At 40.4% G+C, this 72,089-nt stretch overlaps 2 protein-coding genes across 8 annotated transcripts; one reads left to right on the top strand and one right to left on the bottom strand.

Annotated features, from left to right (window-relative positions):
• Positions 1-44,707: 44,707 nt before the first annotated feature.
• Positions 44,708-48,967, top strand: LOC110926487 (alanine--tRNA ligase, chloroplastic/mitochondrial). 7 transcript variants are annotated; one of them, XM_035987145.1, is made up of 13 exons: positions 44,708-44,857; positions 44,910-45,005; positions 45,101-45,288; positions 45,357-45,535; positions 45,602-45,680; positions 45,754-45,891; positions 45,957-46,106; positions 46,180-46,290; positions 46,385-47,287; positions 47,360-47,632; positions 47,930-48,139; positions 48,222-48,379; positions 48,479-48,967. In XM_035987145.1, the coding sequence occupies exons 1-13, from the start codon at positions 44,770-44,772 to the stop codon at positions 48,813-48,815; spliced, it is 2,910 nt and encodes a 969-aa protein (XP_035843038.1). In that variant the 5' UTR covers positions 44,708-44,769; the 3' UTR covers positions 48,816-48,967. The 7 variants fall into 7 exon arrangements, with proteins under 7 accessions (XP_035843038.1, XP_035843037.1, XP_035843036.1 ...); XM_035987144.1 differs by having other exon boundaries at positions 45,098-45,288; XM_035987143.1 differs by having other exon boundaries at positions 44,910-45,014.
• Positions 48,920-50,205, bottom strand: LOC110926488 (expansin-like A1). The gene is made up of 3 exons (XM_022170254.2): positions 49,917-50,205; positions 49,536-49,824; positions 48,920-49,466 (listed from the first exon to the last, which is right to left on the bottom strand). Exons 1-3 carry the CDS (start codon positions 50,038-50,040, stop codon positions 49,085-49,087), a joined length of 795 nt encoding a protein of 264 aa, XP_022025946.1. The 5' UTR covers positions 50,041-50,205; the 3' UTR covers positions 48,920-49,084.
• Positions 50,206-72,089: the final 21,884 nt, after the last annotated feature.

The following is a 72,089-nucleotide window of genomic DNA, read 5'->3' as shown; positions in this document are numbered from 1 at the left end:
TTGTTCTTCGCATAAAAATCCACCACAGGAAAAGCCAATCGTTTGCCCAAAAAATACCCATACAAAGTGTTCGCAAACCTGTCAGTAACTTGTTTAACTGAAGATAATGGAATAACAACGTCAGCTCCGACAACTTCCTCAGTCGATTCCATCACCCTGAAGTTCACTTTAACAGTTTCTTTATTATCCTTCACTACATTAGCAAAAGATAACTGATTCGCAGAACCCGAACCTGTTTATTTACCTTTATCAGCCGCACAAGATGATCCTTTGCACTCTGATGTTGGCGCATATCCCACGGTAGACTGAACAAACCCTGCACTATTCAAATCTGAACACAGCTTCTCCACGGCGATTGGAACAGGAGCCTTTGATAGATCATCAAATAAATTAAAGTTACGAGGTTCAGTTGTAGACTGAATAGTACCCCGACGAGGAAGCCACTTGTTACCCTCAACATCCATAATTCGGTTATCCAGACCTTCGAACGAAAATGCAGATTTGTTGCCGTCATTAAGTTGAACGACTTGATGTGATTTATGCTCTCCATACGAAAACAGAAAAGATCGTCTCTCTCCAATAAACACAAACTCAGCCGTAACAATCAGAAACCCGAACACCAATAAACAACTAACAAAACCGAAAGAAAACCCTAATCTAGCAATGCCCTATCCCATGATGTTTGCAAATCTGATAGTGATAAGAATCAAATCCGAGTGAAACACAGAAAGATAAAGGCGGCGGCCAAAACCCTAATTTCACAAAAACCCTTCGATGTAACAGAATCGCTTCTAATTCTGCTTTATATTTTGGAGTTTAAATGTTGAAAATAGCTGAATTTTGGTGATTTTCTACAAAATTCTGCACTTTTAGTGTGTTCCTGGCACTTTCCGGCACCTATGTCATCACTAGGAAGGCCGTTTTGTAATCCTTACTTTCCTACACACTCTACTAGTGTATCTGTGACAACTCGAACTTTAGACTCACTTTAATGTAACGTTACGTGTCTATGCGATACCTTGAACTAATGAATGTTACGTGAACTTTGTGAAAAATGTGTTGTGTTTATATTGTATGTATGTATGTATTGAACCGCACAAGGATCGCACAACACACACATCATCCGCACAAGGCCTTTGGGCCGTGTTACTTGTAATTGAGCTAAAGGGCGGCCCAAGTGGTGGGTTCGGCCCATCCTTCCCTAAACCGAATAACACTTAGGAAAGTTGTAACCATTCTCCACTTTTTACAAATCATAACACACACAAGAAACCCTAGACTTTCTCTCTCTCGTTTTGATTGGAACCCGACGGCACAAGACATCCTTCTATTCGAATCAAGCTTCCTGTTAATCGGTTAGTGTACTACCATGAACGTATGATTGCTAATATGTTGATTTCATGTGTTACATTCTGATTTTAGTAATGATGTATGGTTAATCGATGAGTTGGTGTTCTTAGAATCGGCTTGTAGGTGTGTTTGAAATATGTTTTAGTCCGTTGGATTGTATGATAGAAATCATATGGTAATCGATGGTGTTTGATAAATCAGTCGATGTGCTAGATGGTTCGGATTGAATGTTATGATGTATGCTCTTGTAAATCGCTATATTATTGTTCATATGTTTAGATTAGGGTTCATACGATGTGGATGTTAAAATGCCATGTTTGATCGATTTTGTGTTAACTAATTTGTTGGAATTGTGTTAATGGATATGATAAGTATGGAAACTTTGAACGAGTGTAACTGATTTGCTTAAATCATGGAAATTGGTTAATCAATCGCACAAGACTTCTTGATTGAACAAGAAGTCCAATCGCACAAAAGAAACACACAAGCTCTCGGTCGTACAAGACTGACCTGGTCGCACAAGTTAATCTGGGCCTACCTGTTGGGCCGGGCGGTCCAATTGTCCATTCGCACAAGTTGAGCTGCTATGCTGTTTGGGCCGGACAAGCCCAAAGGCTAGTCGCACAACCCAGTTCACTCGCACAAAAGGTTACCAGTCGCACACAGGAACATGATCGCACAATGTAACCCTAGCCGCACAAGTTTACTGTTTCGTTATTTGGGCCGTACATGTTAAAATGGTTATTTGATTGTTTGGGCCGGATGAAATGTTGGGCTGGGCTACTTTAGATCGCACAACACGAACTGGATCGCACAATGTTATCCGTATGTTAATTATTTGGGCCATGAATGGTTAAACTGTTTTTGTGTATGATGGGCCGGGTTTAGATTGGGCTTAGTCATGTAATCGCACAAGATGGTTGGGCTCGCACAAGCTCTTTGGCCCAACCATCCGAATCGCACAAGTGGTGTATTTTATGTGTTGACTGTTTACGTGCATACGTGTTTGGTTATGATGTATACATGCATTACTTGAACCGAACCTGACTTGTATGGTAACCCTGTTAGGACGTGGTTGACCACTGTTGGTTCAAGAGTCTTTTAATTGTGTATCTGCCGAGCAAACCAAGGTGAGTTCACACAGCCAAGGCATGGGATTCCCGGGTTGGGAATTGGGTTGGAAATGTTGATATGGAATGATTACTCGTACTTACGCATTCACTAGACTATAGACCATCGTCCTCAGGATAGTCAGGACACGTTACGTAAAGCCTACGTAACCCAGTAATTGCCATTTGTCTCCCGGGTCGGGAGGACACGTTACGTAAAGCCTACGTAACCCAATACCATCTACTGTCTTCCGGGTCGGAAGGACACGCTGCGTAAAGCCTACGTCGCCCCCACGCGTACCACTGTCCTCGGGGAAGGGCACGTCACGTAAATCCTGCGTGACCCAGTACGTATTCCTGTTCTCGGTTTAAGAAGAACACATGGTTGCACTAGTCTAGTAAGTACCATAATGGGAATCCCCCATTGTTAAGGATAATCGTGAGAATCCCTCACCACTAGATGAACTTACGCATTACTGTTATGAACTTACTTTCTGTGAACTCGCTCAACTAGTTTGTTGATTATTTGCTGCATGCCTTGCAGGACCTTAGGTATACTTGGAGCTTGCACCAGAGGAGAAGCGGGTCGTTGTGGACAAGAATACGTGAATGCTTATTAAACACTTTTACATTCACACAATGATACTTATGCTCTGGGTTTTACATTTAATGCTTCCGCTACATATACAATGTTTGGTTTTGAACATCAATTATGTCTATGATTATTATTAAATGCTATGTTTGATATAATTGGTGGCTTGATCCTGGTCATGTCACGCTCCCAAGCGGTGATACTCCGCAGGTGGACTTTGGGGGTGTGACAGATTGGTATCAGAGCCATTGGTTATAGAGAACTTGGTTTTAATATGGGAAAACGTTTTTATTAAAACCAGACTATAACCAGAACAGTGCTCTCAACGATCCAAAACGACGCTTCGCTCCACGTGCAAGACTCGACATCCTAGGTAATAAGGTTTATGTTTATTGCCTGTTTGCTAGAACTGCTTAGAACTTTGCTCGCATTACGTTTAGATACACATGATACTATAGCATGAGAATCCCTACGTGCTTACGCTTTTCTGTCATCGCCCTACTCGCGAACCACTCTCATTTACGTTATTTTTACTATGAAGATCATGTCTGGACGAATCAACATGACTCAAGCCCAGCTAGAGGCTCTCGTTCAAGCTCAAGTTGCTGCGGCACTTGCAGCTGCTCAAGCAGGTAGTATACCCTGCAGTATAGACTCATACTAGGATCCTTAGATCCTGCATTAACTCTCGTATTTAATCTCATCCTATTCGTACACAATAGGTCAACACGCGCAGCAACCTGTCTGCACTTTTAAGAACTTCATGGACTGTCGTCCAAATACCTTCAGCGGCACAGAGGGGGCAGTGGGACTCCTCCACTGGGTTCGAGAAGCTAGAGTCAGTTTTTGAGATGTGCGAGTGCCCTGAGGCTCGCAAGGTCAAGTATACAACTGGCACCTTGGAAGGAATCGCGCTAACCTGGTGGAACGCGCAGGTGCAAATTCTGGGGTTGGCAGCTGCTAACGCCACACCCTGGAACGATTTTAAGGAACTTATCAAGAGGGAATATTGCACGCGTGAAGATATTCACAAGTTGGAAGATGAGCTGTATAATCTGAAAATGGTTGGATCAGAGATCGAAGCGTATACTAAACGGTCGAATGAGCTGGCCGTACTGTGCCCAACTATGGTGGACCCTCCATACAAGCGCATTGAGATGTATCTCAAGGGATTGGCGCCAGAGATCCAGAGCCATGTTACCTCGGCTAATCTCGATAACATCCAGGATATTCAACGTCTCGCTCATCGCATCACCGACCAGGCAGTGGACCAGAACAAACTGCCTAAACGTGTCAGCGCTACTGCTACAGTCACTCCTTCAGCTACTCCTGCTACTACTAGCGACAGCAAAAGAAAGTGGGATGGAGATTCCAGTAAAGGTTCAGCATCTGTTCAGTCTCAAGCTCAGCAACAGAAGACTGACCACTACCAGAGTCCCAGTCAGCAATCCTCTGGGGGTCATAGACGGGGAAGATATCAGGGATTTCACCCCAAGTGTCACAATTGCAATAGGCACCATAGCGGCCCATGCAGCAAGGGTCGTTGTCAAAGATGTCTCAAGATGGGGCACGAGGCCAAAGACTGTAGGAGCCCACGTCCTGCAAATCAAAACCAACAACCTCAACTACCAGCTCCGCGGAACCAGAACCAGAATCAGCAACAGCAGCCACAGCGTGGAAACCGGGGATGTTTCCAGTGTGGGGCTGAAGGTCACTTCAAACGCGACTGCCCTCAGTTGAACCAGAATCGCAACAACAATAACCAGGGCAACGGGAACAACAACGGTGGAAACAACAACAATAATGGCAACAAGCTAGGGGACGCGCTTTTGTGCTAGGTCGAGGTGACGCAGTGAACGATCCCAATGTGGTTATGGGTAAGTTTCTCCTCGACAATATTTACGTTACTGTTTTGTTTGATTCGGGTGCGGATACAAGCTATATGTCTGTGAAAATGTGTCAACTGCTAAAACGTGCACCAACACTTTTACCCACCAAACATGTAGTAGAGTTAGCTAACGGTAAAAGTCTAGAAGCCACGCACGTAGTTCAAGGTTGTAATCTTATCCTAGCTGGTCAAGCCTTCTCTATTGTTCTCATTCCCATAGTATTGGGTAGCTTCGACGTCGTGATTGGGATGGATTGGCTATCCCAACACCAGGCAGAAATCTTATGCAGTGAGAAGATAATTCGCATTCCACGCTCTGGTCAAGAACCTCTCGAAGTTCAAGGTGACAAGAGTGGTGCTGTGGTTAGCATCATTTCTTTCTTGAAGGCTCAGAAATGCTTACGAAAGAGGCACACTGCCATTCTGGCACTCGTTACAGACGCATCAGCAAAGGAAAAGAAATTGGAAGATATTCCAATTGTACGTGACTACCCTCAGGTGTTTCCTGAAGACTTACCTGGCTTACCGCCTCATCGTCAGGTCGAATTTCAAATCGAGCTCGCTCCGGGAGCAGCACCCATAGCTCGCGCACCATATCGTCTAGCTCCATCAGAATTGGAGGAATTGTCAAAGCAGCTACAAGAGCTCTTGGAAAAAGGTTTCATTCGTCCAAGCTCTTCGCCTTGGGGAGCTCCAGTACTATTTGTGAAAAAGAAAGACGGTACGTTCAGAATGTGCATAGACTACCGTGAACTCAACAAGGTGACGGTGAAGAACCGTTATCCTCTTCCACGCATAGACGACTTATTCGACCAGTTACAAGGGTCGTGTTACTATTCGAAGATAGACTTGAGGTCTGGTTATCATCAGCTGAGAGTCCGGGAGGAGGACGTCACCAAAACCGCATTCAGAACTCGTTATGGCCACTACGAGTTTCTTGTCATGCCGTTCGGGTTAACGAACGCGCCTGCCGTATTTATGGATCTTATGAACAGGGTGTGCAAACCCTATCTTGACAAGTTCGTCATTGTTTTCATCGACGACATTCTGATCTACTCCAAGAGTTAGGAGGAACACGAGCAGCATCTCCGCCTTATTTTGGAACTTCTTCGAAAGGAACAGTTGTACGCTAAGTTTTCAAAATGCGACTTCTGGCTTCGTGAAGTCCATTTTCTAGGCCACGTAGTGAACAAGGATGGGATCCATGTCGATCCATCCAAGGTAGACTCGATCAGGAACTGGCCTGCACCGCGTACGCCAACGGAAATACGCCAATTCTTAGGTCTGGCGGGTTATTACAGACGGTTTATCAAGGATTTCTCGAAGATTGCACAGCCGCTTACGTTACTGACACAGAAGGGTGTCACCTACCGTTGGGGAGATCCCCAGGAGACTGCTTTTCAGCACCTAAAGGATAGGCTTTGCAGTGCACCTATCCTCTCTCTGCAAGAGGGCACAGATGACTTCGTGGTTTATTGTGATGCATCCATTCGGGGACTTGGATGTGTGTTAATGCAGCGTGACAAGGTCATTGCTTACGCTTCACGCCAACTTAAGATTCATGAACAGAACTACACGACGCACGATTTAGAGCTGGGAGCTGTTGTTTTCGCGCTTAAGATATGGCGACACTACCTATACGGTACCAGGTGCACGATTTACACCGATCACAGGAGTCTCGAGCATATCCTTAAGCAGAAGGATTTGAACATGAGTCAACGAAGATGGGTTGAGTTACTGAACGATTACGAATGCGCTATCAAGTACCATCCAGGCAAAGCCAATGTTGTGGCTGACGCTCTCAGTCGGAAAGACACTTTACCTCGGCGCGTGCGAGCGCTACAACTTACGATTCAGTCCAGTCTTCCTGCTCAGATACGAGCTGCTCAGACAGAAGCACTGAAGCCCGAAAACGTCAAGGCTGAAGCCTTACGCGGCTCACGACAGCAAATGGAACAGAAGGCAGACGGCGCCTACTATGTAACGGGGCGTATTTGGGTCCCACTTTATGGCGGTCTACGCGAACTTGTAATGAATGAAGCTCACAAGTCTCGCTATTCGGTACATCCAGGGTCGGACAAAATGTACCACGACATCAGAACCACTTATTGGTGGCCTAGTATGAAGGCCCACATCGCTACGTACGTTGGAAAATGCCTGACCTGTGCAAGGGTCAAGGTTGAATATCAGAAACCAGCTGGTCTACTCCAGCAGCCTAAGATACCTCAATGGAAATGGGAAGAAATTTCCATGGATTTCGTTACAGGCCTACCTAGATCTCAGCGGGGGAATGATACCATATGGGTGATCGTGGATCGACTCACTAAGTCTGCACACTTCCTACCTATAAAGGAAACGGATAAGTTCTCCACTCTCGCAGACATATACTTAAAGGAAGTCGTTTCGAGGCACGGGGTGTGACAACTGTGCTCTGTAATCTCCGTACGATGAAAAACAATGTTGATTATTAATAAAACAATGTGCTTTGGTGTTATTATATGTGTTTTGTGTGTATTTGTGTTTGGTAATTTTACAATTCGATTCGATTCCAATTTCAAGCTCTAAATCGCTTTCTGGAAGGTTATACGCGCACTAATGCGTAAATATAACCAGTTTAATGCAACAAACGCTCCGGAATAGTGAAATAGGCTTAACATACCTTAAATAACCTCCACATAACTTAGAAACAAGTTTTGGATGGTTTGGTGTGTCGAAAACAAGTTTGTTCAATCGCAGGGACTATTTGTGTCAAATTGCGAAATTATACCGATTCGTATAGTAACGAACACTCCGGAACTTGATCATAAGTTAAACATACCCTAAATAACCTTTACATAGCTTAGAAATAGGCTTTGAGGGGTTCGGTATGCTAAAATAAACCTTATTGATCAATAGGGACTTAAAGCGTCAAAAAGTGCACAAGTTTGCATTTTCGTGCATATCTTACGTTCTGAATACATCCGGACATCCAAAAATTTATGTAAGCATTAAAATATTATGTTTTAATGTTTGGCATAATAAAAATCCATTCGTCGCGCAATTTGGACCGTTTTTGCATTCGTTACGACTCCCGTCGTAATTAACCGAACAACGCAACCGTACGACCAAACGAACCGACATCCGAGATATTTTTGAGCATGTTTTGAGTTCCCTATACTTTAACTTCATTTTAGAGCCTTGAAATGAGGTGAACGGGGCTTAAACGTGTCAAAAATGAGCCGAAATGCAAGTTTTGCAAGTTCAGGGGCTAAACTGTCATTTTATGAAAGTGCTGGTCTGCAGGTCCCTTACGGACCGTATGGGCATGTGCTTACGGTCCGTAAAGCCTCCCCAGATCAGCAAACTTTATTTTTAAAACCCAGCTGTTCCCCATTGTTTTGCACATGGTTTGAGCAATCTATGGGCTGGTTTTGGATGCCCATAGTATTCCAAATCAGTGGGTACAAGTGTAGGGCCGAGATTAAACGCTTGGGGAACAAGAAACGATCCTAACGGTTGTGAATTTCCTATAAATACCCAACCCAACTTCATTTCTCCCCACTTGAATTCTGAGTTTGTTCTCTAAGTTGGGGTGTTTTAGCACTTCATACCTGAGAATACTCGGAAGTTCAATCTTGCGGGGACCTTCTGTAAGTATTCTTTCGCGTTTTTCATTCGTTTTAGCGTTAAAGTCAAACTGTGTTTGACTTTCTGCTTTGACCAGTTTATGGTCAACGCGAAGTTCATTTGAACTTCATAACGTGAGCGTAATCACGATGGTTATAGTCCCTAGTGACTATACCTACTGATTACCACGTTATCTAGGCTCAGTGACGAGTCATAGCTTCGGCCAGAATGCGTTTTCTCGCGTATTTTGTAACCAAGCTACTTGTAGGTATCAAAACCGTTTGTTTTGATACCAAACCTGTTTTCTAACTTAACTAAACATGTTTCGACATGTTTAGCTCGTCACTTGTTAGTTTTGTGCTTATGTAGAGTCGTAAGTTAAGCGGACTAAACACCCGCTTAGACTTTCGAACACGACCCGTTTGGTCGATCATTAGGATTCGACCAAACATGTGTTGTGACCATAGTAGCGTAGGGAATAACCTTCCGGGGATATACCTTATGGTCACTTAGATTTGATTAGTCGCATGATAAGTAGTTTATGTGCCCTTGGTAAATTACCAAAATACCCTCTTTATACATAATTGGTAATTAAGCATATGTAACTTAAATTTTTGACACGTAACTGATTATGTAACATAATTAAACATGTATGGGCATATAATACTCGTCATAGGACTAGTCAGACGTCTCGAACGCGCTTTTGCGCGCACGACGCGTTTAAGTAGCGTAAGCCACCTTAATGGGTCGCGATGGGTCGAAAGCACTTAGGTTAGGTTCCGATTTAGGATGTAGGCTTTGTTAAACCATATCACACGAGTTCCAATACTCATTTGGTTTACAAGACCTCATTCTATCCGATCTCCCGATTTAGGCGTCTATTGTTTGACTAGTGGTTCGATTACTAGGGGCTATTTGATTTCTCTGGTTTGCTCGAGTTTGTTGATGTTCTATTTGATCAAGGATACTTTGCACTACATGTGAGTACATAGTTCCCCTATTTTACTGTTTTAAATGTTTTGGGGTGATTCATATGTACCAAATGTTTTCAAAGCTTAAACGATGGTTTCAAAAACGATTATAACGATTTTACTAAACTAATAACGATTTCGATAAGGTGTACACGACTTGTTGGTTGTAAATACATAACGAATGACATTCATTAGCATTGATCAAGCCGACCAGTATTAGGTTATGGTACCATAGGGTTTGACAAATCCCGTTATTGCACTGCACCCACTGTTATGTGTGGGGGTTGTGGGTAACGACTGAATCTGATGATTGTTAACTTACCCTTTGGTGGTTTGTTAATACGAAACGAGAAACGAGTTAGACGAGTCACGAAGGTTTGAATGTTGTTAACGAGACGACCAAAAGTAGTTTCACTGTTAAAAACGAATACGATTTGGAAACGAGTAAACGATTTGGAAACGAGTAAACGATTTGGAAACGATGTTAAACGATTTCGATAAACGACTGGTCTTGGTTAAGTGTTTAGATAACGAGACGGGGGTAATGTGGTGAAAACATGGTAGATACGCCGCTGGTACTTCTTATATATAAGTGTTTTCATCATATTACTTGCCGTGGCGTTATTTAGTTCACTTGGGTAAACGATATTTAAAACGATGTCACAAAATGATGTTTTACAAGATATTTTTCTAAAAACAAAATGTCTTGGGGTTAAGAATTATGGCTACGAGATTTTATAAACTTAACCAACTTGATTTGAGTTGGTTAACTATGTTGCAATACACTTTTCAAAACGAGGTTTGTATTTCGACTCTTGTAGTCTAATAAAGTATTGCACCATACAAACAAGCCATGATTCCAATACCCTTATAAAACCTATGTACTCGCCAGCAATTTCTTTGCTGACTTTGTTTTTTTTACATATGTTTCAGGTGTGGTTGAATGATGTGATTTTCTAGGATGCATGCGTCACGTAGGACCTGGACGAGGCCTTAGTGACTTTAAAACTATGATAGTTGATAAGAAACTTGTTTGTTTTATGTTAAGACAATGTAATGTTTGATATTATCAATAAAACGAAACTATTTTTGAATCCATGGTTGTGAAACAATTATTCTGTTGCAACACTCCCCGACGTTTCCGCCACGGTTTGTTGTCCTACGTGGTCGGGGTGTGACACGGGGTGCCCACCTCCATCATTTCGGATCGGGATGCACGATTCACGTCAGAGCTTTGGCAAGCGATGCACAAATCTTTCGGCTCACGATTAGACATGAGCACAGCATATCATCCCCAGACGGATGGGCAGTCTGAGCGAACGATCCAAACTCTAGAAGACATGCTTCGGGCATGCGTTATCGATTTCGGCAACGGCTGGGAAAAGCATCTCCCTTTGGTGGAATTCTCGTATAATAATAGTTATCACACCAGCATTCAAGCCGCTCCATTCGAGGCATTGTACGGGCGTAAATGCCGGTCACCTCTCTGTTGGGCAGAGGTGGGGGATAGTCAGATCACGGGTCCAGAGATCGTAGTGGACGCCACAGAAAAGATTGCACAGATACGACAACGCATGGCGGCAGCACGTGACCGTCAGAAAGCCTACGCGGACAAGCGTAGAAAGCCATTGGAATTTCAGGTCGGGGACCGGGTTTTACTAAAAGTCTCACCCTGGAAGGGTGTGGTTCGTTTTGGCAAACGGGGCAAACTGAATCCGCGGTATGTCGGACCATTCGAGATCATTGAGAAAATCGGCAAAGTAGCCTACAAGTTGAACCTACCAGCTGAACTCGGGGCAGTTCACAATGTCTTTCATGTGTCGAACCTAAAGAAGTGCCTATCAGATGAAAACCTCATCATTCCTTTCAAAGAACTCACTATCGACGAGCGGTTGCAGTTCGTCGAGGAACCAGTTGAAATCACGGACCGGGATGTGAAGGTCCTCAAAAACAAGAGAATCCCTCTTGTTCGAGTACGTTGGAACTCCAAACGTGGCCTAGAGTACACCTGGGAACGCGAAGATAGGATGACAGAAAAGTACCCCCAGTTATTCGAAACCAATACAACCACTACTGAGGCTGAAGCTACTACTTCGGAATTTCGGGACGAAATTCCAGATCAACGGGGGGAGGATGTGACACCCCAGGAAAATCAGTGAACAATACAGTTTACCTAGCTTCCTCAGTGAGTGCATACCAAATTTCGGGACGAAATTTCCAATTAGTTGGGGATAATGTGACAACTCGAACTTTAGACTCACTTTAATGTAACGTTACGTGTCTATGCGATACCTTGAACTAATGAATGTTACGTGAACTTTGTGAAAAATGTGTTGTGTTTATATTGTATGTATGTATGTATTGAACCGCACAAGGATCGCACAACACACACATCATCCGCACAAGGCCTTTGGGCCGTGTTACTTGTAATTGAGCTAAAGGGCGGCCCAAGTGGTGGGTTCGGCCCATCCTTCCCTAAACCGAATAACACTTAGGAAAGTTGTAACCATTCTCCACTTTTTACAAATCATAACACACACAAGAAACCCTAGACTTTCTCTCTCTCGTTTTGATTGGAACCCGACAGCACAAGACATCCTTCTATTCGAATCAAGCTTCCTGTTAATCGGTTAGGGTACTACCATGAACGTATGATTGCTAATATGTTGATTTCATGTGTTACATTCTGATTTTAGTAATGATGTATGGTTAATCGATGAGTTGGTGTTCTTAGAATCGGCTTGTAGGTGTGTTTGAAATATGTTTTAGTCCGTTGGATTGTATGATAGAAATCATATGGTAATCGATGGTGTTTGATAAATCAGTCGATGTGCTAGATGGTTCGGATTGAATGTTATGATGTATGCTCTTGTAAATCGCTATATTATTGTTCATATGTTTAGATTAGGGTTCATACGATGTGGATGTTAAAATGCCATGTTTGATCGATTTTGTGTTAACTAATTTGTTGGAATTGTGTTAATGGATATGATAAGTATGGAAACTTTGAACGAGTGTAACTGATTTGCTTAAATCATGGAAATTGGTTAATCAATCGCACAAGACTTCTTGATTGAACAAGAAGTCCAATCGCACAAAAGAAACACACAAGCTCTCGGTCGTACAAGACTGACCTGGTCGCACAAGTTAATCTGGGCCTACCTGTTGGGCCGGGCGGTCCAATTGTCCATTCGCACAAGTTGAGCTGCTATGCTGTTTGGGCCGGACAAGCCCAAAGGCTAGTCGCACAACCCAGTTCACTCGCACAAAAGGTTACCAGTCGCACACAGGAACATGATCGCACAATGTAACCCTAGCCGCACAAGTTGACTGTTTCGTTATTTGGGCCGTACATGTTAAAATGGTTATTTGATTGTTTGGGCCGGATGAAATGTTGGGCTGGGCTACTTTAGATCGCACAACACGAACTGGATCGCACAATGTTATCCGTATGTTAATTATTTGGGCCATGAATGGTTAAACTGTTTTTGTGTATGATGGGCCGGGTTTAGATTGGGCTTAGTCATGTAATCGCACAAGATGGTTGGGCTCGCACAAGCTCTTTGGCCCAACCATCCGAATCGCACAAGTGGTGTATTTTATGTGTTGACTGTTTACGTGCATACGTGTTTGGTTATGATGTATACGTGCATTACTTGAACCGAACCTGACTTGTATGGTAACCCTGTTAGGACGTGGTTGACCACTGTTGGTTCAAGAGTCTTTTAATTGTGTATCTGCCGAGCAAAACAAGGTGAGTTCACACAGCCAAGGCATGGGATTCCCGGGTTGGGAATTGGGTTGGAAATGTTGATATGGAATGATTACTCGTACTTACGCATTCACTAGACTATAGACCATCGTCCTCAGGATAGTCAGGACACGTTACGTAAAGCCTACGTAACCCAGTAATTGCCATTTGTCTCCCGGGTCGGGAGGACACGTTACGTAAAGCCTACGTAACCCAATACCATCTACTGTCTTCCGGGTCGGAAGGACACGCTGCGTAAAGCCTACGTCGCCCCCACGCGTACCACTGTCCTCGGGGAAGGGCACGTCACGTAAATCCTGCGTGACCCAGTACGTATTCCTGTTCTCGGTTTAAGAAGAACACATGGTTGCACTAGTCTAGTAAGTACCATAATGGGAATCCCCCATTGTTAAGGATAATCGTGAGAATCCCTCACCACTAGATGAACTTACGCATTACTGTTATGAACTTACTTTCTGTGAACTCGCTCAACTAGTTTGTTGATTATTTGCTGCATGCCTTGCAGGACCTTAGGTATACTTGGAGCTTGCACCAGAGGAGAAGCGGGTCGTTGTGGACAAGAATACGTGAATGCTTATTAAACACTTTTACATTCACACAATGATACTTATGCTCTGGGTTTTACATTTAATGCTTCCGCTACATATACAATGTTTGGTTTTGAACATCAATTATGTCTATGATTATTATTAAATGCTATGTTTGATATAATTGGTGGCTTGATCCTGGTCATGTCACGCTCCCAAGCGGTGATACTCCGCAGGTGGACTTTGGGGGTGTGACAGTATCACTTGGTCCTGGGGTTTATTTTGTGTCTTAATATCATGTCTGTCTAAGTACTGAACCCCCGTCAGTACTTCTAGTTTGTCCGATAGCTGTGCCATTCCTGTTCTGTGTATTGATAGAACTGTATTGTGTTGCATGTAGAAATAATAAAATTCTTGCAACATGAAATGCCATTATATGTATATAATAGAAATCAGAATTTCATTCGTCTTGTAAACTAGCTCATGCACAGTTATTAAAGCACATATTACTGCTTAATTATTGTACGGAATGTACGGAAAAGTGACAGTTGTCACATTTGTATATTATATCCATCTCCGTTATCCATTCTGTTCTTTTATCAATCCAGTCCAGTCAAGGTTTCAGAACTCTAGAATAGGCTTGTGAAATATGTGGTACGGAAACTGCTCATATGATAGCCTATTCAAATTTAAAATTCCGGGATTTGATCGTGATTGATTTGAGTGTTCATATAATTTAAAATAAAAACATGATAAATAAGTTGCAGTCCGTTATTTGATAAAAGCCTAGGGAGATAAATTTAAGAGGAAAAACATACTGGCAATTGCTCGGATCTACCAGAGTAAATTAGTGTTGATAAGTGTAGTCTGGTCTGAAACTCTATGATTTGATCCCGTAAGAAAAGTGCATTGCAAAACTGGTGTGTAAGTTGTTTGTTTTTGTAAATATTTCATATCATTCCTTTTATATTTTGTGTAAATACTTAGTTATTATTTTATATAAAATCATGTGGCCGTGTTGTTATGAATCGAGGGAGACCGAACTTTTATACAATATTCTTTGCGCAAAGATTTTAAAAGGTATTTAATCCTCGGATTTGAGCTGGGCCCACCGTAAACTTGGCGGGCCCCACAAAATCCAAAGCACTTTTCAAAATCAGTTGGTAAACAAAAAGAATGCTAAAAACGACAGTTGGGCTCATCATATACCTAGTGGGCCCCTTGGTTGAAAAACGAATTGCTTTTGACATCTAGGGTCTTGTGTGACGGCTATTGCATATTTTCAAATTATTAGTTTTGAAAAGAGAATTCTTTCTCAAAGCTTCAAATATTCCGATCGCACAAGTCCATTCCTCCTTTTATCACAATCATCAGCCATGACCAATTAGAAAGAGAAATCAAAAGGTCAGTTATTCTGTTTTGAATGTCTCTCATTGAATCTGAATGCCATGAAAGTATGTTAGCAGGTTTGTGGGTTTATGTAATAAAAGATGTTTGTTTTGAAATCAAGAAGATGAGGGTCATAAGTTGTTATAATTTTGATATTGACTGAAAAATTGGCTTAAAACCCTATGTTTTGATCCGAAAAGCTTGTTTTAAAACCCTAGACAGTCGCCGCAATCTTCTATTCTCGCCGGAGAAAACAACCGGAGACGGCGAGTGAATCTCACGCGTCGTCAGAGTGAATCGCACAAGCTGGGGACAGAAGGTTTTGCCCCTGAAATTTTGTGTGAAAAGTCCGTTTTGCCCCTGTGTTTTACAATTCTTGTGCGATTGAAAGTCTTGTTGACTTTGCTGACCAAAATCTTGTGCGATTGACTTTTGTTGACTTTTGTTGACCAGGTCTTGTGTGTTTGACTTTTGTTGACCAGTCTTGTGCAATTGGTTTATTTGTTTTATTACAAAATTGCCATCGCACAAGACATACCTGATCGCACAAGGCATTTTCAATCGCACAAGGTCTTGTCATTTGGGCCTGATCCAGTCTGTTTGGGCCTAAATTTACTCAGTGAGCTTGTTAACTATTTGTGTTGTGATTTTATGAATTCTTTTAAATAGAACACAATTGTGTTTTGTTTTTAAGGATTCTAAAATTATGATATATCAGTTGATTTAGTTTGACCAAGTTTACGGTCAAACTCAGAAATCTTTAAGAATAATGTGTATGTGTCCGCATTGATTTGTTTCTTTGTATGCAAATACGGAAAGAAAGCAAAAGGTCCACATGTTCCAGCATGGGAAAAGACAATGAACATTGCTTGTTATCTATCAGATCCTCCAAAGGGATTCGAGACGTACAAATCATTGATTGTGGGACTAAACACTTGCAGATTGGCACATTCGCTTCGGGAGAATCCAGTTATTCGTGAAGACTGGATCAAAGATTTCTAGGATAACTCAACGGCAAAGAAAGGAGACACGGTTATCAAGTCAAAGGTTCAGGGTACAGAAGTTTCAATTAGTGAACAAGACATTCGTGATGTGTTGTTGTTTGGAGATGCAGCTGATGATCCGACGGAGTTTTCAAAGGAAAAGGTCATGGAGATTTTAGTCAAAATGAGCTATGAGGGAGCGGTTCCTCCTCCCACAATCAAGAAGCTGTTACATCCATACTGGAGACTTTTGGCTCATATTTATCTAGTGTGCATCAGTGGAAATAAGAGTGGTTTGGATAAATTGACATTGAAACAAACTTCTACAGTAGTTTCCGTGGTTGAAGGATGGAACTACAACTATTCAAAGAGTGTCTTCGATGATATGTTTATGAATGTAAAAACATTGAATGAGAAGTACTGGTACAAGTTCCCTAGATTTATACAGATGATCTTGGAAAAGAAGTATCCTAAATTACCAGTTACTGTAAAGACGTATGATGTCAAGATGATGAATCACTTGGTGTTTACATGGATAAATCAATAGTCAAGAGAAAATGTTGGGATCAAATATCAAAACAAGCGAAACTTGGAGAAGTTTGGAGCCTTTAGTGAAATTCAAGAAGAAGCATTGGCTCAGATAAATGCTATTGTGGCTGAAGAACATGATGTAGAGATAATTGAAGCTCCTGTTGGTATTCAAGAGCCGATTGAAAACATAGACCTGACTGGTATTGAAAGTGAGGAAGATGTTGCAGATGACAGGATGGTTGATGATGAAGATGAAGATGAAAATGTTGATGAGAGTGAAACAGAGACTGGGATCATGGATGAAGGCCTTACAACAGAAACTGAAGAGATTAGTGAACCAGTTCACGTGAGCCCTCCTCATGTTGAATCTGTGTCTACAACGAAAGCTGCTGTTGATCATTCTTTAGAAGAACCTACCGTTGATCTTCCTCCTAGGAAAGGAAGCAGAAGGGATCCTAGGCTCAGCGGTGAGGTAAATGTTCAAGCAACCTCAGAGACATCAAACCCCACTGGCACTTTACAACCAAAGATCAGCTATACACCATCTGAACTCGATCCCAGGATAGTTGATTTTATTTTGAATGAAAGATCAGCGATGTATATGCCTGCCCCAAAACCAGGTGAAGGTTCAAGCAGTGGCCGATCTGAAGCTGATGTTCTTAGAGCTGCTGAGTTGTTACAAGCTACTTCTACTCAAGTTGAAGCAGCAGCTAAGATGAAACAAGTTGAAACCCCTGAAACTGCTGCAACTGCTGATAGTTCCGACAGTGAAGATCTGTTTGAGGAAAATGAGACTACTATCTTGATGCGAAGAATTTCTACTCTTGAAGAAGACAAGATATTCAAGGATGCACAGATTGCTAGCCTACTGGAGGAATTAGTGGTTAAAAATAAAAATATCAATGAGTTGGAAACTAACCTGGGAGCTCTTAGTGCTATAGTGATGGATATGAAGCAGAAACTTCAAGGAAAATTTCCTAAGGAGTTTGCTGATCCACCAAAGAAATCCACTGCTGAAGAGAGAGAGCAGCAGAGAAAAGAGCATGAAGATGCGATGAATAGGTATTATGAAAGCACTCCCCGTACAGCAAATCAGAAACCAAGAAAGAAGATGGTTGTTATGAGAAATGTAGGGGCTGAACGGAACTTGCAGTTTGGTGACAAACCTGATAGATATGTGATCACCACTGAAAAGAGCAAGAAGGGAAATAGATCGGGTATTAGAAGCTGGGCATACAATGATGAGAAGGAAATGTTTATTGTGCTGAGGAAGAATGGTGACGTAGAGTATTATGCTAATTCTGAAGCATTCAACTCCTGGACTCCAGTTGATTTGAGGGAGCTGAGCAATGCTGGATTTCATGATCAAGTCAAGAATCCAAATTGCAAAATTGGAGTTAATTTCTACAACAAGCTGCAACAACAGGCCAGAGTCAATTTTAAAGACATGAAATTGGCTGAATCTACTATTGAAGAAGATGAAGAGGTGTTGGATCCTGCTACAGGCAAGCCATACAAGATTTTTTTTTGGGTAAAGGGCTACCCCGGTGATTCTATATATTCACAAAAAAGAAAACAAGTAGTAAGCTAACATCCTTACTAGTTCAAACATGGGACATACCCCCATGAAAGTAAAACCAAAAGAAACCAACTAATAGTACACCAAAACGACCACTAGCCAAAATATCTAGAACAAAAATACGCCCAAACTACATGGAAGTCTTCCAGTATCCATCACTACATCAGCTCCATGAATATCCCACTTCTCCAGTAACTCCCGAACTCTAGCAGTGTTCTTGAATCTGAGCCCCATCAATTTATATCTGACACTTTCTAAAACAGCCTGACATAGAACATCCGGTGGTCTTGTGTGGTTCCTGAACAACCGATTATTCCTTTCCTGCCAGATGGTGTAAGCCAGCGCTGCAACCAACAATCTAGAAACCATATTCGTTCTTGATTTTGAACGAGAGTGAAGACCAAGCCATTCGAAAATATCACTCCACTTTGAATCCACATTCTCCATTCGCGCTTTAGAACGAACCATTTCCCAAACTTGCGTGGAAAGCTTGCACTCGAAAAATAGATGGGCATGCGAGTCAACATTCTCATGACACAACAGACAACACATCATGTTCATGTTGTTACAGCGTGTATTGTGACAACTCGAGTTTCCGAGATTCTACTTTCGCATTGATTGCACGATTGACTGTTTAGTTGTTTGCTTATTTGCCTTGTAATTGTACACACGGAAGTATATGCTGAGATGGTTGTTTGGTATGTTACCTGTTCTATGTGATTAAGGTGTTTATCATTATTCTATTTACTTAAACTTTGAACGTGTCCGACGAAACACAAGCATTTCACCACAACTCCCATCAACGAAACTGGAGTTGTTTCGTCACAGGCATTCCGATGAAACAGAAGTGTTTCGCCGGCCCAGTTCACTGCGAAGCCCAGTATGACCCCAAACTCTTATACGAGATTATATATTAGTTAGGGTTATGTAGAAGCTAAACGATTATCAAATTCTCAAATCCTAGAGCCCCTCCCCTATCGACGGCAACCTTGTAACTTCGAGACTCTCAAAGAACGATCAAATTATTTCCTTGTTCATCGTGGTTAGTGCTATTTATTATCCGATTATATGATTTAAAACACTTTTGAATATTGTTTGGCGGTGTTTGTTAGTGATCACCACGCGTCGTCTGTGAGGCACGATTTTTGATATTGTTCTTACAAAAACCGAACATGTTAGTATATGTAATCATAATTATTGCGATTTAGATGGTTTGATGATTTTTGTTATTTAATAAAAAGCAAATCAGATGCACTCTAGGGAACCGATTTATGTCAGTAGTTGGCCGGTTCATTATATTGGATAGAGTGTGGCATGATAACTATTGTAAACCTCAAAACCTAAAAGAAAATGGCGGCCTAGTGATTACAATCTAGAGGTACACATGTTTTAAGAACAAAGTGAGTGGCAGACCATGTGCAGGATATGATGTGAGATTAGGAAATTCATTTTTATCAAGAATAATTCATGAGCCTATTTCGGTTGGTGGTGATTAGCGGTCCAATGAAAACCTTTGTCTATGTGTATCGGTCCAATAATGCTTGGATGCAACTGATAGATGTCAACCAATAATTTATTAGGATTCTGTATTATTGCTGTTGTGTTGCGACGAAACAAAAGTATCGGCGAAACACCGGATGATGAAACCGACATGGCGAAACAAAGGTGTTTCGCCGAGACCCATTACGACGAAACAACCTTGACGAAACAGAAGTGTTTTGTCGGAGAGGGTTCACGGCGAAACAGGGGGCGTTTCGCCGATTGGGTAATCTTCACAATAACCTGGTTTAATTCTGTTAAAGTTAACTGGATTTATTAACTACTGTTAGCTGATATGCATGACTTGTATGAACTTGAATATGTGTCTTATGTTGTTCGTGATTGCTAGTCCAACACTACTGTGATTTTATATGCTTACATGGACTTAGTGAATATAAACTGATTATGTATACGTGCGTACTCTAGGACTTGATTGATTAACTGTGAGCACATACCTTAGCACACCGAGCAAACCAAGGTGAGTTCACACTCTTACTAAGGCATGGGATTCCCAGGGTAGGGAATGGGATTGATTGATTGATTGTACTTACATGGTTATGGGAATTACGTACTACTGACCTCATTTGGGAAAGGTCACTTATAGATACTGCTAGACTAGTGATACATGGGGAAGCCCCCACTACTCTTCGCACACATGCCTGTAATGGCCGCGATACTGATACTGATCTTCGCACACATGCCTGGAATGGTCGCGATACTGATACTAAACTTTGCACACATGCCTGGAGGGCCGCGATACAAATAAAACTAGTCTACAATACATGGGAAACCCCCACTAATCTTCGCAAACATGCCTGGAGGGCCGCGATGTAATTATAAACGATATATGGGTTACTAAACAAGCAAACGTTTTACGAAATGAACACTATTACTAAACAACCCACCGTGAACTCGCTCAACTAGTTGTTGACTCTCTGTTACATGCCTTGCAGGTCGTTAGGTACACTTGGAGCTTGCACTGGGAGGCGCGGTCGTTGTGGACAAGAATCGTGAATGCTTGTTAAACGTTTATCACATTACATACTTATACTTATGTTGGGTTTACTTTTATGCTTCCGCTAAACGTTAATATTATACTTATGTTTTGAACACCTTTCATATTGGTTTGGTTGAATTACATTTATATATATTGTTCAATATGATTGGTGGCTTGATCCTGGTCAGTCACGCCCCCAAGCGGTGATACTCCGCGGGTGGATTTTGGGGGTGTGACAGATTGGTATCAGAGCCATTGGTTATAGAGAACTTGGCTTTAATAAGGGGGAAAAACGTTTTTATTAAAACCAGACTATAACCTGTACAGTGCTTAACGATCCACAACGACGCTTCGCTCCACGTGCAAGACTCGACACCATAGGTACTACTATTCATGTTTACATTGCCTACTTGCTAGATTACATAGAACTTTGCTCGTGGTATGCTTAGATTACATTGCCTACTATTCATTATTGCTTGAGAACACTTGTGTGCTTACTCTCTTCTGTCATCGCACTGTTCGCGAACCTCTCTCACTTATGTTACCTTTGCTATGAAGATCATGGCTGGACGCATTAACTTGACACAAGCCCAGTTGACGGCTCTCATTAACGAACAAGTTGCTGCGGCACTTGCAGCCGCACAAGCAGGAGGTATACCCTGCAGTCGTAACTCACACTAGGATCTTTAGATCCTACACTCCTAAACCAACTCTTGTGTTTAACCTTGTCCTGTTCTTATATACAACAGGTCAACACGCTCAGCCACCTGTTTGCACTTTCAAGAATTTCATGGACTGTCGTCCTAGCACATTCAGTGGCACAGAGGGAGCAGTGGGACTCCTCCATTGGTTTGAAAAGCTGGAGTCGGTGTTTGAGATGTGTGAATGCCCTGAGGCTCGCAGGGTGAAGTACGCCACTGGCACACTAGAAGGAATTGCACTGACTTGGTGGAATGCGCAAGTTCAGCTTTTAGGGTTGGCAGCTGCTAACGCCACCCCTTGGAATGATTTCAAAGAGCTGATCAAACGGGAATACTGCACACGTGACGACATCCACAAGTTAGAGGTGGAGTTCTTTCATTTGAAGATGACTGGGTCGGAAATTGAGGCATATACTAAAAGGTCAAACGAGCTGGCCGTCCTGTGTCCAACTATGGTGGACCCTCCTATCAGGCGTATAGAGTTGTATCTCAAAGGGCTAGCACCAGAAATTCAAAGCCATGTGACATCGGCCAACCTTGATAATATCCAGGATATTCAACGTCTTGCTCATCGCCTCACTGATCAGGCAGTGGAACAGAACAGGCTGCCTAAACGTATCAGTGCTACCGGTACTATTACTTCCGCTACTCCCAGTGATAACAAGCGGAAATGGGATGGGGATTCCAGCAAAGGTTCAGCTACAACTCAGTCTCAGGTTCAGCAGCGCAAGACCGATAATTACCAGAGCCCTGGTCAGCAATCTTCGGGTAATCAAAGACAGGGTGGATATCGAGGAAACCTCCCAAGGTGCAATACTTGCAACAAACACCACAACGGCCAGTGCAACAAGGGTCGTTGTCAGCGGTGCCTCAAGTTTGGTCATGAGGCTAAAGATTGCAGGAGCTCACGACCTGCGAATCAGAATCAACCACAACAACCACCTGGTTACGAAACTAGCAGCAGCAATAGCAGCGAGGCAACAGAGGATGCTATCAATGTGGTGCTGAAGGCCACTTCAAACGTGACTGCCCCCAGTTAAACCAGAACAATAACAACAACAACAATAATCAGGGCAATGGGAACAACAATGGGGGGAATAATAATGGCAACGATGCTAGGGGTCGTGTGTTCGTGCTGGGGCAGGGTGACGCAAGGAATGATCCTAACGTGGTTATGGGTAAGTTTCTTCTCGACGACTTTTATGTTACTGTTTTGTTTGATTCGGGTGCGGATACCAGTTATGTGTCTCTAAAGGTTAGTCAAATGTTAAAACGTACACCAACACCCTTAAACACCAAACATGTCATAGAGTTAGCCAACGGTAAAAGTTTAGAGGTCAAGGGTTGTAACATCGTCTTAGCGGGTCAGACTTTCTCCATCGATCTCATTCCTATAGTTCTGGGTAGTTTCGACATTGTCATTGGTATGGATTGGTTATCCCAACAACAAGCAGAGATCTTATGCAAGGAGAAGATAGTTCGTATTCCCCATTCTGGTAAAGAACCTCTCGAAGTTCAAGGCGACAAGAGTAGTGCCGTGGTTGGCATCAACTCCTTTCTGAAGGCTCAGAAATGTTTGCGTAAGGGTCACACTGCCATCTTGGCACTCGTTACGGACGCGTCAATGAAAGAGAAGAGATTAGAGGATATTCCAGTTGTACGCGATTTTCCTCAAGTGTTTCCTGAAGATTTACCTGGGCTACCGCCTCATCGCCAGGTCGAATTCCAGATAGAACTAGCTCCTGGAGCAGCACCCATAGCTCGCGCACCGTATCGATTAGCTCCAACCGAACTGGAAGAACTGTCTAACCAGCTACAAGAGCTCCTGGATAAGGGTTTTATTCGTCCTAGCTCTTTGCCATGGGGAGCTCCAGTACTATTTGTAAAGAAGAAGGACGGTACCTTCCGTATGTGCATAGATTATCGGGAACTCAACAAGGTGACAGTGAAGAACCGCTATCCTCTTCCACGTATTGATGATTTGTTCGACCAGCTGCAAGGGTCGAGCTACTACTCGAAGATTGATCTGAGGTCAGGTTACCATCAACTGAGAGTCCGGGATGAGGACGTCTCCAAAACAGCATTCAGAACTCGCTACGGCCGCTACGAGTTTCTTGTCATGCCCTTCGGATTAACGAACGCACCTGCAGTCTTTATGGATCTTATGAATAGAGTGTGCAAACCTTACTTGGACAAGTTTGTGATTGTCTTCATCGACGGCATCCTGATCGACTCTAAGAGTCAGGAGGAACACGAGCAGCATTTACAACTTATTTTGGAACTCCTTCGAAAGGAACAACTGTACGCCAAGTTTTCAAAATGCGACTTCTGGCTTCGTGAAGTCCACTTTCTAGGCCATGTGGTAAACAAGGATGGGATTCATGTTGATCCATCCAAGGTAGACTCGATCAGGAACTGGCCTGTACCACGTACACCAATGGAAATACGCCAATTCTTGGGTTTAGCGAGTTATTACAGACGGTTTATCAAGGATTTCTCAAAGATTGCGCAGCCGCTTACACTACTGACACAGAAAGGTGTTACTTATCGTTGGGGTAATACATAGGAAACAGCTTTCCAACACTTAAAGGATAGATTATGCAGCGAACCTATTCTTTCATTGCCAGAGGGCACAGACGATTTTGTGGTTTATTGTGACGCGTCGATTCAGGGTCTTGGTTGTGTATTGATGCAAAGGGATAAAGTCATTGCCTACGCTTCGCGGCAACTTAAAGTTCATGAACGGAACTATACGACACACGATTTAGAGCTGGGAGCTGTTGTTTTCGCGCTTAAGATATGGCGACACTACCTGTACGGTACCAAGTGCACTATCTACACCGATCACAGGAATCTTGAGCATATCTTCAAGCAGAAGGAATTGAACATGCGAAACGTCGATAGGTCGAGCTACTTAACGATTACGAATGTGCCATCAAGTACCATCCAGGCAAAGCCAATGTTGTGGCTGTCGCCCTCAGTCGGAAAGATACTACACCTAGGCGTGTACGAGCATTGCAGCTCACTATTCAGTCTAGTCTTCCCACACAGATACGAAATGCTCAGGTAGAAGCATTGAAACCAGAAAACGTCAGGGCTGAAGCCTTACGCGGTTCAAGGCAGCGATTGGAACAAAAGGAAGACGGCGCCTACTATGTAACGGGGCGTATTTGGGTCCCACTATATGGCGGTTTACGAGAACTTGTGATGGATGAAGCACACAAGTCTCGCTACTCGGTACATCCAGGTTCGGATAAGATGTACCACGATATCAGAACAACGTATTGGTGGCCTAGCATGAAATCTCACATCGCAATATACGTTGGCAAGTGTTTGACCTGCGCGAGGGTCAAGACGGAATATCAGAAACCATCAGGCCTACTTCAGCAGCCTAAGATACCACAATGGAAATGGGAGGAAATTTCCATGGATTTCGTTACTGGCCTGCCTAGATCTCAACGTGGGAATGATACCATCTGTGTCACACCCCCAAAATCCACACGCGGAGTACCACCGCTTGGAGGCGTGACATGACCAGGATCAAGCCACCAATCATATTGAACATGTAAATAAGTAGTAATAGTTATCCATCAATACGAAAGGTGTTTATCAAAACCAACATAATCAAGTGTAGCGGAAGCATTAATGTAAAAACCCAAACATAAGTATTAAGTGTGTAATGTCATAAACGTTTAACAAGCATTCATGATCCATGCCCACAACGACCTGCTCCTCCTTGTGCAAGCTCCATAAGTACCTAAGGTCCTGCAAGGCATGCAGCAGAGAGTCAACACCTAGTTGAGCGAGTTCACAGTTAATAGTTCAGTAATAGTATAGTGTGAGTAGTAGTATGTTCGTTCGTTATGTCATGTATCGTATTAGTTTCCATCGCGGCCTCCCAGGCAGGTATGCGAAGATTAGGGGATGTTCTTCCCAAGTATTCTAGACTAGGTTTATGTGTATCGCGGCCTCCCTGGCAGGTGTGCGAAGATTAGTAAATTTAGTTCGCGGCCTTCCTAAGGCAGGTGTGCGAAGTCAGTCATAATATCGCGGCCAACCCTTGGCAGGTGTGCGAAGATCAGTTCAATAAGTGTTACTAGTCTAGCCGTATCTTGTCGTTAGGTTCTATCACTTGAGTATGTACAATAAGTCATCCAATCCCATTCCTACCCGGGAACCCCATGCCTTGGCTGTGTGAACTCACCTTGGTTTGCTCGGCATATACACAAAAGGTTCTTGAACTAAGGGTGGTCAACCACGTCCTAACAGGGTTACCACACAAGTCAGGTTTTTGGTTCAAGTAAAGCACGTATGGTTACACAGAGTTAATACGTTTCAAACACGTATAGATCATGGCAACACTTAACAGTCAAGTAATACATCAAAAGCCCAAAAGTAATCGGCCCAACATGTTGTGCGACCCACAACATGTTGTGCAATCCAACCAAACCCGGCCCTACTATAATTAAGCCCAACACATGAGTAGATAGTCCATACATTTACGGCCCAATAAATAAAACAACTTGTGCGATCCGGATGGGCTTGCCCGATCCGGTTGGGTTGTGCGATTGGGATTAGTCCAGCCCAATAAATAACATACGGCCCGAATAAACAAATGAACAAACATCTTGTGTGATCCAGTCAAGCTTGTACGACTGGACAAGCTTGTGCGATCCGAAGTCTTGTGCAAAAGGACTCCTTGTGCGAGTGGACCTCTTGTGCGAGCAAGAGGTTTTCTGCGATCAATCTTAAACATCCGGAACTCATGCTATTCAGTTACAACATTAATCTAGCCAATCAGTTACAAGGTTTCCAAGTTTATCATAAATCCATTAACAAGTTTCCCACTATTCGTTTGACATACAATCGATCAAAACATAGTTTTCTTATCATATAATCCACATGAACCCTAATCATGTTTAAGGCAGTCAAACAACTTACAATATTAAACCATCCGCTTAAATCACTTAACACATCCAAATCGTTGTGTAACAATCCGAAAACTTATAACATAATAGCCAATCTAACAAGCATCATCAAATACAATCCGAATCAATACATGATAGCCGATTATCATTCTAATCGATTCACAAGAACATCATTCAATACATACATGTGGGCCAATTATTAGTACACAAATCATTTAACAACATAATCAATCAATCATGAAAACAATCATAAGCACACTAACCGATTAAGAGGGTGAACAAGAATTGATCCAAAGCAGAAAAGATCTTCAACGGAGGGGATGCTTGGCTGCCGTCGGGTTCGTAAGAGGGAGAGAGGGAGAACTAGGGTTTGTAACATGTGTGTGTTTTGGTAAAGTGTGAGATGTTTACAACATCTCATGTGTTAATCGGCTAGGGGGATGGGCCGAACCCAACTTGGGCTGCCCTATGGATCCGTGTACAAATGTAAAGCCCGAGTGGGCCGAGTGGGCTTGTGCGGTCGTGTAATGTTGTGCGTTTCGGTTCATGTAACATATACATACACATAACATATCATGCATTCGTTCATTAAGAGCACATAACACATAACTTTCATATAATCACATGTCGTTCACATACGTTACATAACTCACAAGAATAGATTCAAAATACGAGTTGTCACAATCTGGGTGATCGTGGATCGACTCACAAAGTCTGCACATTTCTTGGCTATCAAAGAAACAGACAAGTTCTCTACTTTGGCAGACATCTATTTGAAAGGAGTGGTTTCAAGGCACGGGGTGCCAACCTCTATTATCTCAGATCGTGATGCACGATTTACTTCAGAACTATGGCAAGCAATGCATAAAGCTTTTGGCTCGCGATTAGACATGAGCACAACCTATCACCCTCAGACGGATGGGCAGTCTGAGCGTACTATCCAGACTCTAGAAGAATGCTTCGGGCATGTGTTATCGATTTCGGCAACAGCTGGGAAAAACACCTCCCGTTAGTGGAGTTTTCATATAATAACAGTTACCACACCAGCATTCAAGCCGCTCCATTCGAGGCATTGTACGGACGTAAATGCCGGTCACCTCTCTGTTGGGCAGAGGTGGGCGACAGCCAGATCACAGGTCCAGAGCTTGTAGTTGATGCTACTGAACGAATTGCTCAGATACGACAACGAATGGCGGCAGCTCGTGATCGTCAGAAAAGCTACGCTGATAAGCGCAGGAAACCGCTCGAGTTCCAGGTTGGGGATCGAGTGCTACTCAAAGTTTCGCCCTGGAAGGGTGTAATTCGTTTTGGCAAACGAGGCAAGCTCAATCCACGTTATGTCGGACCATTCGAAATCATAGAAAGAATAGGCACAGTGGCTTATAAACTGAACTTACCAGCAGAACTCGGTGCAGTTCACAATGTTTTCCACGTGTCGAATCTGAAGAAGTGTCTGTCAGATGAAACCCTCATAGTTCCTTTGAAGGAGCTCACTATCGACGAGCAGTTACATTTCGTCGAGGAACCTATTGAAATCACGGACCGGGATGTTAAGGTCCTCAAAAACACTAGAATACCTCTTGTTCGAGTTTGTTGGAACTCCCGTCGTGGCCCAGAGTATACCTGGGAACGAGAAGACCAAATGGAACTCAAATATCCCCAGTTATTTCAGAACAATGCAACTACTACTGAGACTGAAGCTACTACAGAATTTCGGGACGAAATTCCAAATCAATGGGGGGATGATGTGACACCCCAGGAAAACCATTAAACGATACAACTTACCTAGCTTCCTCAGTAACCGCATGCTAAATTTCGGGACGAAATTTCTTTCAAGTTGGGGATAATATGACAACTCGAGTTTCCGAGATTCTACTTTCGCATTGATTGCACGATTGACTGTTTAGTTGTTTGCTTATTTGCCTAGTAATTGTACACACGGAAGTATATGATGAGATGGTTGTTTGGTATGTTACCTATTCTATGTGATTAAGGTGTTTATCATTATTCTGTTTACTTAAACGTTGAACATGTCCGACGAAACACAAGCGTTTCGCCACAACTCCCATCGACGAAACTGGAGTTGTTTCGTCACAGGCATTCCGACGAAACAGAAGTGTTTCGCCGGCCCAGTTCACTGCGAAGCCCAGTATGAGCCCAAACTCTTATACGAGATTATATATTAGTTAGGGTTATGTAGAAGCTAAACGATTATCAAATTCTCAAATCCTAGAGCCCCTCCCCTATCGACGACAACCTTGTATGTGACAACCCGAGAATTCCAAGGCCTTTCCTCTAAGTATCACTTGTCCACATGGGTTGTTGTTCACGTGAGTATGATCAGTTTCTTGGGTCGAGATCCAACATCATTCACATGCAAATTTCTGAAATTGTAATTAATGGACAGGCAATGAACGAATGTTATTGGGTCAATCGATAATTGAATTAACACATGATATATTGAATTAAAACATAACATCTAGACCTGACAACCATGTGCGTGAGTTATGAAAGTTATCTTGTGGTCCAATTATTATATAGTGGATTGTCAGTGCATAATCTTGTGGTCCAATTAATATATGTGCGTGAGTGTATCCATACATGATTGGGCCGCCCAATTGAGTCTTGCATTGGGGGGCCGGCTTTTAGCTTAACATTTATACATATATAGGCTACATATTATAATAACACAATTATACCCCAAACCCTAGACTCCCCTAATCGCACATGGCAGTGGTAGACCCCCCCTCTTTCGTGGCTCTCTCTTGTTACAAGTGTTACCTTCTGGTTAGTATATTATCCTTATTTAATTAGAATTCTTGATGATATTTGGTTGAAATCATGATCAGCGATGAATGGTTGTAGCATGTGTATGTTTTCGTAGGATTATTTATGCGTGAATGTGATTATCCATATCGTATGCATGTGCTTTAAAACAACATCGATTAACTGATCTTATTCGAGGTAATTTGTTTAGTGTGGCTTGTTATCATAAACTGATTTCGTGACACCCTCGGCCGAAAACATACTTGTCGATCAATATATTATTAGTAAGAGAATAACTATGGTTTAAAGTTTTGCTAGAACCGGGAGGATTATGATTGTATGGTTACAAACTAGGACTCTATGCGATGATTTGTGTGATCCGATTTGGATGTTTCTTGTTGATAAATAATTGATAATTGTTTGTCATGTTGAATCACCTAATTTATGTTAAGCAGTGTTTATGACTTGATTTAATAAACTGTTGATTATGTGTCTTTGGGTAAAACATGTGGAATAAAAATTATGGCCATGCATTGGAAATCTAAGAGGGATAATGGTCGAGATTATCACTTTGTTATTTGAATTGATTGGGTTATGAGCCATGATGGAATTGTCAGAATATGTTGGGATGGTGGCATAGGAATAGGTGATAGATTAATCAGATAAGGATGGGTGTGTATTGATAATTGTTGGTAACTAATGATTAATGAAAAGGGAACGGTTATGGAATTAAACTGAAGTTGTGTGATCGGTTGTGGGTTAAGATCAAATGGGCTATTATTCCAGTAAATAAGTATGTGGGCCGAGCAGCTTGGGTAATGGATAATGGGGATTGGTTATATACGACTGAATTGAATTGTTTGTTGTTCTAGGATTTGACATGATTTGATTGTTACATGACTTAATTGACTTTGGATCACTGTTATGAACATCATACACATGATTTGGGACTGTTGTTTGGATGAATACTTAAAGAGACTACATGTATATATTGTTGGGTTGATATTGATTAAATGAGTTATTAGAGTATTGTATGGGATATTGGATTGGGCCACACTTGGTTATTGAACACACAAACACACTTAAACTAGTTAGTGATCACGAATTCCAGTTGGGCCCGGAGCCAACTGAATCATGTGATTTGATCTGGGCCAGCAAGATTGGGCCGCTGCACACGGTGAACACAACCGTTTAGAATGATAATGTTTTGGGTTACATATGAGATGTGTTTTATTTTAGTTGCAAGCCCAATTCATTGAACGATAAGAGGCCCAATCGCATATATACTTGCATCGGTATAGTCTAGTGGGCCGCATCTCAATTTGAAGTCGGTTATGTTTGTGATATGTAACTACTTGTGTTTCGAATAATTATCGAGCATTATGTGAACTACATGAGATTGAACTGGTAATCTGAACTTACATGAACTGTTATGTCATACCCGTCATGAGTGATCAATCTGTGCTACAACTTGCTTTAATAAGTGGATTTTGGTGTATGAATCTGATCATTATCGGTAATTATATTAGGATTGAATTGAGCAACTGTGAACACATGCTTTAATCTTACCGAGCAAAACCAAGGTGAGTTCACTACATTCGAGCATGCGTCCCAGTGGTTGGGGACAGTCAGTGGTTTGGGTAAAAACGGGTATATTGGTTAATATTCTCACCTATCATTCTTGTAAGTCCCTTATTATGCTACCTGGAGGGTAACGGGTATTAGTTAGTAGCGCTACTTAGGTTTGGCACCCTCACACCGCTCCTAGATAGGACGGATGTGAACTAATGACCCAGTCGGACCCAGTACTGGATAGGAGTATGTGGGGAGGGCAGTCATGTACATCAGGAGCCGTCTTGTTCGGAAATGAGATATTAACAATATTACTTGCATTTGTCAGTGAACTGTTTTACATACAACTGGTAACAAACGTTTTCTTAAACTGTGAACTCGCCAGCTTTGTTTGATACACTTGTTACATGCTCGCAGGTCGTTAGGTATCTTGGAACAGGAACTTGCTGGCTGGAGGGCATGAGTGGTCATGGTTCACACTGATTGGTTTTATTTATTGAACATTGGTTCTTACATTTGTTTGGAAAATGTTTATATTGTGACACGTTAACGCTTCCGCTGAATTTGCTGGTTTCGAATAACTTATGTTTGGATTTTAATATAAAATGATGAAACTTTATTTTTAAACTTATGGATTCAATGTAATTGGTGGCTCGTTGCTAGTGGGTCACACGCCTAACAGGGACACTCCCTAGGTGGTATTTTGAGGGTGTGACAGTTTGGTATCAGAGCCACTGGTTATAGTGAATTTGGTTTTAAAAACGTTTCTATAAAACCAGACTATAGCCGAACAGATCCGAAATCGACCATGACACTCAGCTCCAGACTGCAAGGTTTGTCTCTCGTTTACTTACTGTACTGCATAACTAGTGAACACTTGCATATGATATTGCATGTGATTGCACGTTTAGCACAACCGTATGAATTCATCACTTGCATGTGTTATGTGATGGGTAGTGTGGTGTTTCCTTAGACATTCATGACTTGCGTTTTGTGATGTTCTTTGCTTGCTACTTGAGTTTGAGGAACCATTTGACATGAGTTAGGAGGAGCTGAGATGAGCATGCAAATCACAATATTATTGTGGGTGCACACATAATAATAATGTGGGGTGCATGCGAGTCCCAGTAAGGCTTAACAAGTGAAGAAGGGGTTCCGTTCTGTTATTTGATCGATGTGAAACACAACAGTCTAAGAGCCGTAGCAGTGATTGTCTCTTACTCGAACATGATCTTTTCACTCCTTTCTGAATCCTTACGAAGCTCGAAACTATCGAGTATCACCTGATCACACACCTGAACGCCTAGCGAACTGTGTGGAATGTTAGGTGCTAGTACGAATGTCCCTAAGTTGGACGGCTCAGCGTTAAATGATTGGACTATACTTTCCTCACTTATCTATGTCTGCTGGAACTTAGCGTGTTGACACCTTAGATCCCGAAGTGCGATCACTTCTGCAACACTCTCGTGACATACCGTGTATTACTCAGTCAACTTGCAAGAACGATGGACAAGAGGGTAAACGTGGTACCTTACTGACTTCAGCATTTGAACGACCCTAGTTACCGGCAACGAACAACATCGACTTGACTCCAATCGAATCCTTAACCCCAACCAGCGACTCATGGGAGTCGACTCTTACGAACCAATCGGGACAAAATTGATGACGATTGACTGTAGAGCGAACTGTGTAACCGCCCGCACCATGAGTAGTGCCTTAGGACATGGCACGGAATGTGAGAAGATGGACCTTGTTGGTGAAAGGACGCAGGACATCGTTACAGGCAACAATATTAGAGGCAACAGTCGTGGCAAAATCAAGGTACTCGTGATCGTAGCTTTCAGTATGGAAACGAAGGTGACTTCGACAAGGATTGACTGTGTTAAGTCAAGGTGACGACAACCAAGGGAACGACGGCAATACTGGAAATTCTCGTGACGAAAACAACACTGGAAATGAAGCTCATGGAAGGACATTTAGTATTGGCATAGGCTATACCAGGCGTAATAGCAACACGATAGCTTGGATGGGTAGTTATTCGCTTTGTCTCTGTTCTGTTTAACCCTGATGCTTCTTGAAACCGAACCTGTCATGGAATCGGCTGATGCAAGTCAATTGAAGTCTTATATGTTCGCTGGGATGCAAACTCAATCTTGGGGGACAGGTGTTCGACATTGACCTTCCTTCTACTACCCCCGATGGTTAAAATGAAGTAGTTAGTGTGGATTGGTTATTCAGAAATCGCGCAGACATACCTTGTGAGGAGAAAATTTTATGTGGAGAATTGTTATTTGTTCTAAAGCAATAGAGTGGTGCAAAGGTTAGCGCCATATCAACTATGAAGGCCCAGAAGTGTCTACGGAGGGATCACCCCACTACGTTAGCAACCGTTACTGATGTTGAGGCTAAGGAAAAGAGGATCGAGGATCCATCAATTGTTCGTGATTCCTCTCAGTGTGCTACCCGAGGAGCTTTCAGATTTACTTCCACCACTGTTAGGCAGAATCTCAGTTCGATCTCAAGACAGGGGCAGCCCTGATTACTCGTGCTACATACCGCCTTGCACCAGGAGGGTTGCAAGGACTATCTACAGGAACTATTGGACAGGAGTTTTATGGGACATAGTTTTTGTTCGCTTTGGGGAGCCCCAGCTATATTCGGGAAGATAAAGCTTTTTCGTATGTGTACTGATTATCCAGAATTTAACAAGGTGACAGTCGAGAACCGTCTGTCTCGACCATGTAGTGACAACCTGTCGACTAGTTGCGAGGGACAAGCTTTCATTCGAGGATTGAATTACAAACGGACTATTACCATATGGAAATTCACGGGGATAATGTTTTTAAGCGGCTCATCAAATGCAATTCGGCCATACGACCTTGTATTCCATGACCTTGGGATTAATCAAACACCGGCAGCTTTATGGATTAGATGAACCAACCGTGCTTATTGAGGACATTTGAAATCACTACCAGGCGAAAGGAACAATATGGGCGGCATATGTATCGTGTTTAGAACTCCTGAGGGTGGAGCCACTACGCATGAAGTCCTGTTAAAGGTAACTTCTGGATTCGAGAGGTACATTTTTGGGCATATAAACAATGAAGTGGGAATACACGTGGATCTCGCTAAAGATCCATTTTGTTAGAAACTGATCGACACCAAAGATCCCTTCAAGGATGCAGCAATTATTGGCCTCACTGGATTCTATAGCAGTTCCGTCAGGAGATTTTCGAAGATCGTGCAACTTAAATCTCTTTAACACAGTAGGGTGTTGTGTTCATGGAAGACAAAACTGGGGGTACGTCATTTCAGCTTTCAAATCCCAACTCTACAATGCACTGAGCATCGTCTTTACCTAAGGGCACAGATGATCTAGTGGTATACTTTGGTGGTTCAAATCAGAGTTCCAGTTATACGTCGATGCAACACGAGATGATGATGGCTTACATAGTGGAGTTACAAGAAAAATGGCATGAGTCACAACCTACGATGGAAACCATGGCCTTTGGATTTAAGGTGGAGGCATTACTTGGACGGTACCGAATGCACCATTTAGACCGATCACAAGGGCCTCCCGTGTACCTTTGTTTCATGGGAGCTAAACGTGTGATGTCATCGCTGGATGGAACCTTTGAATGATTTCGACTGTGGAAACTAGACGTATACGAGCCTCGCAGCACACCATCGGCTCTAGCCTGCATGATCAGATTTGCCCTGTCCAAATTGAAACACTGAAAAGAGAGAACTTTCAAGATGGGTTCATGCGGGGCATGGAGGAGCAACTTTTGGCAAGGCAGACGATATTCGTGACTTAATGGAACGAATGTGGAACCCACTATATACGGCAACTGTACGGAACTTGCACTGAGCAGGCACACCACCATCGTCACTCTAGTCGTCCGGATTTTGATAAGGGATATTAGGATCTATGAGTTTTGCACTGGTAATCGGGCATGAAGGCCCACCTAGCTACGTATGTGGATGAAGTTTGACTTGGGGAAAAGTCCAGAGGAAGTATCAACAACCAGAAACACCCATATGGAAATGAGAACAGACTGCCACGGATTTTGTCACTGGTCTACTTACAACTCGAAATGGAAACATTATCACCTGGGTGATCATTGATGGACTCGAGTTACCAACACACTCTATTGTAATCAAGGAAACGGACGAGTCTACACAGCTTGTGAATATTTCTCCGAGAGAGACAACTTTTACACACGAGGTGCCAACTCCTGTTACCTCCAATTACTTATGACGGACAAGACACCACACCCTTGACGTACATCTAGAATGAGCATTATCAATCACCGTAGGACAAGCGGTCTGAGTAAACGAACCATACTGACACTCGAAGACATGCTGCAGAGCATGTGTATGGCTAATTTTAGTAAATAGTCGGAAGGACACTTATCTTTGGGTGAGTTTTACTGCAGCCATTGCTGTTTTCGTACGCATATAGCTCTGTTTGAGGCATTGCACGTACGATGATGCCAACTTCCTTGTTGAACTAAAGTGGGTGACAACCTAATCACGGGTCCAGGACTTGTACTCGAACTCTTGGGAAAGTTGATTGGGTCAGAAATCGTTTGGCGGCAACGTGTGGCCGTCAGGAAATTTGATAAGCTTAGGAAACACTAGGGGTTCGCTGTAGGCGATTGTATCATGTTGAAAGTCCCACCCTGGGAGGGTGTGGTACGCTTGGGAAGCGTGGCAAGCTTAATTTACGTTACGATGAGTCGTTCAGAAATCTGGAAAGAACCGGTCACGTGGCCTACAAACTCGAGTTACCTGACGAATCGAGTAGGGTTCACCATGTCATTTATGTCTCGAATCTAAAGAAGTGTTGTTTGATGAAACACTTGTGATGCTCCTGCTAGCGCCTAAGGCCAACGACAAGTTACAGCTGTCATGGAATCTACTGGAATTATGGGCCAGGACGACAAGAATTGTTAGCATAGTTAATTTCCAATCTTGAGAGTTCGCTGGAACTCGAGACGTGGACTGAAGTTTATGTGGGAACGCAGTGATCGGAGACAAGCTCTAGTATCCTTAGTTGTGTGAGCGGTCGAATCAATTTCTGATATCCTTGGCGAATTTCGGGACGAAATCCCCTTTCAAGTTGGGGATGATGTGACATCTGGGGAAAATCCACAGTATCCTGACTTAATACAGTGCTGTTTTGGATTACAAATCAAATTTCGGGACGAAATTTCTTTCAAGTTGGGGATGATGTGACAACCCGAGAATTCCAAGGCCTTTCCTCTAAGTATCACTTGTCCACATGGGTTGTTGTTCACGTGAGTATGATCAGTTTCTTGGGTCGAGATCCAACATCATTCACATGCAAATTTCTGAAATTGTAATTAATGGACAGGCAATGAACGAATGTTATTGGGCCAATCGATATATTGAATTAACACATGACATATTGAATTAAAACATAACATCTAGACCTGACAACCATGTGCGTGAGTTATGAAAGTTATCTTGTGGTCCAATTATTATATAGTGGATTGTCAGTGCATAATCTTGTGGTCCAATTAATATATGTGCGTGAGTGTATCCATACATGATTGGGCCGCCCAATTGAGTCTTGCATTGGGGGGGGGGCGGATTTTAGCTTAACATTTATACATATATAGGCTACATATTATAATAACACAATTATACCCCAAACCCTAGACTCCCCTAATCACACATGGCAGTGGTAGACCCCCCCTCTTTCGTGGCTCTCTCTTGTTACAAGTGTTACCTTCTGGTTAGTATATTATCCTTATTTAATTAGAATTCTTGATGATATTTGGTTGAAATCATGATCAGCGATGAATGGTTGTAGCATGTGTATGTTTTCGTAGGATTATTTATGCGTGAATGTGATTATCCATATCGTATGCATGTGCTTTAAAACAACATCGATTAACTGATCTTATTCGAGGTAATTTGTTTAGTGTGGCTTGTTATCATAAACTGATTTCGTGACACCCTCGGCCGAAAACATACTTGTCGATCAATATATTATTAGTAAGAGAATAACTATGGTTTAAAGTTTTGCTAGAAACGGGAGGATTATGATTGTATGGTTACAAACTAGGACTCTATGCGATGATTTGTGTGATCCGATTTGGATGTTTCTTGTTGATAAATAATTAATAATTGTTTGTCATGTTGAATCACCTAATTTATGTTAAGCATTGTTTATGACTTGATTTAATAAACTGTTGATTATGTGTCTTTGGGTAAAACATGTGGAATAAAAATTATGGCCATGCATTGGAAATCTAAGAGGGATAATGGTCGAGATTATCACTTTGTTATTTGAATTGATTGGGTTATGAGCCATGATGGAATTGTCAGAATATGTTGGGATGGTGGCATAGGAATAGGTGATAGATTAATCAGATAAGGATGGGTGTGTATTGATAATTGTTGGTAACTAATGATTAATGAAAAGGGAACGGTTATGGAATTAAACTGAAGTTGTGTGATCGGTTGTGGGTTAAGATCAAATGGGCTATTATTCCAGTAAATAAGTATGTGGGCCGAGCAGCTTGGGTAATGGATAATGGGGATTGGTTATATACGGCTGAATTGAATTGTTTGTTGTTCTAGGATTTGACATGATTTGATTGTTACATGACTTAATTGACTTTGGATCACTGTTATGAACATCATACACATGATTTGGGACTGTTGTTTGGATGAATACTTAAACAGACTACATGTATATATTGTTGGGTTGATAGTGATTAAATGAGTTATTAGAGTATTGTACGGGATATTGGATTGGGCCACACTTGGTTATTGAACACACAAACACACTTAAACTAGTTAGTGATCACGAATTCCAGTTGGGCACGGAGCCAACTGAATCACGTGATTTGATCTGGGCCAGCAAGATTGGGCCGCTGCACACAGTGAACACAACCGTTTAGAATGATAATGTTTTGGGTTACATATAAGATGTGTTTTATTTTAGTTGCAAGCCCAATTCATTGAACGATAAGAGGCCCAATCGCATATATACTTGCATCGGTATAGTCTAGTGGGCCGCATCTCAATTTGAAGTCGGTTATGTTTGTGATATGTAACTACTTGTGTTTCGAATAATTATCGAGCATTATGTGAACTACATGAGATTGAACTGGTAATCTGAACTTACATGAACTGTTATGTCATACCCGTCATGAGTGATCAATCTGTGCTACAACTTGCTTTAATAAGTGGATTTTGGTATATGAATCTGATCATTATCGGTAATTATATTAGGATTGAATTGAGCAACTGTGAACACATGCTTTAATCTTACCGAGCAAAACCAAGGTGAGTTCACTACATTCGAGCATGCGTCCCAGTGGTTGGGGACAGTCAGTGGTTTGGGTAAAAACGGGTATATTGGTTAATATTCTCACCTATCATTCTTGTAAATCCCTTATTATATTACCTGGAGGGTAACGGGTATTAGTTAGTAGCGCTACTTAGGTTTGGCACCCTCACACCGCTCCTAGATAGGACGGATGTGAACTAATGACCCAGTCGGGCCCAGTACTGGATAGGAGTACGTGGGGAGGGCAGTCATGTACATCAGGAGCCGTCTTGTTCGGAAATGAGATATTAACAATATTACTTGCATTTGTCAGTGAACTGTTTTACATACAACTGGTAACAAACGTTTTCTTAAACTGTGAACTCGCCAGCTTTGTCTGATACACTTGTTACATGCTCGCAGGTCGTTAGGTATCTTGGAACAGGAACTTGCTGGCTGGAGGGCATGAGTGGTCATGGTTCACACCGATTGGTTTTATTTATTGAACATTGGTTCTTACATTTGTTTGGAAAATGTTTATATTGTGACACGTTAACGCTTCCGCTGAATTTGCTGGTTTCGAATAACTTATGTTTGGATTTTAATATAAAATGATGAAACTTTATTTTTAAACTTATGGATTCAATGTAATTGGTGGCTCGTTGCTAGTGGGTCACATGCCTAACAGGGACACTCCCTAGGTGGTATTTTGAGGGTGTGACATTGTAGCTTCGAGACTCTCAAAGAACGATCAAATTATTTCCTTGTTCATCGTGGTTAGTGCTATTTATTATCCGATTATATGATTTAAAACACTTTTGAATGTTGTTTGGCTGTGTTTGTTAGTGATCACCACGCGTCGTCTGTGAGGCACGATTTTTGATATTGTTCTTACAAAAACCGAACATGTTAGTATATGTAATCATAATTATTGCGATTTAGATGGTTTGATGATTTTTGTTATTTAATAAAAAGCAAATCAGATGCACTCTAGGGAACCAATTTATGTCAGTAGTTGGTCGGTTCATTATATTGGATAGAGTGTGGCATGATAACTATTGTAAACCTCAAAACCTAAAAGAAAATGGCGGCCTAGTGATTACAATCTAGAGGTACACATGTTTTAAGAACAAAGTGAGTGGCAGACCATGTGCAGGATATGATGTGAGATTAGGAAATTCATTTTTATCAAGAATAATTCATGAGCCTATTTCGGTTGGTGGTGATTAGCGGTCCAATGAAAACCTTTGTCTATGTGTATCGGTCCAATAATGCTTGGATGTAACTGATAGATGTCAACCGATAATTTATTAGGATTCTGTATTATTGCTGTTGTGTTGCGACGAAACAAAAGTATCGGCGAAACACCGGATGACGAAACCGACATGGCGAAACAAAGGTGTTTCGCCGAGACCCATTACGACGAAACAACCTTGACGAAACAGAAGTGTTTCATCGGAGAGGGTTCACGGCGAAACAGGGGGCGTTTCGTCGATTGGGTAATCTGCACAATAACCTGGTTTAATTCTGTTAAAGTTAACTAGATTTATTAACTATTGTTAGCTGATATGCATGACTTGTATGAACTTGAATATGTGTCTTATGTTGTTCGTGATTGCTAGTCCAACACTACTGTGATTGTATATGCTTACATGGACTTAGTGAATATAAACTGATTATGTATACGTGCGTACTCTAGGACTTGATTGATTAACTGTGAGCACATACCTTAGCACACCGAGCAAACCAAGGTGAGTTCACACTCTTACTAAGGCATGGGATTCCCGGGGTAGGGAATGGGATTGATTGATTGATTGTACTTACATGGTTATGGGAATTACGTACTACTGACCTCATTTGGGAAAGGTCACTTATAGATACTGCTAGACTAGTGATACATGGGGAAGCCCCCAGTACTCTTCGCACACATGCCTGTAATGGCCGCGATACTGATACTGATCTTCGCACACATGCCTGGAATGGTCGCGATACTGATACTAAACTTTGCACACATGCCTGGAGGGCCGCGATACAAATAAAACTAGTCTACAATACATGGGAAACCCCCACTAATCTTCGCAAACATGCCTGGAGGGCCGCGGTGTAATTATAAACGATATATGGGTTACTAAACAAGCAAACGTTTTACGAAATGAACACTATTACTAAACAACCCACTGTGAACTCGCTCAACTAGTTGTTGACTCTCTGTTACATGCCTTGCAGGTCGTTAGGTACACTTGGAGCTTGCACTGGGAGGCGCAGTCGTTGTGGACAAGAATCGTGAATGCTTGTTAAACGTTTATGACATTACATACGTATACTTATGTTGGGTTTACTTTTATGCTTCCGCTAAACGTTAATATTATACTTATGTTTTGAACACCTTTCATATTGGTTTGGTTGAATTACATTTATATATATTGTTCAATATGATTGGTGGCTTGATCCTGGTCAGTCACGCCTCTAAGCGGTGATACTCCGCGAGTGGATTTTGGGGGTGTGACACGTATGATTCCATTGCAATATTTTGTCTTGAGTTAGTAACTTACGTCGCATAATAGCCTGCAACTAAACAGACCAATACAGTGCCGTTGTTGAAGGAGCTTCCTGATAATACTCTGAAGGACTTTCAGTTTTGGATGTATGATCCAATTTCTGGTCAAGCTGTGATTGTGTGTGACAATGTTGAATACAGGTTCATAGACACTCGAGACTTGATGTGTTTTGGCGAAAATGACATCAATCTTTTGGAGAAGTCACAAATTCAGAGTGATCCTCAGTATGAAGTGTGTGCAAAGAGCTGGACAAGAGCTGTAGCCCAAATTATAAATTTCAAGATGGTCAGGGCAACGTACTAGGGTGGAAACACAGTTGTTTGGTCCCTATGTTGGAAGGAATATACCGATCTTACCTGAGATTCAAAGGAAACAAAAGGAACATGCTAGGAAGCAGAAGAGAAAGCAGCAGCAAAGCAGAAGATGCCAAGCCAACACAAACCTAGGGGGAAGGGCATAAACTAGTATAGGTTTGCGTCTGTCTTGGGTTATTAGTTTGTTTTGGGTTCGAACTGTATAGTGGGCTCGTATGGTTGTTTTGATGTCTATGGGGTATGGGCTTGGCCCAATGTAAAAGGATCTCCTATGCGTGTATAAATAGCGAAGTCCTTAGTCTTATTAGGTTGTTGATTCTATTCGAAACTTTTGTGCTTTGTGCGACTAGGATACCAGACGAATCATTGCATTCGTGTGTTCTAGTTTGCTTTGAATCAATATATTGCTTTCAATCTTCGACATCTTGCTTGTATTTCCGCTACTTGTTTGGTGTTTGATATCCGATTGTAGTGATTCTGGACTTACAGTTGCGTTTTAGTGAGTGTCGAATAAGCGATGCGATAGTTTTAAATACTAGTTACACAAATAACATAATTAACATACAACAACATAAGTAATCTTGCGTTTCCATTTCGCGATGAGGTTGCGTTGTGATAGAGTTGCGATTGCATTTATGAATAACACCTTTAGACATAACATCAGCACACATAGGTAAAGCATATAATTACACACACACGTAAAACAATACCCATAACTGCGATTCAAGTTGCGACGCGATAGCGATGAGATAATTTTAAGTAGATTAGCGTTTATTTGCGTTTATCGCATTGTTACTTCACATATTACAAATCGTAAACAAATAGTGGTAACTAACATACATCGATTATCGAGACGAAGAGTACAAGTAATAATCAAGCAAGGAATGATAGATCTGATTAGCAATCTTTTCTTCCTTTGACTTTGACTTGTACTTCGACTTCAAAAAGTTGGGTTGTTACAGTGTGCGTGTGTGTGTTCATCTATATACATATTAAGATTTTAGTGATTTAAATAGTTTTATTGGTGACCCTTATTATGTTATATCCGTTATCGCACCCGTTTATAAGCAATATTTCTACGATTTGCGCTTCGGAATATATTTGCAAAACGTGAACATATTATCATACATCGTTATACATGTATTACATAAGCTTATATATATTTTATCATTTTAAAGCACTTACACACGAAATAACTCATCAAGTTAACCTATGTATTGTTTTCATGCTCAACACACAATTTACACACATAACGTGACTTTTGACATAGTTTACCGTTTTCATCGCATAAGCGCGTAAACATAGTATTAGTTCCTATCATCACGTATACATTTAACATATCACATTACTCATACTCATATTCACATATCACTTTGTCAAACATATAGTTTACCCGTGAATCATCCCTTTTCGCGTACGTCGAAATATGCGTATTTTAACGTTTTCGGTAATATTTTCTGGCATCGGAAGTCATGTATGACTTACCAAACACCAAAGATACTTAATATAAGTTATGATACTTATATTTATTGTAAAAATATCAGTTTACAATCTGATTTAAAACAGTTTTGCAAAAATCACTTTAAAAGCCGATTTTTACCGTTTTTAACGCATAGTCTTGTACCGAACTTTACCATAATCATCCCAAATCGGCACGACTTGATAATTTAATACAACACATGTTATTTACTGATTAAATGGGTGGGTATACTAATGATAGTGTAGGTCTCATGTAAGACACATAAATCATGCAATTTCACCCATTTTACTACTTTTTAAGCTATATGTACAACATGCAAAGCTGATAACCCAATGTCATAACTTTTATACTATGAAAACACATCATATAACATCATTTTTGTAAGCTTATATTTTGATTTTTATATATTTTTATCATACCATAACAATTCCAACATCTTATGATCATGTAGCTATCATGCATGCTTATGTACAAACATCCAATGCATGTTTATCATATCATCATATCATCATACATGAACTTTAAATACTCCCAACATTCATTTAATCCATGTAATCCAAGACTTCATCATCAAATCATCATCTAATCATTTTGACTTAAATGCAACAACATTCTTTCATTTATGAACTAACTAACAAAAAGAACCCACATGTACATATACATATATATACACACGGCACACATATACACACACATAAACTTCCAAGCTTTCACTTTTCTTATATTCACTTCAAAACACAAGACTTTTATATGACACCTTTTTACAAACCTTTTGATCATACATGCAATCACTTGCCATAAATCACATCATACAAGAATCATCATTTTAACAACAATCAAAACACAAATCTAATATATATATATATATATGCACACACCTACGACTATGTGTACACACACATATGCTTCCATTTTATTTTGTTTAAAAACCCATTTGTTATTAGTTTCAAGTTTGTGAATAATTCCAAAATCAAGAGAAACCTTCCACTATCATCATCATCACCAAAGATCAAGAACATGATTTTAAAAATAAATTTATACCTTCAAGATTTTTTGGTGGGTTTTTGAAAAAGTTTGATGATATAGAGCTTGCACCTTCTTGGAATCACCTTGAAATCACCCTTGGATCTTCAAAACATTTTGAAACTAGCTTGAAATGGCTTTAATCTTCATAGAAACTGTTTGAAATTTGAAAATTTGGGTGTGTGGGTGTGTGTTCGGCTGAGAGTTGCAAAAGGGAAGGAAGAAAATGAAAAGTTTGATTCTTGGCAATTTGTTTTATGTTGAGTGTAAGAGTTAGAAATCATTAGGTTTCTTGAATCATCAACACATGGCAACAAAAGGGAATTGGTGGACACACATGGTGCCGCCACCTTACCCTCACACACACATTTTCTCTCTCTTGCATCTATACATACACATATTCATGCAAAAACATATATTTAACTGACTACCGGGTATTTTATTTTCGCGTTTTAATTGAGTTTAAGGCGTTTAAAATTATTTTTTTATAATGACTATTATGCCCCATGCTAAGAGACAAAACACTTAAAAAAAGGATTAAAAAATATATAAAAGTTTAAGTAGGCCACACCCCCATGCCACCCTTTTCTTTCCCACCCACACCATTCTTAGTAACAACCACCATCATCACCGTCTCCCAAACCACCACTGTAACACCCAACTATTTTAAGCCTGTACTATACTAGTATGACACGTGTTGTGAATAAATGAAAGCACTAAATTATTAAATATGACGTTAATATAAGGTATTTGAAGTGTTAGTAAATCCAAACTTAGTTGAAAATTTTGTTGGCAATAATAAGATAAACGCTTATCGTGTACGAACAAAATGCGAAACGAAAGTCGATGACCGCCGATAATGTTAAAATCCTAAAAATAGTTCGTTATGATTAAAATCCTATTTTTAATCATATTCGTGAAGAAAAATTAATTAAAACGCTTAAAATCCTTATTTTGCGAATTTAAGCGCATATTGCGCAATACTGCGCGTATACTGCAAAATACAGACAACGCAGCCAGTCTAGGAAAACAAAATATTGTTCAGCAATATTATGGCGAGTTAATTTTTTATAGAACGATAAACAGAATTAACGATCAAAACTAACGGCCATCCATTTCATGAAAATTGTAGTAGAGTTAGTAAAAAGTTGTATACATATAGAAGTAAATTTGTAATTAACGTAAAGTATAGGGACTAAATCGGGTAACCGAAGTTGGATAATGCTGTCCGGTTTTGGTAGTGTATTTAGGAGAGGACGTAAGAGGTTGAAATCGTGTGGATTCGATGGAAGCATCCAAGCTTCCATGCTCATTTGCCCCGTTTCCATCTCGTCCCAAATGCCACTTTCCTATTTCCCCAGCCCGAGCCCCAGGTATTGAATTTTCAGATTCCAAATTCATGTGAAGTTAATTTCAAAATTGTAGGTCATGCAGCTTTCAGGAATTACAAACACTCGAGTTTAATCTCCAGAAATAAGAGTGCCCGGGGGGCCATACAGAATGCTGCAGCAGCAGCAGCAGGTTTAACAAGTATTTTGATTGATTGATTGATTGATTGATGTATGTATGTATGTAATGTAATAACAAGGAAACTAATAACATGTATATGACAGCAGCTCCGGTACAAGCCCTCACAGAGGAGGAGGAGGAGACAAGTGGGAATTCTATCCGCAGGCGGTTTCTTGAATTTTATGCTGCAAGAGGTCATAAGATTCTTCCAAGCTCTTCCCTTGTGCCTGATGATCCTACTGTCCTCCTCACTATTGCTGGCATGCTTCAGTTCAAGCCTGTTTTTCTTGGAAAGGTATGTATATAAATTAAATTAAATTAAAATTATAAGAAATTTGCTTTGACCATTTCCAACATCTGCAGGTGGCCAGGCAAGTACCATCTGCTACTACTTCTCAACGGTGTGTACGTACCAATGATATTGAAAACGTTGGCAGAACATCTCGACACCATACCTTTTTTGAGATGCTCGGGAATTTTAGTTTCGGTGATTACTTCAAGAAGGAAGCAATCAAGTGGGCTTGGGAACTCTCAACCGTAGAGTATAAACAACTTCAAACTTAATACACTTGTTTTGCTTTAGTTTCCCTAATATTTTTGTGCTTCAGATATGGATTGCCTGCAGACAACTTATGGATTAGTGTCTATGAAGATGATGAAGAAACCTATGCAATATGGCATGATGAGGTAGGTATATCTATCTACTAATCAACTGTTGTTTTCACCCGTTACCCAACTCACCTTTATGTTACTGCTTCAGATAGGTGTTCCGGCAGATCGCATAAAGAAGATGGGTGAAGAAGACAACTTTTGGACAAGTGGTGCCACGGGTCCTTGTGGTCCCTGCTCAGAGATCTACTATGATTTCCATCCCGAGAGGGGACAACACTCAGCCGTTGTAAGCTCTAGTCTCAACTTCTTCATGCTGTATTTTTAATGTTAACTTTTAATGTTCCTACCTAGGATTTGAATGATGATACAAGGTTTATAGAGTTCTACAATCTCGTGTTCATGCAATTCAACAAAAAAGATGACGGTTCTCTAGAGCCCCTGAAACAAAAGAATATAGATACAGGTATGGGCTTAGAACGCATGGCCCGCATCTTGCAAAAGGTATTCAAGAAAAACTTCTTTTCAGGTTGTTCAATTCTAGTATAAACGCTTTCATTTTTTAACTTTTCTGCAGGTTCCCAACAATTATGAAACGGATTTGATCTTCCCGATTATAGAAAAAGTCTCGGAACTGGCAAATGTCTCGTACGCACGTGCAGACGATTCTACAAAAACAAAACTCAAAGTATGTTATTGTTATTCCAGTGACTTCTTTTTTCCTATTATGATTGAACATTTTTTTTTTTTTTGAAAAATACCCTTATAATACTTTCAATTAGGTTATCGGTGATCACATGAGGGCGATTGTTTATCTCATATCAGACGGTGTTTTCCCATCAAATATTGGTAGGGGTTATGTGGTGAGACGGCTCATTAGGCGGGCTGTACGTACGGGAAGATTACTCGATATAAGAGGAGATGAAAACGGCAACCTCGAAGGGGCATTTTTGCCAATTGTTGCTGAAAAAGTTATAGATTTAAGTAGTGAAATCGACCCCGATTTAAAATCTAGAAAATCCCGTATTCTTGAAGAGTTAAAAAGAGAGGAGTTACGTTTTGTGGTAACCTTAGAAAGAGGAGAGAAGCTTCTAGATGAAATGTTGGATGATGCGTTAGGAAAAGCGAAAGTAAACAATGCCGACCCGTTTTTATCGGGAAAAGATGCTTTCCTTTTGTACGACACTTACGGTTTTCCAGTTGAAATAACTATGGAAGTAGCTGATGAACGTGGGGTTTCTATCGACATGAGTTGCTTTGATATCGAAATGGAAAATCAAAGGCGACAATCACAAGCTGCACATAATACTGTCAAACTCACAGTCGAAAACGGGTCAGAGCTGACCGAAAACATTCCCGACACGGAGTTTATCGGTTACGATACCCTTTATTCTAAAGCAGTCATCAAGGGTCTTCTGTTGAGTGGGAAACCGGTTGTGGAGGTTTCTCAAGGAAATGAAGTTGAAGTTTTACTGGATCGTACGCCTTTTTATGCTGAATCCGGCGGTCAAATTGGAGACCGTGGGGTCCTAAAAGTCAACAATACCGCTGTTATAGAGATAGCTGATGTCCAAAAGTCTTTAGGAAACATATTTGTTCACAAAGGTGTGATAAAAGAAGGAATTGTTGCAGTTGGTAGAGAAGTTGAAGCTGCAGTTGATGCAAAACTCAGGCAACGGGCAAAGGTAACTACTTTAAACCCTCTCTTTGTTTCTGATTACTTATATATAGTTTGTAAACGAAACACATCTGTTCAGGTCCATCATACTGCTACTCATTTGCTACAAGCAGCGCTTAAGAAAGTGATAGGACAAGAGACATCACAAGCTGGATCATTGGTGGCGTTTGAACGACTAAGATTTGATTTCAACTTCCACCGACAGCTTCTTGATCATGAGTTAACAAAAATCGAAGATTTAATCAATGAATGGATTGGAGATGCTACTGCTCTACAAACTAAAGTGATGCCCATTGCTGATGCTAAAAGTGCTGGGGCTATAGCAATGTTTGGAGAAAAATATGGCGAAGAGGTATTATATTATTAAAAAATAGCTTTAAAGACTCCTAAACTGAAAACACAAATATCGAATATACCCATTTTTATATTCGTTGCCCTAGGATGTTTAAGTTTACAGTGTAGCGAGGAAGACAAGGGTAAAATGGTAATATTTGTATTTAATGAATGGGTAAATTTGATATTGATTTTTTAATCCAAGTTTTCTAGTTAAATACTTTGAATGGGTAAATTTGATATTGATTTTTTAATCCAAGTTTTCTAGGAAACATATTAAAGTTCAAAATTACCCATATTGACCTGCTCCTTTTAGGTACGTGTTGTAAATGTTCCAGGTGTATCAATGGAACTCTGTGGTGGCACACATGTTAGTAATACTTCAGAGATTCGTGGCTTCAAGATAATTTCAGAACAAGGGATATCCTCGGGAGTAAGACGTATAGAAGCCGTTGCAGGTGATGCTTTTATCGAATACGTTAGTGAGCGGGATAACTACATGAAGCAGCTTTGCTCCACACTCAAAGTAATATCCGTATCATGTAATTTCTATTAGTGTTTTTTTTTTTTTTTTTTTTTGTGCAAAATTTATGATATTTGTGGCACAGGTAAAGGCAGAAGAAGTACCCGCAAGGGTAGGGGCGATTATGGAAGAACTAAGGATGGTAAAAACCGAAGTTTCAGCCGCCCGTGCAAAAACGGCAGTTTATAAGGCATCAGTGCTCGCAAACAAGGCATTTCATGTTGGGACTACCACACAAATCAGGTATTTATGTCCATGCTTATCAATTTTGACTTCCTGAGTTCAAACTACTACAGTTAATTTTAAGAATATTATAAGTCTTGACAAGTGTATATTTGTCAGGGTGGTCGTTGAATTAATGGACGATACGGATGCGGATTCACTTAAATGTGCGGCTGAACATCTTGTTGATGTTTTACAAGATCCGGCAGCAATAATTTTGGGGTCGTTTCCGGGTGAAGATAAAGTGAGTTTAGTGGCTGCATTTAGTCCTTCAGTAGTTAGTATGGGGATCCAAGCTGGGAAATTCATAGGGCCCATAGCAAAAATGTGCGGAGGAGGAGGTGGTGGCCGCCCAAATTTTGCTCAGGCGGGTGGAAGGAAGCCAGAGAATTTGTCAAGTGCGCTCGAAAAAGCAAAAACCGATCTTGTTTCGGTTTTATCCAAGAAAGCAAGCTAACTATGCGTGGTGTGTCATAGCTGTTCAAATTTGTAAAAAAAAAAAAAAGAAATGAAGTCTAGTTGTTTGTACAGTCTGGTTATGAAACGCAAGGAAAATACTGATAATATCGTAAAAGTCGTATATCATTCAATCAAAGTTATATTATATCATATACGTGATTCCAACCTAATACATCAGCTAGTCCATAACATTTTGTTACTCCATCTACACTATTATTGTATGTTACCAGAATCCTTATGACAACCCAAAATAGAATGTCGTGTGTGTTAACTTTTCCAATTTTGGTCATCACATTCACCACACCCTTCTTGAGCAATGTCATTGATTTGTACGCCACAATCATACACACCTCCAATGGTCCAATCGACCGGCATAACACTCTTGGCCCATATCCACTTTCCATCATAGCCGGAGGTGACCACCAGGCGGAGTTGCAGTGGTCCTGCAGGAGCTCGGCTGGTGTCCCAGACAGCCCCATAGTTTCTAGTCATGTAAGTCCAACTTGATGACCCAACCTGAGCAACGTCAACGCCCACTATTTCTGTTTGACCTCCTTGGTATAAGAATTTGAGTGCAAGATAATTAGGCTTTTTGGTAGATTCTTCAACTCTTACAGTTAAGTTGTTGCCTTTGTAATCACAAGGTACTCTGTTTTACATCACAATACCATATGTATGATGGAGATGTTTAGAAAAAAAAAAATAATATAATATTTACCTTTTATATTCAACGTCGGCAACACCAAGTTTTAATAAGCTGTGGGCCATACCCTTGTTAGCCATGGCCATGAAAGCTCTAGGGGTCATGACAAAATCGGTGTCGTTGTTTTTATTGAGATCAGTTACTATGACCTGAGTCCCGGCCTTGCTACACACCTTAGAATCCTTGCATCTCACCTGAAAGCATGCCCCACAACCCGAACCCGATTTGTAAATGCTACCAACAGCTGCAGCAAGGTGGCTGCCATACAAGCTGCTAGCTGATGAACCATACCCGCATGCTCCAGCTATTCATTTTATTATAACTCAATTCAACAACAAGTGATAGATAGATAGATAGATAGATACATAGATACATAGATAGAAAACGTTGTCTTACAAGAAAGAGAAGAAGGTGTGGAGAAGAAGGCCGCTTTGCTTTGATGTAGACATCTATCGCAAGCATTTGTTGAAGAAACTGAGATCAGAAGCAACCAGAGGAAACAAAGATTGAACAATCCCATTTTTTGTTTAGTGTGTCTCTGTGATTCCAAGAGGGGAAGAATTACATGTCTATTTATAGGTTCTTTCTTTTTTTTTTTTTTTTTTAACTTTCTTTTATGTTTGTAAGGGTAGGGCACGCGTAAACAAAAATGGATTACACTTCAACACGGTTATCACAAAAAATGCCTCCACTCATAAATGGATAGTTGCTCTTTTTAATAACCACTTGTAATGATCGAATTTATTCAAACAAAACTAAAACTTAGATTAAAAAAAAGAGAGAGTTAAAGAGTCTAAATATATACTAATTGATATTTGACCCAATTTTTTCGTCAACTATTTTCTTAATGCCAATGTGAAACATACATGTGTCTTCTCCCCTATTGATGTTTAGAGGCAAGTTATATAGTGAAAATATATATAACACAGGCTAAAAAATAGGATTAAAGAGTGTGTGAATTAGAGGTAAAAAAATGTAGATCAGGTTTAATTATCGCTAATTACTTACTCACAATAACCGAACGTTAATTACCAATTGGAAACTCGATAACATGTTATTCCAAGAAAAGAGAACTCTCAAATTTGTATCATTTACTTTTTTATGGAAGTAGTTTGTCAATTATAGTTTGTGTTTCAACGTAAGTCATAAGTGGATTAGTATTTTTTTGGTTATGAAAAGTCGGTTTTGTAAAAATTTCTTGACTTAGAATTAATCGCGACCGATAAGTTAAACTTGAAATTATTGAAATCCGATTTTTCAAAACTTATATAATAAATCATATATTATTTATAGAAAATAAAAAAGTATGACGTGTTTTCGTGATGGTCTGAATGATTCAATTATTTCAGTTACTATATACATAAACACACACAAGCGACCAACAAAATTGGGTTATCTAAAAAAACTATAACAGAATCATTTAGCGATTTGTTATTCTTATTATATTTTTCTGTAATATTCATCATCTTTAAATGCTAAGTTGACTTCAACGTATAGGTATTGATTCACATGTTTGTGTCACATGTAGATGCATACAGAGTATGTTCAATTTTATTTTTAAACTAGTATTAAGCATCCCTGTTTTGCGGCGGGAGCGAACACTAATGCCACACTGCTGCCAACGACCACTAACACTGAAGTTGCGGCGTGTTAGTGCGAAGAAATTAAACCGAGACGTAAAACATAGAATAGAATAACTAAGTTGATCTAGGACTCACGTGTTACGATGAACCCACGTCTATTTTTTTCCCTTTTAACTGGTTCATCATAATCTATATATAATATATATCATTACCACTATACAATATCTCTATATCATTACCACTATACAAACCATAATGCATACATTACAACAACCATTGCATCAATATGTTGCAAATTATACAACTATACAAACCATAATTCATGCGTTACAACAACGCAAAAAAAAAAAAACAAAAAAAAAAAAAAACAAAATATGAGATGAGGAAATGTGGCTATGGCCTATGAGTACAACCAATTATGCATAACATACCACCCTCAATGCACATATATGTTGCAAATTTATAGTATATAATATATTTTGATTGTTGCCTTTGCTTCTTGGTGTTACGTCTGAATTTGTACTTTACACCATGCGTAATGGTTAATGCTTTTTAAAAGGTATTTTTTGTCACATTACTATTATAACATCCTCTAAAATATATAACGATTAATTAGGTACTTTTCATTTTTTTTTTGTCATTATTCTAGAAATGCCCCCAATGTAGATGCATACTCAATATGTTCAATTTTAATTTTAAATATATTTTGATTGTTGCCTTTGCTTCTTGGTGTTACGTCTAAATTTGTCCTTTAGACCATGTGTAATGGTTAATGTTTTCTAATGGGTATTTTTTGTCAAATCAGCATTATAACATCCTTTAAAAATATATAATGGTTAATGTCTCTTAATGTTCATTTTATTCAATACTTTCCATTTTTTTCCTCTTTGGTCATTATTCTAGAAATGCCTCCCCCTCCTCTTCATGCTCCTATAACGGCAATGAGAATACTGTTGAAGGCGTTATCAAACTCTTTATGCCCCTTTTAATGTTCATTACGCATGATGTTAAGTATCACTTACACCAATTTTGTAACCTTCAAAAACCGTAATTATGGATATACTGGTATCATAATCGTACGTCTATTTAATGTAAATAAATTCACATAATTGTCTTATAAAGACTGTCACATCTGATTTCGGTAGTGTTGCATTTATTTATTTGTTTTTGAACGACAAATTTGGATCACTGACGAACCACTAGAGTATGATCATGTCATCAGCTCAACTATCCGATTATATCTATCTTCACTAGGCAATAATGGCTATACATGAATTTAGGAGAAAACCTAATAGATATTAGAAAAACCCCCATTGTGTGAATCGAACCCAGTACCTAATGGTCCCTAAACCTTATTCCTCCCTCGTAACTTGACATGACAGATGCTTCCTAATAAATTTATAACACCGTTTCACTATGGTATTTATAAGTTAAAAAATGCGCACATTATGTGCTACGTGGTTAAAAATAAATAAATTGTTTAAATATAAACAATGATAGTATATTTTATATGCATATATGGGGAAGAAAAAAGAGGCACTTGGGAGATTACCCGGAGTGGAGACAATAGGAAACAATTGATTATGGGCCTCCCTCTCACCGACCTCTTTGTATTTTCTATAGATAAATCTCCAGGGTTTTCTTAGATATATTGGATTTTCTTTGGTTATAAAGGGGGTTTTCTTCTAAATTGGTGTATAGGCTTTGAAGCTTAGTGGAGATGGATATGATCAGAGATGGTTCCGTTGATGACACGGTGATACTATAGTGATCAAAATTTACTATTAAAAAAAATACTTTTTTACCTTTTTTGTATAAACTTTTAATTAGTTTTAGTATTAAACTCCCAAAAGGATATGTTTCATAAATAACCTTGATATTGAAGGTAATAGTATTAGCCTTGGTTAGTTGGTAAGTAAAGTTTGGAATTTATTGATTAGGGTGAGGGTGAGGGTAAGGCTAGGCACAAAAGCAATGGGAAAGCTGGAAGTTTGGTCAAAGAGATAAGAACAAAGTCAAATTTAGATGATTCCAAAACAAACCAGCTATTTGTTGGCTAATATGTTCGTCAACCCATCCATTCCTTTGGTCCACCACAACTCATTTACAACTGTATCTTTGGATGACTCAGATCCAATCAGACCATGGCTCGCCGCTCACAAGTCACTCCCACCATGGTTCGGTTCATCAAGTAACTTGTACATTTTTGAGATTTTAGTTCGTACACTGTCATTTACACCCTAATCATGAAGGGTGACGTCAAATTCCTAATACCATTCGGTGTGGAGGGGCATGAAGGGAGGACGTTAAGTGTCATGTACCTGCTACGTAAGCAAGAGCGCGTGATAAAAAAACACGGGGAGGTGTTGGGCGTCGAAATGGGCCCTCCTAGTTTTTTTTTTTTTTTTTTTTTTTTTTTTTTTTTTTAAACTAACTAATCACAAGCATCCAACCACAAACTAACAATCAACTCGCGCCACATCATCAAACAAATTGCCCCAACGCCGGTGAAGAATCCCCCGCCGCACACACAACGCCGTAGAAAACGCCAAACACAGGGTGGTTTTGTGGCGATAGACGCGCCCATATCGTATAATATTAATATGAATATGAGAATCCCATAAGTCTTTATATAAATAAATATAATATAATATATCAAAATCATTTAATGCATGAAGAGTGGGTCTTATCTTACAATTATAACACTAAGCATCTGATTCGTATCGAATCAAATCCTGCAACGAATTAACAAACAATTTTGCTCTTTGTTCAAGTGTTTTTTTCCTTTTGCTATTTGTTCAAGTGTTTTTTTCCTTTTTAAAACTAGATCTCCTCTTCCAAGATTAAGAAACTGTTTAGTAATTTCTGAATGGTTAAGAGGGTGTTTGGGATTACGTTTTGAAGTGATTATTTGATTATGTAAAACATAAATAATCTAAAAAGTGTTTGGAAGAAAAAGTGATTATCTGCCTCCAAAACGCAGTTTTGGAGAAGCATGTACCTACATGCTTTTTCAAAATGCAGTTTTAAAAACGCAAAATCTATTTTGAAAACGCAACACCAAACACCCTCTAAGTGTTAATAAGAGGTCTGAACCATTAAGTGTTGAACCAGTAAGAGGCCTGAACTAATAAGAGCAGTATAATGCTTAATCGTTCAGAGGCAAATGTCTGGGCAATTCAGATTAGTTGTCTTAACCATTCAAACTCAGTATAATGTTTAACCATTCAGAGGAAAATGTCTTGAACCATTCATACATCTACTCGCGAAACAAACAGTCTAAACCATTAAGTGTTGAACCAGTAAAAGGTCTGAAACATTAAGAGCCTTATTAAGAACTAAGCAAACAGCCCCTAACTCAAAATTGGAAACACTTCATCAGTTTATTTTTTAAACTTATAACGTGTCACGCCCCGCCCAAAGCGGAAACGTGAGGCGCGACCACAAAAGGTTTTCAAACATTCGATTAGCAAACATCTACATGATTATAATAAACCAACAATACCAATGTATTTTTTAAAGTTTACAAACCCAAGTATTTAAGTTAGCATACATCCCCGAATAAACACCGTGTTTAAAAATACCTATACAAAAGACATAGTTTATTAAATAAAGGCTTTGACAACTATATCTTGCACGTGGACGGGAAACACAAGGTAAACCCCCAAAATGGTATTATCATATGCATTCTATCATTGATCCTTAAGCTGCGAGACGCCACTCACTTACCTGAAATGCATGCTGAAAGTCGTTAAAATATTGTTGGTGATTTCACAAGTTTAAGTAACACCAATAAATTTCTAAAAACATTTGATAAAAATGGTATGCATAGTTAATGAAAACCACGATAGTCAAATCATAGTCTTGCAAAACCATAACGCATGTGTCGACATAAGCCCGTAACCAAACAATAATGATGATGCCTTGCTACATTGTACACCATGACGATGCCTAACAAATTCGGGCACAGTTGCACTCCCACAGGGTTACGACCGACTAGGAGCAGGACTCGTTACACCCAATAGATCTATTCGACTATTTTGCGATCATTACCACGACTAATGGTTACTAAACAGAAATAATAAGACGAGGACTTTAGAGCTCCAAAACCAACCAACCAACTATCATACCCCGTAACTAAGCATGAATTTCCCTAATTTATATAAACATTTAAATAGAGTAAATGGGGTCGTGAAGACTCACAAATTGCGTTTCGTGCAAATGCTAGCAATAACCAATGTGTCTAAAAATAAATCTCCGACCTTCATGTCACACCCCAACTGATGGCGGAAACATCGGAGTGAGATGAAAAAAGATTGCTCATTACACATAACGCTATTTGTGACAATAGAGTTAGAAATAAATTGATTTCTTTCATAACAAAATGTTACAATACATGGAACTTGAAAACAAAATGTTTAATACAAGGAAACAATACAACAAACAAATACGAAATTGATACAACATATTAAAACCTAAAACGTCTATATGTGTATCTAGGCATCATCACTACTTCAGTTTCAAGCATCGTCATCCTCAACCTGTAACATGTTTAAAAATAAAGTTCAATGCAAAAGCAAAGACGAGTATACAGGTTTTCCTACATAGCATAAAAAGATAAGTTGTTTAAACAATTCCACATGACAAGCTATTGATACAAGATAAACAATAAAATCGGCATGTGTTTAACTAATCAACCCAATGATGAAACGCAATAAGCTCATGACATAACCCAAAGTTTACAGGCGGTGCGTTAATCCTATAGCGCTATATATGTCAAGGATAGGCTCGTACGAAGTTAATGATAAGTCTAACACAAAACGTATAACCCCAAGTTTAAAGTATCAAGTAATCAAGTAGGCATGCATGTATAAGGAATGTTTGTGCATTTAAGAATAAAGTTTAAGTGTAAGTTTTATAGATTAACATGTTACACCCAAAAGTGTGAAAATGGTGAAATGGGTCAAGTATACTCACATTGGTTGCGTATAAGAATTCCTTGTGAATAAGCGCACGAGTAAAGATTGAGAATAAAAATCCAAAAGAACGAAAATGGTTATCCTAGAGATTTAGAATGGCACAAAAAGAACCCGTTAAAAGTTGTAGATTAAATATAATCTTAATATTTATTGTTTATAACTTTTTTATTTAAATATTATAATTTATCTCCTTTAATGTTTTAAAAGATTTATAATAAATTGTTTTTCTATGGCACGACAAATGGTCCGACGATTCGCCGTTGGGAACCATGGTTACTCCGCGTCATATGTCTCAGCATGGTCTAAATATATCGTCAAAGTTGTCGGATGTGGTTCAAAATGGATTATGGAGCTGGCCTGAGGAGTGGAGGACGGTATACCCATCTTTATTTCAGCTCTCACCGGTTATGTTATACCCGAACCGAGATGATATTGTAATGATTAGAAAGTCTGATGGGAAGATTGGTGAGTACTATACTAAAGAAATATGGGAGGCCATCAGAACCAGGGGTCCAGATGTTGCTTGGGTGGATATGGTTTGGTCGGCTTTCAACATTCTGACAACACTCGTTCCTATGCTGGTTGATTCTCAAAAAGAAACTATGGACACAAGACCGAATGATAAACTGGAACCACAACATTACTCGATCAATGAATCTGATTTGTTGTTTACTTTGCTACAATGGAGTAGACTCTCACGAGCATTTATTCTTCGAGTGCAAGTACTCTAGTCAAGTATGGAGTGCTATCAGAGAGAAAGGAGGCATGCAATCTGTATCGGAGAAGTGGGAGGACATTACTCAGTGGTTGATCCCGAAAGCTAGATCAAAATCGGTTCATGTGGTAACGAGTAAACTGCTCATCTCGGCTACGGCGTATTATGTGTAGCAGGAATGCAATACGAGATTTTTTAAAAACCAGTTGCGACCACCGGAACAGTTAGTAGAAATTATTGTAAAAACGGTGAGAATGAAGCTGATGTCGTTCAATTTTAAGAAGAGTGCTTGGGTCCAGGCGTTCCTAGAAGACTGGAAGCTCGAAGAAGCTGATAGATCTGGAAATGACTAATGTCTTACTTGTAATCTGTTTTAGTTGATGTGTCTTTGGTTGTTTTTCTTGTTCACTTATATGTGGCATGTCACATATAAGAACTAGGGGGTATTTCAACCTCTCTACTTGTGCTTTTTGATATTGTTTATAATAGAATCACCGGGGTACAGGGGCGGACCTAACTAACAAACATCGGGTTCCCAGGAACCCATTCGGTTTTTAATTTTTAGTGTAAATATATATAACAAACTGAAAAGGAACCCATAAGTAAAATATAAAAGGAACCCATAAACAAAAAACTTTGGTTCTCCACTGGTTAAGTGTGCGTTATTCTTCCCGAGAGACCCGGGTTTGTGACAACTCGAATTTCCAAGATTCCTTTTTCGCATTTATTGCACGTTCATTGTTTGTGTAGTTAATTATTTGCACAATTAGTTGCTATGGAATTGTATACGTTTTGATACAATGAAGTGTATTGTGTGTTTGTGCATGGTTATGTGTTAATTGTGAAAGACTTGTCAAACGCATAAACTTGGTGGTGAAACTGTGAAATTGTTTGAGATGGTGCATCATTGTAAAATATAATAATAGAGGGTGTAAAGAGTTATTAGTGAAACCTAAATCATACTTAACCCTAAATCATTCACTAAACCCCACACAAAAATCCAAGCACGTACTTTCACTTTCTCTGGCAATCATCATCACCATCATCATTGGCACAAGATATTTATCACTCTTGACTCCTCTCTTTCTCTAGAATCATTCAAGGTAATTGTTTATTGATTACTGTAATACTTGTAAACCCTAATTGAATATTTGATTTGTTGTTGTTCTTGATTCTTGATTATGTGTTCATGAAAACCCTAGCTTTCATATGATGTTCTGTGATTGTGGTTTTGGATTCTGATTATTGGGAATTGATGTTGATTGTTGTGTAAACGTTGCCTGATGATTTAGATAATTGATTGGTCGAAACTATTGATGATTGATTGGTTCTGCATTATGAAAACATGAATTAGGGTTTTGATCGTACGAGGGTTAGTACGTAACTGTTACAATTATACAGAAACGCGTGATTGAATGAATTGTCTGAGTTTTACAACATAATTGTTAGTCAGAGTTTTGGATTGAATTGTCTGAGTTTTGTTATAGTGATAATGGTCCGACTTTTGATGTGTTTGATGTCCGAGTTTTATATATCATGCATAAGGATCCGACCTTTAATGAGATAAGTGATTTGTCTGAGTTTTTATAAGATGCAAAGGATCCGAGTTCTTTGTTTATGGGTGTGTCCGAGTTTCTTAGGGAGTGTCATGGTCCGAGCTTTAACCATGACACTTTGTCCGACCTTTAACACATGAGGGGGTCCGAGTTTCATGAGGAAACCCCCCATGTCCGACCTTTGTGACCCTCACCTATGATGTCCGACTTTTTAACCCCCCCCCACCCATGTTGTCCGAGTTTTAACCCCCATGTGTTGTCCGACCTTTAACAACAACACAAGGTCCGAGTTTTTTTGGCCATTACCCCTTGTCCGACTTTTAAACAGGGGAAGCCCCCCCCCCATTTCTTGTCTGAGTTTTAAGAAGGGCAAGGCCCTGTCTGACTTTGTGTGTGATTAATATGAGGCCTTGAGATATGTGTTATATAATGTTGAATCTGCTAAGATGTGTATGCTACTGTGTTAAGCCACAAACTCTGTTAAACCTGTTAAGCTTGATAACGATGTTAATATGCGAAGTATGTTAACGGTGGCAATTAGGTTAATACCCACGTTAGATTAAACTGTGAAATCAAAGACGTGACGCATGAATTATGTGAACATGATTAACTGTTTACGTGATGTATGATTCTATATATACGTATAATCGTTTGATACTGAATGCAACTGTATGATCCCGTATGTATGAACACTCGATGTGATATCAGCCTGTACACAATAAGCACACAAAACACAGTTGCTTGGATATCAATGACTGGCAAACCCTAATTTGATGCAAACACTTACATCGTCTCATGTACAATGAATCCTAGGTCGTGTGTAACGGACTTAGACATTTAATAAGCCCTAGAAGCAATAACATACCGAGCAAACCAAGGTGAGTTTACACAGCCAAGGCATGGGGTTCCCAGGGTGGGAATGGGATTGAATGATTTATTCGTACGTACTTAGTTAATCGAACCTAATGATATGGTCCTCGGGAGAGGAAGAGTAAAGATAAGATACGGCTAGACTAGTATACCCATTTGAACTGATCTTCGCACACACGCCAGGGGTTGGCTGCGATATTATGACTAATCATTCGCACACATGCCTTGGGAAGGCCGCGAACTATAGATACTAAAACTTCGCAAGTAATGCCAGGGTGGCCGCGATACAAATATACATAGTCTAGGATATTTGGGAGTATTACCCCAAATCTTCGCATACATGCCGAGAGGCCCGCGATGGAAACTAATACGATATACGACTTAACGAACGAACATAATGCTACTCATACTATTACCATTACTGAACTATACACTGTGAACTCGCTCAACTTGTTGTTGACTCTCTGCTGCATGCCTTGCAGGTCGTTAGATACATGGAGCTTGCACGGGGAGGAGCAGGACGTTGTGGGCATGGATCATGAATGCTTAATTAAACACTTATGACATTTCATACATTATTATTTATGTTGGGTTTATTTACATGCTTCCGCTACTTAAACAAAGTTTGGTTTTGAACATCAATCATGTCGTGATGAATTACATTATCTACTTTTATTATTAAATGCTGTGTTCGATATGATTGGTGGCTTGATCCTGGTCAGTCACGCTCCCAAGGCGGTGATACTCTGCGTGTGGATTTTGGGTGTGTGACAGATTGGTATCAGAGCCATTGGTTATAGAGAACTTGGTTTTAATATGGGGAAAACGTTTTTATTAAAACCGGACTATAACCAGAACAGTGCTCTCAACGATCCACAACGACACTTCGCTCCACGTGCAAGACTCAATGTCCTAGGTAATAAAGGTTTATATTTATTGCCTACATGCTAGAATTGCATAGAACTTTGCTCGTAGTATGCTTAGATTACACTGCTCATTACTTGTTATTGCTTGAGAACACCTATGTGCTTACACTCTTCTGTCATCGCACTATTCGCGAACTTTTCTCATTTATGCTACCTTTGATGTGAAGATCAATGGCCGGACGTATCAATTTGACACAAGCCCAGTTGACGGCTCTTATCAATGAACAAGTTGCTGCGGCTCTTGCAGCTGCAAACGCAGGAGGTGTACCCTGCAGTCGTAACTCATTCTAGGATCTTTAGATCCTACATTCCTAAACAACTCTTATGTTTAACCTCGTTCTGATCTTACACATTAGGTCAACACGCGCATCAGCCTGTATGCACTTTCAAGAACTTTATGGACTGTCGTCCAAGCACATTCAGTGGCACCGAGGGGGCACTGGGACTCCTCCATTGGTTTGAGAAGCTAGAATCAGTATTTGAAATGTGTGAATGCCCTGAGGCTCGCAGGGTCAAGTATGCCACTGGTACCTTAGAGGGGATTGCGTTAACTTGGTGGAACGCACAAGGGCAGATCTTAGGGTTGGCAGCTGCTAACGCCACCCCTTCGAATGACTTCAAGGAACTGATTAAACGTGAATACTGCACATGGGAAGATATTCATAAGTTGGAAGACGAGTTGTATCATTTGAAAATGGTTGGGTCAGAGATCGAAGCTTATACTAAACGGTCGAACGAGCTGGCCGTGCTATGCCCAACTATGGTAGAACCCCCTATCAAGCGCATTGAGTTGTACCTCAAGGGATTAGCGCCAGAGATCCAGAGCCATGTGACATCGGCTAATCTTGATAACATCCAGGCTATTCAACACCTCGCTCATCGCCTCACGGATCAGGCAGTCGAACAGAACAAGCTGCCAAAACGCATCAGTGCTACTACTACTGCTGTCACTACTTCTGCTACTCCCAGTGACAACAAAAGAAAGTGGGATGGGGATTCCAGCAAGGGATCAGCTTCAGTTCAGTCACAGGTTCAGCAGCGAAAGACTGACAGTTATCAGAGTCCCAGTCAGCACTCTTCAGGCAATCAGGGGCAGGGTGGATATCGGGGAATTCACCCATTGTGTAATAGGTGCAACAGACACCACAGTGGACAGTGTCGCAAGGAACGTTGTCAGAGGTGTCTCAAGATGGGGCATGAAGCTAAAGACTACAGGAGTTCGCGACCTGCAAATCAGAATCAGCAACACCCACCACCAGCTCCACAGTACCAGCATCAGCAGCAGCAACAGCGGGGCAACAGGGGATGTTTTCAGTGTGGGGCTGAAGGCCATTTCAAGCGTGATTGCCCACAGTTAAACCAGAACCAGAATCGTAACAATAACAACAATCAGGGAAACGGTAACAACAACAATGGTGGGAACAACAACGGCAATGAGGCTAGGGGTCGTGTTTTTGTGCTGGGACAGGGAGAAGCGAGAAATCATCCCAACGTAGTCATGGGTAAGTTTCTTCTTGACGACTTTTATGTTGCTGTATTGTTTGATTCGGGTGCGGATACAAGTTACGTGTCATTGAAAGTTAGCCAAATGTTAAAACGTACGCCAACTCCCCTAAACACCAAACATGTCGTAGAATTAGCTAACGGTAAAAGTCTAGAGGCTACACACATAGTTCAGGGTTGTAATCTTATCCTCGCTGGTCAGAGTTTCTCCATCGACCTCATTCCTATAGTTCTGGGTAGTTTTGACATCGTCGTCGGCATGGATTGGTTATCCAAGCAACAAGCAGAGATCCTATGCAAGGAGAAGATCATACGTATTCCTCGTTCGGGTAAAGAACCTCTTGAAGTTCAGGGCGACAAGAGTGGTGCAGTGGTTGGCATCATCTCTTTCTTGAAGGCACAGAAATGTTTGCGGAAGGGTCACACTGCTATTTTGGCACTAGTTATGGATGCATCGGCGAAAGAGAAAAGAATAGAGGATATTCCAGTTGTACGCGATTTTCCTCAAGTGTTTCGTGAAGAATTACCTGGTCTACCGCCTCATCGTCAGGTCGAGTTTCAAATCGAGCTAGCTCCAGGAACAGCACCTATAGCTCGTGCACCGTATCGTTTGGCTCCAACTGAACTGGAAGAACTGTCTAAGCAACTACAAGAGCTCTTGGATAAAGGTTTCATCCATCCAAGCTCTTCGCCTTGGGGAGCTCCAGTATTATTCGTGAAAAAGAAGGATGGCACTATCAGGATGTGCATCGATTATCGTGAACTGAACAAGGTCACAGTGAAGAACCGTTATCCTCTTCCTCGTATTGACGACTTATTCGACCAGTTGCAAGGGTCGAGTTACTACTCCAAGATTGATCTAAGGTCAGGGTATCATCAGCTGAGAGTCCGGGATGAGGACGTCTCCAAGACAGCATTCAGAACTCGCTACGGTCACTACGAGTTTCTAGTCATGCCATTTGGGCTTACGAACGCGCCGGCAGTTTTCATGGATCTTTTGAACAGGGTGTGCAAACCCTATCTAGACAAGTTCGTCATTGTCTTCATCGACGACATTCTGATATACTCCAAGAGTCAGGAGGAACACGAGCAGCATTTACGTCTTATCTTGGAACTTCTTCGAAAGGAGCAGTTGTACGCAAAGTTTTCAAAATGTGACTTCTGGCTTCGTGAAGTCCACTTCTTAGGCCATGTGGTGAACAGGGATGGGATCCATGTCGATCCATCCAAGGTTGATTCGATCAGGAACTGGCTTGCACCGCGTACACCAACGGAAATACGCCAATTCTTGGGTTTGGCGGGGTATTACAGACGATTCATCAAAGATTTCTCAAAGATCGCACAGCCGCTTACAATGCTGACACAGAAAGGTGTTACCTACCGTTGGGGAGATTCCCAGGAAACCGCTTTTCAGTACTTAAAGGATAGGCTATGCAGCGCACCTATTCTCTCACTACTAGAGGGCACAGACGATTTTGTGGTCTATTGTGACGCATCGATACAGGGGCTTGGTTGTGTATTGATGCAGCGGGATAAAATTATTGCCTACGCTTCACGACAACTCAAGGTTCATGAACGGAACTACACGACGCACGATTTAGAGCTGGGAGCTGTTGTTTTCGCGCTCAAGATATGGCGACGCTACCTGTACGGTACCAAGTGCACTATTTACACCGATCACAGGAGTCTCGAGCATATCTTCAAGCAGAAGGAATTGAACATGCGTCAACGACGATGTGTCGAGTACTTAATGATTATGAATGCGCTATCAAGTACCATCCAGGCAAAGCCAATGTTGTGGCTGACGCTCTCAGTCGAAAGGATACTTTACCTAAGCGTGTACGAGCTTTGCAGCTCACCATTCAGTCTGATCTTCCTGCACAGATACGAAATGCTCAGGTGGAAGCATTGAAACCAGAAAACGTCAGGGCTGAAGCCTTACGCGGATCGAGGCAACGATTAGAACAAAAGGAAGACGGCGCCTACTATGTAACAGGGCGTATTTGGGTACCACTATATGGCGGTTTACGAGAACTTGTGATGGATGAAGCACACAAGTCTCGCTACTCGGTACATCCAGGGTCGGATAAAATGTACCACGACATCAGAACAACATATTGGTGGCCTAGTATGAAGGCCCACATTGCAACTTACGTCGGCAAATGTTTGACTTGTGCGAGAGTCAAGACAGAGTACCAGAAACCCTCAGGCCTACTGCAACAACCCAGGATACCACAGTGGAAATGGGAAGAAATTTCCATGGATTTTGTTACTGGCCTACCTAGATCCCAGCGCGGGAATGATACAATTTGGGTGATCGTTGATCGACTCACAAAGTCTGCTCATTTCTTGGCTATCAAAGAAACAAACAAGTTTTCCACATTAGCAGACATATACTTGAAAGAAGTTGTTTCAAGGCATGGGGTGCCCACCTCTATTATTTCGGATCGGGATGCACGATTCACATCAGAACTATGGCAAGCGATGCACAAAGCTTTTGGCTCTTGATTGGACATGAGTACAGCTTCTCACCCTCAGACGGATGGGCAGTCCGAGTGCACGATTCAAACCCTAGAAGACATGCTTCGGGCATGTGTTATCGATTTCGGCAACAGCTGGGAAAAACACCTCCCTTTAGTGGAGTTTTCGTACAATAACAGTTACCACACCAGCATACAAGCCGCTCCATTCGAGGCATTGTACGGACGTAAATGCCGGTCACCTCTCTGTTGGGCAGAGGTGGGGGATAGTCAGATTACAGGTCCAGAAATGGTAGTAGACGCTACTGAACGAATAGCACAAATACGACAACGCATGGCGGCAGCTCGTGATCGCCAGAAAAGCTACGCGGATAAGCGTAGGAAGCCATTGGAATTTCAGGTCGGGGACCGGGTTTTACTCAAAGTTTCACCCTGGAAGGGTGTGGTTCGATTTGGTAAACAAGGCAAGCTCAATCCACGGTATGTTGGACCATTCGAAATCACTGAAAGAATAGGCAAGGTAGCCTACAGACTAAACCTACCAGCTGAACTCAGTGCAGTTCACAACGTATTTCACGTGTCGAATCTGAAGAAGTGCCTGTCAGATGAGACCCTCATAGTTCTTTTTAAGGAACTCACTATCGACGAGCGGTTGCAGTTCGTCGAGGAACCAGTTGAAATCACAGACCGGGATGTTAAGGTCCTCAAACACAAGAGAATCCCTCTTGTCCGAGTTCGTTGGAACTCCAAACGTGGCCCCGAGTACACCTGGGAACGCGAAGACCAGATGACAGAAAAGTACCCCCAGTTATTCGGAACCAATGCAACCACTACTGAGACTGAAGCTACTACTGCGGAATTTCGGGACGAATTTCCAAATCAACGGGGGGATGATGTGACACCCCAGGAAAACCAGTAAACGATACAACTTACCTAGCTTCCTCAGTAACCGCATGCTAAATTTCGGGACGAAATTTCTTTCAAGTTGGGGATAATGTGACAACTCGAATTTCCAAGATTCCTTTTTCGCATTTATTGCACGTTCATTGTTTGTGTAGTTAATTATTTGCACAATTAGTTGCTATGGAATTGTATACGTTTTGATACAATGAAGTGTATTGTGTGTTTGTGCATGGTTATGTGTTAATTGTGAAAGACTTGTCAAACGCATAAACTTGGTGGTGAAACTGTGAAATAGTTTTAGATGGTGCATCATTGTAAAATATAATAATAGAGGGTGTAAAGAGTTATTAGTGAAACCTAAATCATACTTAACCCTAAATCATTCACTAAACCCCACACAAAAATCCAAGCACGTACTTTCACTTTCTCTGGCAATCATCATCACCATCATCATTGGCACAAGATATTTATCACTCTTGACTCCTCTCTTTCTCTAGAATCATTCAAGGTAATTGTTTATTGATTACTGTAATACTTGTAAACCCTAATTGATTATTTGATTTGTTGTTGTTCTTGATTCTTGATTATGTGTTCATGAAAACCCTAGCTTTCATATGATGTTCTGTGATTGTGGTTTTGGATTCTGATTATTGGGAATTGATGTTGATTGTTGTGTAAACGTTGCCTGATGATTTAGATAATTGATTGGTCGAAACTATTGATGATTGATTGGTTCTGCATTATGAAAACATGAATTAGGGTTTTGATCGTACGAGGGTTAGTACGTAACTGTTACAATTATACAGAAACGCGTGATTGAATGAATTGTCTGAGTTTTACAACATAATTGTTAGTCAGAGTTTTGGATTGAATTGTCTGAGTTTTGTTATAGTGATAATGGTCTGACTTTTGATGTGTTTGATGTCCGAGTTTTATATATCATGCATAAGGATCCGACCTTTAATGAGATAAGTGATTTGTCTGAGTTTTTATAAGATGCAAAGGATCCGAGTTCTTTATTTATGGGTGTGTCCGAGTTTCTTAGGGAGTGTCATGGTCCGAGTTTAACCATGACACTTGGTCCGACCTTTAACACATGAGGGGGTCCGAGTTTCATGAGGAAACCCCCCATGTCCGACCTTTGTGACCCTCACCTATGATGTCCGACTTTTGTGACCCTCACCTATGATGTCCGACTTTTTAACCCCCCCCACCCATGTTGTCCGAGTTTTAACCCCCATGTGTTGTCCGACCTTTAACAACAACACAAGGTCCGAGTTTTTTTTGGCCATTACCCCTTGTCCGACTTTTAAACAGGGGAAGCCCCCCCTCACTTCTTGTCTGAGTTTTAAGAAGGGCAAGGCCCTGTCTGACTTTGTGTGTGATTAATATGAGGCCTTGAGATATGTGTTATATAATGTTGAATCTGCTAAGATGTGTATGCTACTGTGTTAAGCCACACTGTTAAACCTGTTAAGCTTGATAACGATGTTAATATGTGAAGTATGTTAACGGTGGCAATTAGGTTAATACCCACGTTAGATTAAACTGTGAAATCAAAGACGTGACGCATGAATTATGTGAACATGATTAACTGTTTACGTGATGTATGATTCTATATATACGTATAATCGTTTGATACTGAATGCAACTGTATGATCCCGTATGTATGAACACTCGATGTGATATCAGCCTGTACACAATAAGCACACAAAACACAGTTGCTTGGATATCAATGACTTGCAAACCCTAATTTGATGCAAACACTTACATCGTATCATGTGCAATGAATCCTAGGTCGTGTGTAACGGACTTAGACATTTAATAAGCCCTAGAAGCAATAACATACCGAGCAAACCAAGGTGAGTTCACACAGCCAAGGCATGGGGTTCCCAGGGTGGGAATGGGATTGAATGATTTATTCGTACGTACTTAGTTAATCGAACCTAATGATATGGTCCTCGGGAGAGGAAGAGTAAAGATAAGATACGGCTAGACTAGTATACCCATTTGAACTGATCTTCGCACACACGCCAGGGGTTGGCTGCGATATTATGACTAATCATTCGCACACATGCCTTGGGAAGGCCGCGAACTATAGATACTAAAACTTCGCAAGTAATGCCAGGGTGGCCGCGATACAAATATACATAGTCTAGGATATTTGGGAGTATTACCCCAAATCTTCGCATACATGCCGAGAGGCCCGCGATGGAAACTAATACGATATACGACTTAACGAACGAACATAATGCTACTCATACTATTACCATTACTGAACTATACACTGTGAACTCGCTCAACTTGTTGTTGACTCTCTGCTGCATGCCTTGCAGGTCGTTAGATACATGGAGCTTGCACGGGGAGGAGCAGGACGTTGTGGGCATGGATCATGAATGCTTAATTAAACACTTATGGCATTTCATACATTATTATTTATGTTGGGTTTATTTACATGCTTCCGCTACTTAAACAAAGTTTGGTTTTGAACATCAATCATGTCGTGATGAATTACATTATCTACTTTTATTATTAAATGCTGTGTTCGATATGATTGGTGGCTTGATCCTGGTCAGTCATGCTCCCAAGGCGATGATACTCCGCGTGTGGATTTTGGGGGTGTGACAGGGTTCGAATCCCGTATGAGGCATTATTAATCATTTTTGTTCCGTTTTTTTTTCTGTTTTTATTTTTTTTCTTTAATGCAAAACCCATTTAAGGTTACAACAAAACAAGTTAACAAACCCAAAAAAAACATGAGCGAACAAGATCAGGTCTTTCCCATCTGCACTTCAGCGGCGCCTCCACCTTCAGCGAATCAGCGACCACCTGCACCTCCGCCGACACCGGCCGCCATCCTCCTCCGCCGACTCTAAACAATATCAGGTCTTTCCCATCTCTTTTATATTTGCAAAGGTTTTGATTTTTGAATTAGTTGAGTTGAGAATCCGAGTAGGTTTGCAGTGTTAAACCCAAATTTGAAGTATAAATGAGTTTATTTGGAGCCCTAGTTAGAAATTTGGGGTGTGATTTGCTTTTTGTATGTAGAATTGGAAACGGTGAGCTTTGATTATGAACTAGACATCAATGTGCTTTTAGGTTTATTTGTTCTTTTTTTATTTACAAAACCCATATTTATTTAGGGTTAAACTATAAAAACGCATGTTTGTATCTGTAACTTGTGGATGATTAGCAAAATTTGGGTATCATCTCATTAACCTGAAATTGTTTGTATTGAGAATGCATACAACCCACTTTAGGCATTATGCTCAGTATTACATCTTTCTATATTTTCGATGAAAGGAATTGTAGGCAACTTGTGTATGGTTTTATGGGTTCTGAAATTATTGAAAAGTAGGGGTCAACACAACAATATCTTCATCTTGTCATGCTTAGACTATTGGGGGAGATTTAGCTGAGTCATTTGGTTCACTAACTTCCAAAGATGATAGGGAAAAAGTGACTTTAGTAATACAGCCCGAGACTCAAATTACTTTTGTAAAAGTTTATTAGAAATCACTTTAGAGAAATGTGTTTCTATGGAGACGAAGATAGATAATAGGATAGAAATCTTTAGCGATAAAGCCCGATCCGACCCGAAAATTCTAACGTCGGGTTGAACGAAATTTGAGCACCGAAAAAAGTGAACCCAGTGGAAAAAAATCCTGGGTCCGCCACTGATGGGGTAACCCTTTACCCAAAAAAAGATTTATAATAAATTGTTAATTATTTGTGGTATTTGTTATATGTTTAAGAGAAATAAAAAGAATAAAAGAAACTGTTTGAATTATTAAATGAAAATAAAGGCTTAAAAATATACCCAAAAGGAAAATGAAGTTTAGAAATAAAGTACAAAAATTTCGGCCAAAACCGGCCCAAACAACCATTAACATGGATCGAACTCGAGCCTATACGTTCACGACCCGGTTGGATTAGTGGTTCTAATTCTTTTAAACATAGTTAGCTGTTCATCTTCCTTTTTAAACCCAAACGAACAGTGGAACTCGCTCCAACATGTTTCTGTTTTATATGTGATAAACTTGTAGTTGTTGATAAATAACAATAATAATAATAATAATAATAATAATAATAATAATAATAATAATAATAATAATAATAATAATAATAATAATAATAAGTAGCATTGTTTTGTTGAAAAAAAAAAGATTGGATGTTTTACAATGAAAAAGGAACACGTTAATCTCCACACCATCATCTTTATGTGAGATTAACAAAATCAAAACCCAACCCCCCACTGTTACATATGCTTGATGTCTTGAAATATGGCATAATACAATTTCGTTTAATGTAATAAACGAACAGAAACAATAAAAGACGTATGAAATGTATACCGAAGAAGACAACTTGAGTCGAGATCCGTCGTGAAAACTCCGACGTGAATTCCGGCAATGCCTCCGATCTCCGGCGGCTTGCAAGTCCAGCGGACGAGGTTTCAGTTGTTTGCGGTGAGGTGGGAGAGTGGTAAAATGGATCGTAAAAACTCCAGCAATGTCGAAGCGAAAAAGGCACGAAACTCCGTCACGGATTTCCGGTTTCTACGGTGGGTTGTTATCTAACAGAGAGAGTGAGAGGGTGGTGTCGAGAGATAGAGATGTGTTATGGTGTGTCGTCGGAAAACCGGCCGGAAATCCACGCCGGTGATCGGAGAATCGGGAGAGAAAAAGGGAGAGATCGAGAGAGAGAGAGAGAGAGAGAGAGAGAGAGGCTGGTGTGTGTGTGTGAGTGGTGTGAGTGTGTGTGTGTGTGTGAGAGAGAGAGAGTGAGTGTTTATATAGGTAGGGTTAGATAGGCTGGGCCCAAGGCCCTTTAACCTGGTTCTTGTGTTTTAGAACGGTCTGGTCGTGTCTACGAAGCCCGTTTTCAAACCCGAGAGTCGTAATGTGTCGTATAATATTATTTAAAGTCGAATACACGAAAAAAAGTATGTTGGAAGTCTGTTTGGCGTGTACGTATGTTAGTTGCGTTAAAATGCTTTGGTTTTTCATTTCTAATCCGTTTTTTTAATTTGGTTTCTACTGTGATTCAAAAAAATAGGAAGCGATTACAAATTTTCTAAGAATAGAAATACGGAAAAAGCGGAGCGTTATAGTCTCCCCTCCTTTAGGAAATTTCGTCCCGAAATTTATTCAAGAGGGTGACTTAAAAAGGATTTTGGCACAAAGATGATTGTTTTAAAATTGCGACTTAAAAGTTTGAGATTTTTTGGGAAATATGAAATTTTGAAGGACGAAGAGATAGGTTCGTAAAAAGGAGTTCGTTTGACTGAACGGTTGAGGCATTAAGCATAAGTGAAGCGTGCATGTGTGTGTAGGCAAGCGAGTTTTAAGCAAGTTTGGGTAACCAAATGAAGAGATATTAAAAATATGGTATCTAAACAGTAAAACTTTCGCATAAAATGGTAAGCATTTTGACGAAAAGTGTGGCCGCACTATAAATTGTAAGATGAGCTTCGTTGGTTTCAAAGAGGTATAATAAATCACATGTTTGTAAGAAATTACTTGAGGAACGAGAACGTTAGGTATTTTAAGTAAAACGATTTTGGAGGTACGGCCAACTAAGTATGTTTTCATGTAAATAAAGAGTAGAAGGGTAGTTTTAACCAAGAAAGTACTTTTAGACTTCGCACGTGTAAACGGATTTGTTCGTAACAAGGTTTGTATGAAGGACAGCGGATAACGGGGAATACCGGAGGTAGGAGAGGGAATGATTGATCTAATAAACAAATGTAAGTATGAGAAGGGTAAGTGTATTGGACGAACGAAAGCAATGTGTTAAGAATGAAGTCTCGTCATTAATAATCGGATATCGCGCACTTAGCAGTGCGTTTGTGAGTTGTTAAAGTTTTGTATTGGGTCTAAAAGGTCTGCAAAACACCGAATTTCTCATGGCACGTTTTACATAAGTTTGGTAACATGGTGAAAAAACACTTATATATAGGAAGTACCAGTGGCGTATCCACTATGTTTTGACCACATCACGTTCGTTTCGTATTCGGTGTCATGTTACGTTCCGTGTCTTACCATACGTAGTAGTACACTCTATGGTTTTCATACGCCCATCACTATAATCCCGTGTGCACCCGCAATTATATTGATTGTCGCATGATTCGCATAGGTTGTACTAATTGTGTATGAATCAGGGTATTCATAAATTTGAAAATAAGAATGAGTACGTATAAGAATGTCGTATATAAGCATGTTTATGTTTAAGTATGTATGGGACCCATGTAAGCAAATCCCTCGGATTCCCCTCGCGTACGGGTACGAATGTATGAGTCATGAGTATGAATGAAAGTATGAGCATAAGTATAAGTTTAAGTATGAATATGCACGTAAGTATAAGTATAAACATAAAACGTATGAGTAGTATGAGTACAAGCATAAAACGTATTGTTATAAATATGAGTATGAGTACAAGCATAAAACGTATTTGTTATGAATATGAGTATGAGTGTGAGTACGAATTATAATGATTGCGTGTATAGTATTAATTGAAGCATAACGAATTTAAGCATAAAAAAACAAAAAAAAGTTGAGTATGTAAAAACGAATAGTATAAATGTAATTGTCGCGAGATATCGACTAAAACGTATACGATGATATGAGGATTTTAGTTGGTGCATGTAAAAAGATTATCAGGTATTTACTATTTACTGGTTATGCGTGACGTATTTTTTAAAGAATAGAAATGCTACTTTGTTTCAGAAGAATTCAGGTAAGTCGAAAATGGTCGGTCCCTATGAAGTTTTCTTGCGCGTGTGTTTTGAAGTTGAAAGGAAGTATTGAGTGGTGTATGTATAAAAGGCTTTTGAAAATAATAGATTTGCATCATTTTAAAGGATCTTGCTGTAACGCCCATCTCAATTAATCAAGATTTTAATAATAAAATACACATTTTAATGCTAAAATGTGACTTATGAAAACTTGTCATACCAACATTCTCATATGTTTACAACATTTCAAAAACATATTTATAAGTGCTTACATAATTCACTTACAACAAAACAAATAAAAAATTTGACGCGGAAGCTTCA

Source organism: Helianthus annuus, chromosome 17 (genome assembly GCF_002127325.2).
Source record: "Helianthus annuus cultivar XRQ/B chromosome 17, HanXRQr2.0-SUNRISE, whole genome shotgun sequence".
Taxonomy (NCBI): domain Eukaryota; kingdom Viridiplantae; phylum Streptophyta; class Magnoliopsida; order Asterales; family Asteraceae; genus Helianthus; species Helianthus annuus.
Note: the sequence above shows the minus strand (reverse complement) of the source record. Positions and strands in the feature narration are given on the sequence as shown.

Excerpts from the sequence above, each read along its gene's own strand:
- LOC110926487 (XM_022170252.2), top strand. The coding sequence starts at position 44,770 with ATGGAAGCATCCAAGCTTCCATGCTCATTTGCCCCGTTTCCATCTCGT. Across the intron at positions 47,288-47,359 it reads AACTCAGGCAACGGGCAAAG|GTCCATCATACTGCTACTCA; the intron begins GTAACTACTTTA and ends ACATCTGTTCAG. Across the intron at positions 47,633-47,929 it reads GAGAAAAATATGGCGAAGAG|GTACGTGTTGTAAATGTTCC; the intron begins GTATTATATTAT and ends TGCTCCTTTTAG.
- LOC110926488 (XM_022170254.2), bottom strand. The coding sequence starts at position 50,040 with ATGGGATTGTTCAATCTTTGTTTCCTCTGGTTGCTTCTGATCTCAGTT. Across the intron at positions 49,825-49,916 it reads CACACCTTCTTCTCTTTCTT|CTGGAGCATGCGGGTATGGT; the intron begins GTAAGACAACGT and ends TAAAATGAATAG. Across the intron at positions 49,467-49,535 it reads GCCGACGTTGAATATAAAAG|AGTACCTTGTGATTACAAAG; the intron begins GTAAATATTATA and ends GATGTAAAACAG.